The sequence below is a fragment of the Mytilus edulis genome, chromosome 8, assembly GCF_963676685.1.
Source record: "Mytilus edulis chromosome 8, xbMytEdul2.2, whole genome shotgun sequence".
Lineage (NCBI taxonomy): Eukaryota > Metazoa > Mollusca > Bivalvia > Mytilida > Mytilidae > Mytilus > Mytilus edulis.
Window position 1 is genome coordinate 83,898,554 of NC_092351.1, and position 72,089 is coordinate 83,970,642.

A 72,089-nucleotide genomic window follows, 5' to 3' on the forward strand; every position below is an offset into this window, starting at 1 on the left:
GACGAAGTTGGTTTATATTCTGTGGTGCCGGAAAGTCAACAATAGCCTTCACTCGATCTTTTGGGGGTCTTATCCCATGTTTAGAAATCTCGTGTCCAAGAAAAATACACGTCTCACTTGCAAAATGGCATTTTTTCTGTCCAAGTTTTAGTCCTGCATCTCGAAATCGTTTAAAGATTTCTTTTATATCGTCTAAATGCTTTTCAAAGGTTTCAGAGCAGATCAATACGTCATCTAAATAGCACAAACAAGTTCTGAATTTTAGACCACGCAGTACCTTGTCCATTAGAAGCTGAAATGTGTTAGGTGCCGTCTTTAACCCCATTGGCAGCCTTAAAAACTTGTACGTTCCAAAACATGTGTTGAAAGCGGTATATCTTGAAGATTCGGCGGATATGCCCATCTGAAAAAATCCGGAAGATAAATCTATCGAAGTTATATAATTTGGTACTATTTCAGCAAAGGATTCCGTCAGTTCCTGTAAGTTTGGTATAACATATTTAAAATCTTCTGTTTGCGCGTTTAAATGTCTAAAATCACAAACAAACCTATAACTTTGAGTTGAAGTCTTACTATTCGACGCTTCATTTCGCTTTGTGACTAATACTATCGGACTTGTAATGGGTAGCTCCTCTTGTTCACTAACTGGCACAACTATTCCTTGTTCAAGCAAGTTATCCAGTTGCTCACGCAAAACCTCACGTTTGTAAGGGGGTAACCTGTACGGCTTATGATGTTTACCAACAGCATTCGGCTTCAGATGTATTTTATGCTCCACTAAATGAGTATATCCAAGGTTTGGATTTTCTTTCGTCACAAATAAATCAAGATTATCCAACAAACATTCAGCTAATTCTGATTTTTGATCGTGTGTTAAATGATCGGATAAATCAAAATCTGTCTTAATCTTGGTCAAAATTTCTTGCCTGTCGAGACTGTCTGTAATGTCACATTGCTGTTCGGAATTATCGGTCCGCAGTCCATTTTCATTAGCAACCAACTGAATATTCTGCACTTCGGGTATCTCGGGTTTTTCAGACATTGCAACATAGGTGTACTCATTCGATAATGTTGAAAATTCAGCAATATTTTTGCCTTTTGGAATCGTTATTTTCACATTACTAGCATTCAATAATTTAATCGGAACTTTGCGATTGACAGGAACGACAACTAAAGATTTGGCAACTAAAAACTTGTGGTTAACTGAAAATTTGCTGTTTACGCATATCCCTTGCAATCCGACTGTAACGTAATTTGGTAACTTCCCAAAAGTCAAGTATTCTGTATTCGGTTCAAGTTCTATCCTCTTAACTGTTTTAACTGGCACAGTCTTCTGATTACAACTAAAATCACTAAAATCTAAAACAATTTTATTTTCTCGTAAATATTCAGTACCGAGAATCAAAGGATGAGATGTTTTGGGAATGATATATGTTTCAATAATTTCATTTTTCTGATGAATTGTGGCTTGAAGTTTGGATATTCCGTTAATTCTGATTTTATCGTTGTTGGCTAATCGAATTTCCGATTCACTTAGTTGTTCAAAATAAAGTTTATGACGATCGGATATCGAATCATACAAAGATTTAGAAATGACATTGATAGAGCTCCCTGTATCAACTAATGCAGCTATTCTTAGATCACCAAATAAAACAGTTATGTACAAAAATTTATCTTTAGTTGAATTTTTATCAAAATCGGCACCAATAGACGAAGTTAACCCGGACGATTGTGCCCCACACCCGGGTTGGTTCTGTTTCCCTGTGCATAAAACTCCAGTTTGGTACAAGATTGAGCAATGTGGCCATTCTGATTACACAGTTGGCATTGATCAGACGGTTGAAATTGACCATACCCGTTCCAGTTACAAACTCTTTGAAAATGACCGAGACCTTTGCATCTCCTACATTCAGCTGAGTCAAAACGAGACGTATTTGCATTATTCGTGCTTGTATTTTCAGGTCTTTGTGGTTCTTTGTGGGGTACTTCCCTGACTGCCATACTAGTTATCAGACCGCTTAACTGTCCGATTTGATCCCTAATGTCATGAACATCAGAACGTGATGGTTCACTCTGAACATGCTCCTTGCGTTTACCCTGAACTAAGTCGGTAAGAATAGCAACCTGATTTTGTAAATCACGGATAACCTCGCTCTGGTTGGAATCAGTACTGTTTGATTTTCCTGGCAACTGCCGAGGTGCATGTTTATTTTCATGTTTAAGAGCATTTATAGAGTCTCCGTGTTGTCTATACCCACAGGCTTCCGCCATTTTTGCAGAAGTTAAGGCATGGTGTGCATCGACTGGTTGACCAGCACGTACAAAAAACGACATTTTTTCGGGCAACCCACTTATAAATTTTGCCACTAACTCGTGGTCATGCTTTCTTAATATTTGAGCTTTTTCCGACAGCTGACTGAAATAATCTTCTAACGACTGACCCGGAGATAATACCATGTTTTGGAAAATTTCACTATACATTATAACTGTTGCGCTTTGCCAACTAAAATTTATATATTTTTCCTTGAACAAAACACAAATTGTTATCCACGAACTTTTAGACTCGTCACTCAAAGAATTGTACCAAGTTAACGCAGGCCCCTTTAGATGTAAATGAAATGCTGCAATGCGTCTTTTGTCTGTTTCTGGCAATTCATGGAGAAGTGCGTAAGATTCAAATTCACTGAAAAATCCTTTCGCATTATCTTGGGGGTATCCTGAAAATTCACGACACCTGACTAATTTGCTCATTATTGAAGTAGTCTGAATCTTAATAGGTAGATCAACCGATTCTGTGGGGATTTCTGTTACATTTAACGGTTGTGGGGTAGATGTAATTGGACTTGCCTCGGCTAATAACACATTTATTTCTGGTTCAAAATTTGCAGTGTTGTCTGGAGAATTAACATCACCTACATTTTGTAAATCAAACTCTGTTAGTCCTACAATTTCGTTATCCTCAAGGAATCCGTCACTTAATAATGATCCAGAAGATAAACTTTGTATGTTACTGTCCGTTTCTGAATCGCTTTGATATTCGTTGTGTTCTATAGAAGGCTCGGAATTTTCATCTGACATAATCACCATTTACCGGTACAAAACTTTGTGTTCATGTTAATAGAATGGATACAATAGGCACTACTTGAAACTCATTGGCGATACAAATATCACCAAACAAGTATTAATAATGGAACATCGAAAATATTATATGTCTACACACGTATTCAAAACTGTTTACTGCACATTTATTTAATTTGGAATGCAATATTATAATACTGGCGATACTATTATCACCCTGTCTATGCATGCATCATTTTTCCTTCCTAAATAAACGAAAACGGATAATATCGGATTGCTGAGTTGTTGAGACATGCACTGGCGATACTTTATCACCAAATAATTATGAGATACTAATCAAAATATTTAGCTGACTTGTCGCTGACAAAATTGTCCACTTCCACGTGTTCGCAAAAATAATGTTCACCAAAAATTATATCACAAATAAAAGCAATATTTACGCTAATAAGAGCCTTTTGAGTCCTCCACCATGTCGTGGGCCTCAATCCTTTTTGTTGTCTGGGGGGACTATGGGATTGAAGTCACGCTTTTGAATATCGATATCTAAATTTTATTCCACAGCCATTTTATCAAACACATGGGTGACAGACGACACTAACTGTTCGCCGCCGACAAGCATAAAAAAGGTATACAGTCCCGTAAAATACAATAAACAGGCTAAATTATGTCCTACATTTCCGGTAACCAGAAATACCAAATAGAGGTATATAACACATGGTTACTATAGTAACTGTCAGTCCATTGCGATATTTCATAGCTTTTTTTAAAATTCTGAAAAAAAAAGAAAAAATAATGTTCCCATGGGAAGAATTTTAGTTCCGATGGGAAGAATAAATGTTCCCAAGGGAAAAAGGTGTTCCCATGGGAAGAAAAATTCCCTTGGGAAATTTAAAATTTCCCATGGGAAGAAACTATCTACTAATGTTCCCATGGGAAATTGAAGTTCCGATGGGAACTTTAAAATTCCCATGGGAAAAGTACTTTTTCCGATGGGAACTTTAACTTTTCCCATGGGAACTTTGAATATTCCTATGGGAATTTTTAAATTTCCCATGGGAAATGTACTTTTAATTAGTTGTGGTGACAACAGTGACAACGGTGACATGTTGGGACATATGGGGAAATTTATTTTTTTTGATTATCTATCCCAAAAAAAAATTATTTTGGATATCTTGTAAACCGACAAAGTCAGATTTGCCAATTCTGGAATGGCAAATTTGTCCCGCACAGTGTTAACAGCTAACAGCAAATATATTTTCAAAATAACAGATAATAAAGAATTCAATTGCCCCATAACAGCATAACAGTTAAACCCCTTGCCCCGCTCATGAAAGGGTCATTTGGTTATTGTAATAACAAAGTATGGCAAAGAAATTGGAATCCCACTTACATGTTTCACCTTGCCACATTCTGTATGTGTGTGCATTTCCCAAGCCAGGAGCCTGTAATACAGTGGTTGTCATTTGTTGTTGTGTTACAAAAAAAAAAATATTTGTCACATTGATTTTTTTGTTCATTTGTGATTTCGGGGCCCTTTGTAGCTGACTACGCAGTATGGGCTTTGCTCATTGCTGAAGGCGGTACAGTGACATATAGCAGTATGGAACCTAAATCCCTGTTCTTTGTGCTTTTCTCCAGATACTTTGTGTGTACTGGAAACAACAGTGGTTTGTGTTGATAAATTATTATATGCTGCATTTCTAATTTTAGATTAACAAATTCAATGATTTTTTAATCATATATTACGTATACTTCTGTTTATCTGACTTATTCTTTATTTTAAGGTTGAAGAAAAAAACAACGACAGCAGTGGCAGATCCAGCCATTTTAAAAAAGGGGGGTTCCCAACCCAGAGTAAAAGCGGGAGGGGGTTCCAACTATATTCTCCCATTCAAATGCATTGATCGTCTTAAAAAAAAGGGGGATTCCAACCCCCGGAACCTCCCTCCTCCCCCTGGATCCGCCACTGAACAGTGTATCAACTATATTTTCTTTTAAAAATACAGGTTTATAATTAATCAAAACATCTATTGAAGGAATAGTGAATTTTAAAAGTGTGAATAGGAGGAAGACACTATTTAGACATGTGCCTGTTTTTCTTTGATATGCCGAAAAAAATCAATGAACCGATTGACACGTGCCAAATAACATAACAACAGTTTCTGATTGAACAATCATGATCTTTTTTATTTTAAGTAATTTTTTTTCAACTAGTTTGATATCTGTTTACACAGCCTTCATATGGTACTATGTGGTATGTGCTTTACTTACTGTTGAAGGTCGTAGGGTGACTTATGGTTATTTATTTCTGTTTCAATTCGTTTCTTGTGAAGATTTGTCTCGTCTCATATCATAAGTTTCACCCATGTCCGTCTGTACTTTAGTCGTCATGAAGTTGGTTTCCATTTTCTAATTTTAGTTTGCCTCAACCAAATGTTATGAAACAAAATATACACAATGCTTATTACTACGAAACAGAGATCAAGTTTAAATACATAGAGAATGGGGCGGGGTTAAATATGCTAGCAGAATCCCAACTATATATAAATTAATCCTCAAGAAAATCTTTATATTAATAAATTAGTAATGATTAAGAATTTGACATATTGTTTAGACTCCTGTAGCTATACTAGTAGTATTGTTGAAATCTTTATGTTGCCTGCTAAATGTCATTAGTTGTTTTTTTTCGTTTGATTGCTGTGTTATTGACGTATAACCTACATCTCCTACAGTTTTAGTTCTATTTTGGTGTACTTTCAAAAAGGTGTATGAAAAATCATAACTAAATATAGATGTATTGCTTTTCTTCCCCTAGGTAATATGCTTAGAGAAAGATGAAACAATGAGAAATGTACCTCAATTTAGAAAGTTAAATAAACAGAAAAATAAGTTTCAATTTCCAATCTTAAACTCTCCCCATTTTTTTCCATTTTTCGTTCAATAAATTGTTTATATTTATTGACGGGAGTTCACTTTTAATCTGTATACGTTTTAGGTAAAGTTAAATGTGATTTTATTCATAAAAAAAGGGGGAATTTTCCAGTTTTCAGAAAATGCTTTGAGCAGTTATGAAACTTTGGTGACGGGTTTATATCTATTAACATAACCTCCCTTTAGTTTTTCATGAATTTGTGATATGACATTGAGAAGTTATTAAACTTTTTTTTATTAATCTTTATAAAAGCTACGGGCGTAACATGCGCTCATGGCGCAGCTGTTTATTTTTATTTTATGGAATTACACCCCTTTCAAAGTCTAGGATCAGTTAAGAGTACATTTGAACTTTGCAGTATATCTGAGGTATTTAATGTACAACTTAGCTGTACATGATCCTGATCTATGAAAGATTTAAACAAAAACTACCCAGCCTCCACTCCTCCCCCAAAATGCAACAGTGTATATATTTAAATTTGTTGAGTCTTTTCAATGAGCAAAGACAGTCATGACAGTACTGAGAGTGAAACAAAGCAAAGCATGCAGTTATATTCCCATTAGAAAAATGAACATTATTAACAGAATTATATATAATTTTTTACATAAACTATATTATATATCATTTGACTGACTGTTATGGGTGATATTTGTTACCATGGCAACTGTTGTAATAAAACTTAACGATTGTAGTTTAGAGCTTAATATGCTTCAATGCATGTCTTTTCATAAAGGTTTGGAAACAATTGAAAACATAGAATTCCCTATACTGCAGAATTCAAAAAATAATAACTTTGTTTCCAAGGAGAAAATACGTTAACATGGTGATAAAATTCAAGAGAGCCCCACGCAATGTTTTGTTTATTTTGGTCAGGTAGTATTCAAACTTTGTTACAACAATGCTAGCTATGATTTACATATTTTCAGTTTTCGGAAAAACACACAAGAAAATTTGATAATTTCACAATACTTCAGGATTCTGAATAAAACTGAATGTTTTTTATATATTTTTTAACAAAAAATCTAAAAGTCGGGGTTGAACTGCAATACTAACTAAGCTCTGAAGCTAAAACCAAGTTATATCGATGTTATACATGTATATGAAATTTCTGAAAATAAAATTGATTCTATTCATAATGATTATTCTATTCATAATCAGGCTCTCTGACCTAACGTTATCTTTTCAAGAATCTACATGTATGATCTTTTTTTTAAATAAACCTACCCCCCCTTTTTTTCCTAACCTTTGGTTCTAACCCCAATGTTTCATTATATATTACATTTGTTGAACCTTCTGAAAAGAACAGACAAGACTGTGAGTGAAGCAAAGCATGCAGTCATATTCCAGTTTGAATATAAACACTGTATATATTATATATGTATTATTTTACATAAATTTCTATTGATACATTTTAAAATAGATGTTGCTATGGGTAATATGTATTTCCATGGTAACTACTGAAGTCAGCAACTATTAACGATGGTAATTTAGAGTAAGCTTATGCTTAAATTTAATTTTTTTTATCAGTTATGAAACAATTCAGTACATTTAAGCTCTAAAACTGCAATATTCTGCAAATAATAACTCCGTTTCCCGTGAAGGAAAAAAATCGGTTGCTATGGTTATAAAACTAAAAAAAGTCCCAAAGCTTTTTTCTATTTAATTTGGTAAAAGTAGTATCCAAACTAAAGTGCTAACTATGCTATACACAGTTGCTCTTTTCTGAAAAACACCATAGAAAATTTGATAATTTCGCAAAAATTCCAAATTCAGAAAAGTTGAAAATATGCCTTTTTTGGCAAAATTTTTCAGAAATTTACAAATTTCGTTTACATGCAATCTTAACTAAAATGATGCTAAAACCAAGTTGTATCAATGTTACATATGAAAATTAATGAAAAATGCTTGATTCTATTCCTAATCAGGCTCTGAATTGTAGTGATTTAGCTGATTTTTGAAAGATTTTACTATGCTTCACAACCAAAATATAGAGTGTCCGTTACCATGGCAACCACTCATATTTTCCCATTCATATTTATTTTTTGAGCAGTATGCAGTTACTGCTTCTTCTATGCCATTTATAGATAAAATCTGAAACCCTCATAAATCACATGTATATGGCACCCTGCCTGGTTCTTACAAAAAGCTGTACTTAAGACTCATCAGTGACGCTCGAATCCAAAAAAGTTGAAAAGGCCAAATAAATGACGAAGTTGAAGAGCATTGAGCACCAAAATTCCTAAAAGTTTTGCCAAATACAGCTAAGGTAATCTATTCCTGAGGTAGAAAAGCATTATTTTTTCAAACAGTTAATTTATAAATATGACCATATCAATGATAATTCATGTCAGCACAGAAGTGCTGACTATTTGGCTGCTGATACCCTCGGGGAATTAAAACTCCACCAGCAGTGGCATCGACCCAGTGGTTGTAAACAAACTCACCATAGATAGCTATGTCTTGAGTGCAGGTTATTAGAAATTTCATCATGTTGTTCACCTTGTGTCGTCCTTGATATAATTATGAAACTAATGCATGTCTTATTTCTTGGGAAACATGCCAACATCTATATCATTCAGCTACGCTACTTTTTGATAAGCTTATGAGACAGCGCCATTTGTTCATTTGGAAATATGTTTAATCTGAACATGCTAAGAAACTTGTCAAACGAATACAAGACGAAATTGCGTTATTGAATAAAAATTACCTGCCATTTTAGTTGAGAACTCTGGCTTTATTTACCTTGTTCGCCCTAGTTACGGGTATTCCCAATTTCTACTTTTGTTTCTATTTATAATTAGGTCTTTCCACCTTTCCGTGGAAAGACCTATTGGATTTCTTCTGATTATTATTATTATTTTTTTTTTTATTCTTCCGCCTAATTCTTTTCTTGCGTAGTATTGATGTTTCAAAAGATGTCGCTTAGATATTTGGAATATGATATCGTAAAGCGTATGCACTTTTAAAACTGACCACTGCGTAACCAAATACTTTACGTTGTAAGAGTTATCTCCCCAAACATTGTTTTTCTTGTGGCCACTACTCCTTCGCAACCATAAAAGATTACCACAAATTTATTTTACCAAATTGCTCGTTACATCCTCAGGATGTTCTGTTTTATTTTGACCGAAGCCGTATAGAGACTCCATATGAGAGTTAGTTCCCCTTTTGTATTTGAAATTTTAAAATGTATTTTAAACTGGAAAACCATAAGTGATAGAGACCTAGGGTCTTTTGTTTTGAGATCATTGGTCCAAAAAAATGAAAATTAGGTAAAGGTCAAAGGTCAAGGTCATATTCTAAATTTTGATTTTGGCCTATTTTCACTAATTTTCATTAACCTTATAAGATACCGACAAATTATTTTTACTAAATTGTTAGTTGCGACATGTCGTAACTTATATATTTTGGTAAAAAGGGTGTGTAGACATAAAATGGGAGTTTTTGCCCCTCCTATATTAAGAATTAAACGTAAAGTGATATAACTCATTAACTATACATATTACAGACCTAGGGTCTTTTTATTTGGGGTCCCTGGTTTATGACCTTGAAATATAGGTCAAGGTCATCAGTAAATTTGACGTTCTAGATTTTGACCTTTGCTCAAAATTCATATTTATACATCATTAAGCCATAGGAACTGACATTTTCAACTGAATTTTAATATTTTCATATCAAAATAGATCCTTATTGGTGGAAAGACCTTCAATTGTTCTCTGAACAATTGGTTTTTAATTAACATTGAATTGATATTTACATTTAAATTTACCTTGTTATGACTGTTTTGTTTTAATTGAGTGATATTATAAACATATGTTCTTTTTTTCTGTGTTGTCATATTTACAAACTTTTTTAATACGATTATACCATTAAATAATTGACTATTTCATAAAAAAGATATCTGTAAATTTGTAGTTTCGAGCAACGCTTACAATGTTGTTTTATTCCGAACAAACTTCGTAACCACACAAACACACATACGTACATAAGATACCCGCAAACACACACAAATAAAAACAATGGAACAAAATGTCGGTATAATTATTAGATAAAACAAAAATTGTCTTATACTCGATAAATGATAAAGGGCGAAATTAAAATGACATATATTTATCAAAAGAAAATAACACAATTCTTAACCTTAATTCTTTAATATCACCATTGCATATAAAGGACGTTTGTTTTTGTATTGATTGATTGGACATAATTCATAATTCATATGTCATATGTTTGTTATAATTTTTTCATGTAAACAAGAAGCTATTAAATTTGATTTCATATTCCATTTCTTTGTAAAACACTATGTTCAACGTATAGCATTGATTGTAGTTGTTCCAAAAAAAGAAGTTCTCAGGTAGAAGTTCAAAAAGGTAAAATGTTTACAGATGTAATACATTCGATATGAAATTTTTATATCATATGCCTCTGCAGAGGAGAAAAACAACAGAATAATATATTTTTATATTGACGATAAAAAAAATTCACAAAATATAATGAACACTATCTTGACTATTTGGAAGGTCACCATCCTGTAAAGTAAAAAGTAAAAACACAAAAATACTGAACTCCGAGGGAAATTCAAAAAGGAAAATCAAAAATCAAAAGGCAAAATCAAAAGTCCAAACACATCAAACGAATTAATGGATAACAACTGTCATATTCCTGACATGTAACTTTCTTCATTATGCTGGAAACTATGAAAGATGTATTGTATCATTAGTTTTTTTTCGCGTTTTACATAATACATTTTTTTTTCTGTTTCCTAATAATTGTTTTGAACCCTACTTTGTTTTTTAGCTCTTGGTCGGGTTGTTGTATCTTTGAAACATTCTCTATTTCCATTCTCTTTTTCATTTGTAACGTTTTTTCACTGTAAATGTACCTTTGAGGAGTGATCCGGAATTTACCGAGTTATACCGGAATGCCATGATATAACGATACGGAAAGGCATGTGATAATGGTATGTTATAATTTTTCATATCAGCCCGCTACATCATTTCGGAAAATATACGTAATAGGGATTGGTCTGAGTAAAAGACCGTAGTTGCAATTTTCTAAGAATCTGTATTTCTGCTTTTTTATCATCTCCTGATTTTTTTGCATTTGATCCACCTAGATATTTTGAGCTCACATAGGTCCAAATATATATTAGGTCTTGCATATGCTCATTTCTATAGATTTTGTTGGCGCGCCTACTCACACATTTAAAACCTAATATCTATACGATTCGCGATAAGCATACATTTTCATTTCTTATAGGCATATGGTCATTCAACTAAGTAAAATGTATGTAATGCTCATTTAAGTTGTGAACGTATATGAATTACATGTTTCTTATAATTGCATTGTATACATGAGTATATATTACTTTTGCTGACTAGTATAGAATTATTAATATGACTTTGAGCATTTGAACATAAAAGACCATAAAAGAATTTCACTGTTTTATCCATTACTGTTTCAGGCCCTTGCTCATCGGCCTTTGTCCTAGCTGTAGCTCTTAGGTCATTATGCTATTTTATGACTATTTGCGGACCATAGACCCGCAAATAGTCAAAAAATTACACAAGGACCTAAGAGCTACGGTTCCACAGTACCTCTGTCCATAATGAGTGCTTTTGGTTAAGTCTAAGCCTAGCGGTATAACTACAATCCGACAATTAAACCAAGAATCTCAATTCTGATACTTCCATGAATGTTTTTTTTTTTTTAAATGCAAAGGTTATATCCCATACTTGTAAATGAAATAAATGTAAAAAAAATCATTGCATTGACGTGTGTTTTACTGAAAGTGTTCATCTTTTTACTAAAATAAACATGGTTCTATATTGTGTCCTTTTATGTTGTATTGTTACACCGCTGCCTCAGGTTATTGTGAAGGTTGTCGCCAGATAAAATGTGCAAACATGCTGGCAAAGGTGAAGATACTAGGTACTGTCTGAATGCTTCACTATGGGTTTAATGAGTGTTTACATTGTGCACGGACAGATGTGACTGCATATTTCTGTGTACAAATTGTCAAATAGACACTCTCCCGTGAATAGGTCTCCCATGAGTCTTAAGAAGTATACACTCATTGATTTTTACTTAAATACAATATGCACTGTTGTCTTTCGTTCTAATACATATACCCCGTTTATACCTGTCTTATTTTTAACACTGTTTTGTATGGTAGTTTGATGTTATTAATATACAGCTAATTTTAAAGACAAAACCTTATACATCTTTTCTTAATCTTTCCTTTTATCCAATCACAAACCGGTTATAATGTGTTGGATTAACATTTGTTTTAGTGGTCTGACTGAATATTTTCAACGGAAGATGTAATTCACAGAACCTTATTTTGATTGCAAACATTTTGCATAATATTTGCATTATTTCGCATATCGTCATTTCGCGTTGTTATATCTAGTTTTCACCGCAAATTGTGTTCATAGGTGGTCGTGCATCATGTATAAGGGGGTTGAATTCTGCGTATTATTAAATAATTACTTGTCTTGATTCATTATTTTAATCGAAATTTAATAAAACGAGATTTTACTAAATTTAATGTTATGTATTATTACATAATAAAGCCATGATTCCGTGTTTATAATGCCATTATTGCCGTGTAAGACGTAACAACAATAACTAACCATCAAAAATATAAACGAAGAAAAAACAAAAACTACTGAATAGATTTCGAGGAAATTTGTGCAGGTGGGATACAATAGGATCATATTCATGATGTAAAACAGGTTCGATAAATAGCATGTCAGTTCGCAATCTAGTGGCCATTTTCGAAATTCCATAGATCTGTAAGATTTGAAAATTCGAGTTAACAAAAATGAAAGCAAGCACTTTGATATTACAATATTTTCACATAAATCATAGAAAAGGTTAGCCACCTCTACATGCAAATGTGATTTTATTGAATTTTACGAAAACATTTTTATTTCTGACACAGCTTGCCTTCTCTCATTTTATTTTTTTTTCAGTATTTTCCGTGTCTCCCTTAAACGTTACCATAGATCCATTGTTCAAGATTTTTCAGTACCATGATAATTAATTAAGGGTATTTTAATTTTGTGACAGACAAATGAACTATGAAAACAAATGTTACTACTGAAATGTGATTTCTTTAAAGATTTATTTAAAGCCTTCAATGTCAAGGAAACGTTTAATTTTTCATCTATTTCCATCAAGTTTTCCATGTCTCCCCAATGTTACCACGTCCAAATTGAACGTTTTTTGCACGGAACGTCAATGTAACGTAATTTATATATATTTTTTTATCTTTTGATAAATAATACGTTTCTATAATACAGAACCTTTCGACTTTGGAACCTAGTGACAAATATGTTTCTGCTAGTACGAACGAATGTTTGTTGTATACACTAACATTCATTTCCAGGCATCCAACTAACAGACGCATGTGAAAAATACTCATTCTATTTCAAGCACTGTAGATCACTTTTAAATTTTAAATAAAATGAGCAATTCCAAACTGCCGTTTTCTTTCCAAAGTTGAGGATGAAATTGAAATTATAGATCAAGCAAAAGGGGATATATAGTAGCTGTGGCTGCCATTGACCCGAACGAGGATTAATTTTCATTATAATCTTCTCGAAAGACACATATTTGGTACTTTGGTAGTACGGATAGAAAGACCCTAACATTATTCGCGAATTGTAGTTCGAAAACTACAATTGAAGGCGGGTTGATAACATTTATACTCTCAAATCACTAAACAGCTGTGGTACTGGCTTACCTTAGATACTTGTGATGACGGAATACTGAGCATCACCGATGATATGCATTTTGCAACAATTGACATGCTTGGGCAGTGACAAATATTTGAAATATAAACTTTCAATAAGTTAAGATTATGAGGAAATAAATAAAATTGAGAATGGAAAGTGTATTAGTCAAAAAAATATAATCAGTCATGTTAACAGTCTAATTTTTTAGATAAGTAGTAAAACATGAAAATGCTGCCAGCTGTATTAATAATAGTGCAAAGCTTTGACGTTTTGTACAGAACTCGGTTGAAACTACGTCGAGTAACGTTACCATTACTAATTCTAATGCAACAACGTTTGTAACGTTCATTTTGATTGGATAACGTCACTTTCTTACATGGCATCAATTGACAATTGATGCTATGGGACGTACGCGCAAGCGCAGACGGCATATGACAGATTTTAAATACATGTTTTAACGTTGTTTTCTGTCAGTTTCATTAGAATGGAGATAACAATATTGTATTTTAAGCTCCGACGGCATCAATTTGGGATTTGATGGTCGCAAATACCCGTTTACTGTCTCCGCTAACGCGTCGCCAGTAAACTTAATTTGCGACCATCAAATCCCCAATTGATGCCGTCGGAGCTTAAAATACGATACAGTTATCTCCTAAACCGAACACTACATGCGTAACGTCTTTCACATCGCAAAATGTTTGCAAATTAACGCAACTATTCAAAAAAAAAAGTGCATGTGGCGTTTTCAGGGGGGGGGGGGGTCCGACGTTAACCATGTAAAGCCCGCAATTTTGTATCAAAATGGCTTCAATGGCAACATGTTAGGTCAGATATGAATGATTTTAAATTTTTTTAAATATGATGTAGATTCTTTAAGTATTCAACTTCTAGTAGAATGTAATCACTTTTATAATATGATTCAGTAAGTGAAGCAAATAAATAGATAATTTGAATTTTCACATTCATTAAGACATTCTTTAAGTCTCAATTCAGTTTTCCATGTGCAATCGTGTACAGTTTATTTCTTCTTCTTTTTTTTTTGCGTTGTTACTAATTCTTATTGATAAAATTATTCATATTCACAAAAATGAAGAATTTCTTTTTAATAACTAGAATTAATTCCTACGGCTCGATCACACCTACAGCATAAAATATAGTTTACAGCAATTTAAAACTTAAAAAAAAAAATCAGTTTTTTTATTAAGGTAATGGACTTTGATGGAGAGTTGTCTTATTGGTACTCATACCACACGTTCCTATATCTAAATTTAAAGTTGAAATTATACCCGTATTCCAATTAATTCGCCATCGGCAATCCTCGGGTGAATTTGCTACTGTTCTTATATCCGTTAAATAAAGTTACGGAATCGGCCGAGTTGTGACGAATGTCAAAATCGAACCAAAATCAATTTATCCTATATGTAAGAGAGGGTGCGGATGCGGGCCGGGTTTATATAATAAAAAAATGGGCAAAAATATAAAGAATAGAGAAAAATGGACCAAAAAATTAAGAATGGAGAAAAATGCAACAAAAGAAATAAAGAATAGAGAATAATGAGGTGATAAAATATAAAGAATAGATAATAGTGGGTAAAAAGTATAAAGAGCAGAGAAAAAATTAAGAAAACAGACATGAAGGAACACCGACCTATACCCCCGTTAAAGCATGTATATATGTATAAAACACAGTATATATAGTATGTAGTTTCTCGTTAAGTTCGGTCAATTATTATTTGAAATAATCGTTCATTTGAAATTGGAATGTTAGGTGCTAGTAGTGTCCTCAAAATGCCTCACCAAAAGTCATTTCTGAATATCAATGTATGAGAACGTCGCCCCGAATTTGACAGATGACGTTACATTTTTCCGTCTTTATGACGTGTAACGTTACTTTTGACAACGTCTGAGATTTTCGGGACAATATTATAATTATATTGAGCGAAGACGTGATACACGAACTAGAAAATTTAAAGATGCGGTTTTCATTTATTTTTATGTGTTTTCTTCTGCAAGCGACAACTGTCCATAAAGACCCGTTGATGAGGTATGTAGACATATTTTCTTTTTATATTTTTATAGAAATTTTTGTGGATAAATTCTTTAGAAGGAAATGCATATTTTCGATACTACCTACGTACTACAATATTGCAGCGATTAATGTTGAAAATATAACAAAACAAACCAAAACAATCAAACTGGAGTTCTTGAAATTTTATTTCATGTATTTTGTAATTGTTAGTTTTATTTATGTAAAAGTACAACAAGTCAAAGAATAAAAATCTACGACCTCTCCCACTAAAGGTCAACACACTGCCACTGAACCGTGGAGCCAACTCGAAATCATTTGACTAAAACTTTCACAACTTGTTTGAATGAGTCGTTGGGTTTCAGTCTTAAAAGCATGTTTAATCCTGATTCGATTGAAAACAATTATTATTCCGTTTTCAATGTTTAGTGAAACCGAATGGTGTTCTTTCAGTGGTATTTTTCTACCGCTTGTTGTAAGATTAAGAAAATGTTCAGAACGTTTTTATTCCTGTTGCAGATTTTTGTTTTTAGGGACCCCTTCCCCTCCCCTGCAATTGAATGGTTGTTCTCTTATAAAAAAAAATAAAAAAGGGGGACGGTTTTATAATTATTGTTATTTTAATTTGGGTTTTTTTTTTCAGATCGAAATTCCTGGAAATCGATGGATTGCTAAGTACTGGTGATGATGTCATTAGAAATATTGAGGTAAATATGATTGATTGATTGCTTACTTCTTGCTTAACGTCTAGTGGAAATTACTAAGAAATGTTTTGACTTGTTTCTTGGTATGGATAGTAAATTAAAATTGGGTATTTTTTCTGAGTTGTTTCAATCACTCGAAACTAGGTAAGACATATACAGAAGTGATAGATATGTGTATTATATATATATATATATAGAAAATTGAATATTTTAATCAACAACACAACTATACGCAAAAGTGCACACATCATTTCAAGCGCGAAGGTTGCTTGAGACAGACATTTCTTAAACTTCTTTCAAATTCCTTTTTCAAAAACGTTCAAACAAGAGGCATGTATACTTTTTACTCAATACAACACATTTGAAAATGGAAATAGGGAATGTGTCAAAGAGACAGCCACCCGACCAAAGAGCAATACAAGCGTTTTTATCCTGTCGTGACTATGACAAAACAGAAAGAAAGTTTAATACGTTGAAAAAAAAACACACACACAAAGTATAGAAATAATTCAGAATGCAAAGGTATGCAAACCTCTTCTATTTACCTTCAGTGTTGTTTTAATCAATATGTTTAAGTTGCTTTTTTTTTACTTTTTAGTGTTATATTGATCCTGTAGATGTTGCTTTGATTTTTATATGCTCTATGGTATGTTATCTTGTCCGCAAACGACGTCAACTGAATAGAAGGCTATTGAAAGGTTAGTTATATTAACACTCGACATTTAAATCATATAAGAATTTATATATTTATAATATTTTAGTATACTTATTTGTGTATACATGTATACTCTGACTTAAACAAGTCAGATATGTTTTTCTTATTTCATTTGTTGTTGAAATATCTATGTATCTAGTGTAACGGGAAACATCGACCTTATTTAATAACCATTGGGTTGGCTTTTTAATAGTTATTAAGCAAAGCACCATCACAACTGTTTCAGGGTTTGGGAGGAAACGGTATTTGACGGAGTTTGGGATTAAACGATACTTGACGGAGTTTGGGATTAAACGATACTTGACGGATTTTTAGATTAACCGGTACTTGACGGAGTTTGTGATTAAACGGTACTTGACATGTTAAGGCTGTTTAAACACTAGAACAAGTGAATCATCGCTGCTCATCTTTGTCTCAAAGGCATTGTATAATTTTAAAATCAAACCACATCTCTTCATTATTTCTTTTTTTAAAAGCGCAAACAGCAAAACTGACAATAACTGTCCAGTTGTATTGTATTCGTCAATTATGAATGAGAGTGTATAGACTGTCTAGAGAAAAATGGGCAAATTATATGCAAAACAATGGTTCAAAATAATAAAACATAGAGAAAATTAGACCGAAATATGAAAAAATGGTCTATGAAATGTAAGAATAGAGAATTGAATGCCCTCTTCCAGACACTGGTGTATTTAACTTCACAAGGGGGGTTATGGTGTTTTGTCTGAGTCAGAAAGTATGGGGGTATTAATTTTTTTTTTGTCATCTGATTAGCCAGATTACTAGTATATTTTTCTTCAAATTGGGGATTTGAATATTTCTAATATGTAGAGGGAAAAAACAACAACCCTACCCCCTTTTTTTTTAAAGTTGGATGCTTGTTCCCTTAGAGAAATACAAGTTACATGTAAATGTACAGATCTAAAATGTTTAAAAGCCGTTGGTCTCTGAGAAACGTATTTTATGTGTTCATCTTATTTTTTTGTAGAACTGGCATTTATGAAAGTAACATGTGTACAGAATGAGAAAGTGATTTCTGGATTACAACCATATCTTGAAGGTAAGTCTACAATTAAACATAGTCTTTTCTTTTTAAAGATCGGTGCAGTAAGATTTTTTCTGTAAAAACCGATAAAATACACCAAACTTAAAAACACCGTTTAAAGTCCGTTACACAGCTACCTAATTTAAGATCAGGTTATTTTTTGGCTTGTCGTCTTGATCTCTGAAAGAAACATCTGATACTAATATTCGGTTAATTGATTGATAGGTGATAGTTATACAGCTTAATACATTATAATTATTGTTATTATAATATTGATATTTTAGGCGGCAACTTTCCTGATATGGAACTTGCGCACTCAGCTTAGTACATCTGTAATTCCTCTATTTTATACCAGAATATAGTTGTAAAACGTTTTCATAATCATAGAAGGATTGCATGATTGATGGATGATGAGACATCTGTCGATACTTTATGTGTTTTATACCAGACCGAGAAAATAGGTGTAAGGTGTAGAGCGTACAAACACATAATTCGTTATTTGAAAACACTTCCAATGGTATTTTAAGACACAGAGTAAACATGGTCAATAAAAACGAACAACTGACGACATGTTTTTGAATTAATAGATTCTGGAAGATTTTTTGTTTATTGAGATGCCACCATTAAAGGCTTGCCAGATCTGGTGGAAAATCTCCGTAATCTTAAAACACTTTCAAAAGTATTTTATAAATACAGAGTAAATACAAACGAACAACTGGCATGTTTTTAAAGTAATATTTATATATTTATATATCTAGATGCTAGAAGTAAAAACTCAACCCTTGAGATGCCGTTACGGAAGCTAGCAAGATCCTGCGGCAAACTTGATCAAGACGTCGATCAAAAGATGGCCGAAATTGAGGGGCTGTCTGTCCAATTTTCCCGTTTTAAGAAAAATTGGAATGATCAGGCAGCCCCTTATTATGAGACTCCACTGATCACAATGCTTGCTCATGTCGAAGAGGCAAAAGTTCACGCTGAACTAAACAGACTTAAAAAATTTATTGGTAAGAATTTATAATTTTGAATAAAACAATGATTGAGTATTATTTAATTGATTTAAAGATTGACACTCTGAATGTGATTTTAAAATAGTTGAAGAAACAAACCATGAATTGATTGATTGATTGATTGATTGATGAATGGATTGATTGCTTGATTGCTTGATTGATTGATTGATTGGTCTATTGGTTACCATTAAAGTTTGGTTCATCCTGAAATCTTCTGTAAACAGCTTTTTTCGTATTAAACGTGTTATGATGTGCAATACCGTCCCAGACATGGAACAGTCTGTTTGATACCTTCAAAACATATTGAACCCTGCTATATGATGTATTTTGATAATGCGTATTCTTGTTCATTCTCTACCTTATTTGTTTTTGTTGTGTACATTATATATAAATCATGCAATTTTTTGGGGGATCTTTTTCGTTTAATCATTTTATCCTTTTGAGACGACTATTCATTATCTGATTTGTTCCTTGTTGAAGGCCGTGTAAAGCAACTTGTACTTGCTAACATCCACTTTATTTTGTCTATAGTAGATAGTTGTCTCATTTGCAATCATTTCATGCATCCTTATTTCATTTACAGCTATACAATGCTAGTTTTTTTTTTTATATGTTATGAAATTTTCATAAATTTTCATACAAATAAAATGAGTATAATTTTCAAAACTTGTCAAATTTTATTTAACAGAAAGTGAGCTAAAATCAGTCAAGTCTGTGGTGGAGTATAATAGCTACTTGTTAGATCAAGCTGAAGATGATGTAGACAGATTGCTCATTGCTGAAGGTAATATTCGAAGCTCAGTAAAAGTCTTAATATTGTTGAGATTCTTGCTATAAGACCCAAGGTCTGATCCAGGATGTACGAAAGGGCGTTTTTCAATAAATGGGAATATGTTTGAACAAGTTCATATTCGAAATGATATATTTTCCAATTAAAAGGGAACCTGCGTACACCTTCCCATCTCTTAATTCAGTGTGTTTGTATTGCTGCACATTGGTGTATCCAGGGAGCTCCGAGGGTAGCGTCCAACTTTCTTTTTCTATTTCAATATAAAACCAGATGCTCCACAGGGTGCAGCTTTATACCACCGCAGATGTTGAACCCTGAACGGTTGGGGCTAGTATGGACACAACATTCAAACTGAAAAAGGTCTGAATTTGGATTGTGATAAAATAGTTGACACAGCATAGGTTTCTGACACAGAATGAATGTGGTCTGGTTTCCATCACAGAATGAATGTGGTCTTATGAACTTAAAATGTTTTTTTTTGCTTTGAGCAATTCACTATGCTGTTGAATATTAATCCTTTGACATTTGAAGAAATTTGCATTTTCATTTCTGAAATCTGAAATAAGAAAAATTGAACCCCACCAACTTTTTTCACCTCCTCCTTTCCTTACCGGTATTCCAAAAATGATCTCAATTCAAATTTCTAATGGAGTTTTCAACAATAACTACTCATTTAAATACATCATAAAATATAAAATGTCATACAGTCATGGTTTAAGTTGATTTAACTACTATTCTGGACAAAGAAGGATAACTCCAATGCAATTCCTTAACTGTTGGGACCAAAGCACCCAAAATCAATTCCAACCTTATTTTTATGGTCATAAACCTTGTTTTTAAATTTCATAGATTTCTATTTACTTTTACTAAAGTTAGAGTGCAAAACCAAATGTCTTCGGACGACAAAGACGACGGACGACGACGCCAACGTGACACCAATATACGACCAAAAATTTTCCATTTGTGCGGTTGTATAAAAATAATAACAATTATGTAAACATTGCATGGTGGTCCAGCAGTTGGAACCTCTCCCCTTTTTCAAAATGCCAGTTTCATTATTGGTAAAAACAAATTTCAAATTTAAATTCTTTATTAACTAGAAACTATGGCTCATCAAATACAATATATACATATAGCATATAGTTTACAATATATAAAACAACTACATATACAAATAACAATAGGTGACATCAGAAGTTATAATATAATTACAAACATCTTAATTTTACAAAAATATGTCTTTATTTACAAGAGAAATACATATTATTATTTGTATGTTTTAATGCAAATCCTTCTAATTTCAGGTCTGTAACAAGAAGGCACAGGTTGTTGTATGGAGAGAGAAAATGACAATGACATAATTCATTTCCACATTTTTTTTATCACTTTTTTTGTGTTTTGAGAAATTTTTGTTTAATTTTGTTAATTATTTTGTTTAATGTTTTTTTTTTTTTTTTGTTTAATTTTGTTTAATTAAATATGATTTTTGTTATCACATGTTTTTTTTTAATATTTTGCCAATATGGGGACCAGATAAATGAATGAACTGTAGTTAAAGTAAAATTGAGAATGGAAATGGGGAATGTGTCAAATAGACAACAACCCGACCATACAAGAAACAACAGCAGAAGGTCACCAACAGGTCTTCAATGTATAAGAAATTCCCACACCCGGAGACGTCCTTCAGCTGGCCAATTTAGTCTAGCCAATGGATTTTTAAAATCAGTTAGAGTATGATCTTTTTCAGCCAAGTTTTGTTAAAATTTTCTAAGAGGTTTCCATAATCAAGATTTTGGCATCAAATGAAGAGTTGACATGGTTAAGTTTTATGCAGTTACTTTCTGTAGTCCTTTGTATATCTGTCTTGTATAGTGGCAGCTAGCCATCTTGATTTTCAGACTGATATAAAAACCACAAAAACATAATTTTCATCATGTGATCTTTCATACACTATAAATAGCATGAATCAATATAATTTGATTTATGGAAGTTTTTCCCAGGCATGTCTCTTTGTTGAAATCTTTAAATTTAATAAATCTAATGTAAGTTAGAATAACCATGCTTGTTGGTTGATTGGATGGTTTGGGAACAATGTTGCCCCTTTTGAAGTAAATCTCTTTGGATAGTCATAGATTGATCATTGTTAAATATCATTTTCATTTTCTGCTATTTCCTGGTGGAAGTTTTAATTGGTAGAGGAAGCCAGAGTGCCTGAATAGAACCATCAACCTTCAATAGGAAAACTGACAATTCTAGTCAATTAAGATTGTAGTCCAGTGCACCCTTAATAAAAATTGTTCAATCTTCTTAGAACAGTTGACCCCTTTTGGTTGGTCTTAGAAAAGTTTTTCCAATCTGAATCATAGGTTTTAGAGAAGACGTTTTTAATGATTCCTTTTGGACAACAAATATTAGAAAACAGATGGTGAAAGAAGCTCCAATGGTCTTAGGTATGTGTTTGCAGTTGAGAGGTATATTAGGAGTCAATCTAACTTAAGTATAGAACTCTCATTTTGTTTTGCCATGTTGACTTACTTTAAGATCTTATTTTGCTTTTTCAATTTTCTCTCTTATCTACTTAAGCATGTTAAGTTGTTAACCAAAATTTCAATTGACAAGTGATGGCGAAATATCACATTGCCCTCTGGTCAAGATATTGGCTTTTTTTCTGACCACCTAACCTTAAAAATAAATGGGGAATGTGTCCATGGGACACAGATGATTCCCCCACTTGCACATCATATAAAGTTATAAAGGGACAAAACTGAAGAACATCAAAGTCCTTGTAAGCACCAAAGAATTAAGATTGTTTAATTGTTTCCAGTGAACATTGTATAAAGCATTGGTTGTAGTTAATTCAACTACAATAAGGGACAAAGGAATATAACTCCAATTTAAAAAAATACTTTTAACAAATACATCATTGATATTTTTAGAACAGATATAAGATTCCTATTTTCCATTTGTAAAGGAGCATAATTCTAAAACGGTTGAAGTGAAACCACCAAAATTCAAACTTGATCTGTATTTTGTGGTAATAAGCATTGTGTATAAGTTTAATAACATTTGGTTAAGCAAACTTAAGTAAGAGAATGGACACAAAAAATTCAGCAGTTTTTTTAATTTGTGAAGGGCATAACTCTAGAACAGTTAAAGTGACACCACCTAAATTCAAACTTGATCTGTGTTTTGTGGTAATAAGCATTTTGTATAAGTTTCATGACATTTGGTTGAAGCAAACTAAAGTTAAACAAGAGGCTGTCACAACGACAGCAAACCTGATTTATTAACATTTATTTGTGTCCTGGCAATATCACAAGAACCATTACTCCTGAACGGTAAAAGTCAAAATCGTCATTATAAAAATTTCAAAAGCTTTGGCTGAATGGTTCATGAGAAAATGCACGGACACGACTGGAAACACCATTTTTTAATCTTTCAAGAACCATAACTCCTAAGCGGTAAAAGTCAAAATCGTCATTATTGAACTTGACCTCTATTTTGTCATCAGTAACAACATATTAAAATTTGGGAAGCTTTGGTAGAACAGTTCATGCGTAAATGCACGGACACGACTGGAAACTCCATTTTTCAATCTTTCAAGAACCATAACTCCTGAACGGTAAAAGTTAAAATCGCCATTATTGAACTTGACCTTCATTTAGTTGTCAGTAACAACATATTAAAATTTTAAAAGCTTTGGTTGAACGGTTCATGAGTTAATGCACGGACAACATTTGATTGCCGCCTGCCCGACCGACCGACCGACCGCCATACATCCCAAAATCAATAACCAACATTTTTGTCACAAAAATCCGGTTAAAAATGGAAACCTACTTTGAGACGTAAGTATAGACGTACGTACAGACAGACAAGGGTTAAACTTAAAGCTCCCTTCGCTACAGCATGTGCATAAAAACTAATTGACCTGAAGCTCTGAGGAAACAATTTAACCAATGATAAGTTCTAGTAAAAGTAATTTCTGTCAGCTCAAAGTGACAAACAGCTGATATGGGAGAACTCTGAAAGGGGATACTACCACAGCGGATGTGTCAATAATCAAAGGAACAAACACATTTATCAATTTTATATCCTTTTATTGCCTCCTTTGAAGGATAAGATTGTAAAAAATATATCAACATTCAGACATACAAACTTTTCATTCACAGCATATATATTCAATCTTCCATTCAACACAACAATAAAATAACTGACACTTTCGAACTCATCATTTAAAACAACAATTTACCTTTAATACCTTGTTTTTATCTTTTAACTGATGAAAACTTACGTTTTATCTTTATAATGAATAAATCTTAAAATCCAAAAAGAAATTATCCACAAAAATTTTCATGTCATAAAAAAAGTTTTTTTTATAGATTATTTTAATCAATCATAATTTAAGTGTTGAACATGTTGAATCTAGTCAATTATCTACTATTTGTTTAAATTCATTTTTCCAGTGAAAAAGCGTTAAAAAATAGCACCAGAAAATAAATAGAACTCAAAACCAGATTTTTACTGGTTCGTAAATATAAATATAAATTTCCTCTGTCAATAAATAGGAGATTTTTCAAACAAATATCTTTGTCAATTTTTCAACCATCCAAATACAATTGCCAATTTTAAGAATTCAGTTTAAAGCAAAAACAATAAGTATCTAAAAATAATTCACATTCATCCTACATTCGTACAATGGAAAAAAATACATGAAAAAATAAACTCTGAATTTGTGAAAAATAATGAACTATTGTGACAATTGCTAATGTCTGATTAAAATGAGTTTTCAACTGCAAATACATGTATAAAAATAAAGTAAAAAATCAACTCATCAAATAACTACGCTCATACTTACATTATTGCACTTAGTTATAATAAACACATTTAAATGTAAGTCTACTAAATCACACAAAACAATGCTAATTCTGCCTCAATGCAAATTTTATTTTTTATAATCAAATATTATTTTATAACAAACTATTAACAATAGCATTTTTTCCCTCTTTGTTAGAAATGCTTTGTTAACTTTACGTTTTGTTAAATTTATCAATTTATGAATAATATACTAGGAATTTCTTCCCAAATACCCTTTATAAATAATGCATTCTGCAATTCAAATTTTTCTCAAATGAATGATTTTATTATGAACTCAATTTATAAGGAATGATGTCATATTGAACTTGAAAAATGAAGAATTTTTTCTATAAATGAAAGTTTTAAAATTTTCAACTGTTTACGAATAAACTAAATATAACATGCATAACAACTTATAGCAAAACCGTTTTCAACAAAATAGCCTTATCACAAGAATTTAACCATACCAAGATTTATTGACATGTACTGTAAGTGTTGCAACAATGCATAATGTCCAAAAATAACCCAACATAGTTAAGTATCAGGTAAGAATGCCCCATTCATACAGTATATTTCTTTCATAAATAGAAGCAATATAAATTCTTTATCTGGAAACAACAATTCAAAATCAAGACAAATACTTTGTACATTTTTGGGTGAATTTTTCCTCGAAGTAAATTTTCTCCAGGAATATTTCAGAAATATTATCTGCTTGAACAATAATAATTTACAAATCAAAACTTTATACAAATAAATTAATTCATAGCACTTTATTTTCGGAATGATAATGAGAAAATGATAATGAGAAATGAATGTAATTGTGTATATCCTTTTTTCCTGTGTTCCTTACACCATTTTTTAAATCGCTTTTCTCAATTCTTGTGACCCTTGCCATTATGTGCAACTTCATATGCCATTTTTATGCATTTACTTTTCATTATAAAGGACAATTTTATCACATATCAGGAAAACAACTTCAAAAACACAAAATATACTGGATTTTAACATGTATAGAAAATGATCATGCAAATGGTGCAATGAAAAGTATGTATTTGAATTGACAAAAAAATCAAACAGCCAATATCATCCCACCTTCATAATATATCTTTCTTTCATATTTTTACAATTTTTTTTTTCAGTAACTATAAACCTCTCAAATAACCATTTACATGAATAACCAGTAATTTTGTACATTTGTAACAAGTTTGTGACACAAATTTAACAAATAATTATTGTTTACAAAATCAACAGAAACTGATCTCAAAAAGAAATGTGTTAACAGTCGATGCTTTCAAAACAAAAATTTGCAATTAACAAAATGAAAAATATCATGTACTATAATACAATATTTTGAGCTGAGACAGTAAAACATCATACTATGACTATTACACAGAAAATGGACCAATATCAAGGCCAGCTGTCATCACTTGAATAGTTTATACTGAAAGGTATGGCTCAGACCACTATACACATTCAATTCTTTGCTCTAGAGCTAAACGGAACCAGTTTAAAACTGTATCCCTGGTGTCCAAACTGTCTTCCACAGATAACAACCTGATCCATTCAAAGAACCAGCTAAAAAGTCATGTGATCTTCCATGACCTTTAATTGCATTGTAGTTCCTGTTTCCAAGGTCACTAACAAATTTTACTTCCTGCACCATTCATAGAATGCACTAAGAAATCATATAAATTGCCTAGCAATGAAATTTCATCAATCAAATCTTTGAAAGCATTTCAAATCATTCTCTCTCCAGCATCTCTTTTTCAACATTTTCACAATATCTATAAAAGAGTACACACAGAATCACAGATAAGGAATGACTAGTTTTGTTTTTAGAACTCGGGTCATGACGGAGCCGTCTCCTCTTTGGTGGTAGTGTCACCTTCCGGTTCAGGTGGTGTATCAGGATTAATATCTTTGGGCGTATGGTCGTGTTGTGAGACCGAGATCACGTTAGCTGCGGGGAATGAGACAACAGTGTCGGCAGGAATCATTCCAAGTTCCTTCTGTATTTGTAACATCATGGGATTGGCGCCAGGATCTTCTTTTGGAGTAGAATTCTGAAAAAAGTGATAATTGTTTAATTTCTATCATATACATCTTCTTTCAAATTTTACACGTCTATCTAATTAACAATTTATCTATGGACAATATAATCTTTATGGAAAGGGCATAATGCTTTCAATATCATTTTAGAAAGTTAAAAACATTATCATGTAAAACATTTTTTTTTTCATTAACTTTTGAAAATCTCTTTTAAATGTAGAGATAATGTAGATATATACATCTGGTGCCATATGTGGAGCCGTATCTGCTAACCATTCTAGACCACACGAGATCATCATTGGTTTTGGTGTGATTAGTGTTGCTCAGTCTTACATTTTCTTGATCTTTTTGTCGTTTATATTATTTGACATGGCATTGTCAATTCGTTGTAGACTTATAAATTTGAATATCTTTTTAATGTCTCCTTTTGTAATTATCTATACCCAGGAATTTATCGACTGTTTATAATTGTTTTTCACTATACGTACTACATGTACCGGCATTGTGGTTTTTAAACTGTATCAGCTAGTAGTCAAAAATAGAAAAATTAAACTGCCTGGTTGATATTATTATTTCACCTACATAAAATAAATTTAAGTATTTCTATCATATTACTTACTTCTTGAGCATCCTCATAACACACTGGGTGGTAAGTCTGAAAAATAAAATGTATAAAATTATTTTTGAAAAATGTGCAAATATTAAGATAGTATGATAGTGCTGTTCCCTGCCTAACATATATTTTATATTTTTGGAAAACACCCTTAAGTCAAGACATTTTTGGCAGACCCATGTTCAAGTCTAGTATATTTTCCTGCCAAATCTAAAATATTTCAAAATAAACGGAGAATGTGTACCCATGGACACAGATGTTGCCCTGCTTGCCCAAATTTGTACTTGATCTGAGTTTTTGGTAATAAGTATTGTGTGTAGTTTTCAAGTTTAATTAAGGAAAACTTGAGTTGAAGAATGGAAACTAAAAAAAAATTGCATTTTTTTTTCATTTATAAAGGGGGCATAACTTGATAATGGTTAAAGTGACGCCAACAAAATTCAACTTGATATGTGTTTTGTGTTGATGAGCATTGTGTATAAGTTTCATAACATTTGGTTGAGGCAAACCTAGAGAACGGAAAACAAATTTTTTTTGAAATTTTTCCATTTATAAAGGCTAGGGAATTCAAACGGTTAAAGTGACACCACCAAAATTGAAACTTGATCTGTGTTTTGTGATAATAAGCATTGTCTTTAAGTTTCATAACATTTGGTTGAGACAAACTCAATAGAACAGAAAACAATTTTGGGACATACGTACATACATACAGATAAGGGTAAAACTTATTGTCCCTTCCGCTATAGCGGAGGCATTCAAAAAAAGAATTATTAAACAGATTGATGAGCCACGAAACAAATCAAAATATATTTGCCGGTCTACCAACTTATGTTTTCCCCTAAATAATTCTCTCATTTCCAATATCCTTACAATTATTTCTATGAATATATCTTAGTTTCTTTTAACTATTCTATTTGAATTACCTTGCCAGCAGACCGTAATGCATTCTTTAAATGCCATTCTTCAGATTCCTCATCAAAGAACTGTTCAAAAACATCCCCACACACAACACACACCTAAAATATAAAATATGTTTTAATAAAAAATAAATTAAAGAGAAATGAACTTTAATTTATTAATCCAATCAATACACTTCAAGAAATAATACTGATATAGGTTTTCATTTTTGGAGCTTATAGACAACATAAAAACTTTAATTTTGGTAATACAATTTACCCCTTGTAAAAGATGATCCTTCATTTTTATAAAGAAAAAAAGAATTCACTGTAAGAATAATATACCATTACTCAAAACTCATACCAGTTCAAAATTAGGGTTGACTTATTTGTTACATTTTCTTACTTGTGCTTTTTTTTTACCATAATATGAGGTCCATGTATTCATATTTTTTTTTAAACTAAAAATGAAAATCTCAAATGCTTCAGCTTATTTTTATAGCTGGCTTAAAAATCTGTACTTCCACGAAGAACAAATGGTAAAACAGTCAGCTCTAAACTAAACCAGAGAAAGACAGCTTTTGACATGCATCCCTAAATGGGAAAAAGAGACAAGTTAACATGGGTGCAGGCAAAACCTGCATGTTGAAAAAGAAAACTAAATGCTAAAAAGAGGACACAAATTACATGAAAGATTGAGCAAAAAGAACCTAATTGAAAACCAGATGTGAACTCAGATGATTAGCAAAAGTGATTGACTTACATCAGCAGAATCTTCCCCTGTAGCTGCAGGACAATGTAGAATGTCTTCTCCCTGAGGTAGTGCAGACTCTTTGTCTGGTGTCTCTTGAGCCTGTGCTGCCAGTTGTTCAAACAAACTTGAATGTGCTGAAAAATAAAACAAATCACATATGTCAAATTGAGAATTCTAAGATTTGACATTTTTTATTAAAATGTTTTTTTTTTATCGTAATTATTTTTTTTATTCATAAATTTGGCTTTATGATATTTATCGTTTTTTATGTCAATTTTTTTTATTACAAACATTATAATAAATCTATTTTGTTGCTAAATGATGAATCACATACAACTTTGTCCAATCCATACTTTTACTTCCTCTTGCCATTTACCAAATAAAACCAGGTGCTGTGAAGAGCCTGCTTCATTCATATGGATTTGTGCCCATTTAAGTAAGGCCACTCTTTGTTTATGACTGTAGCTATCAGATTAAAACTATTTTAACACAAAAGTAACTGTAAGTTAATGTAAGAATGCTTGTATTTAACATAATTTTCTGTTGATACTATAAAGTACATGTTAATGCTCAGTAACTGGACCTAAATTTGTTTTTTTAAAGTATTTGTAGTATAGGTATAGAATAACCTACCTCTCTCTTCTGAATCACCAACATCTTCATACTCTAACCAATCCTGTAAAACAAGTAAACAATCAGGAATAAAATTATATGAGACAGAAATTCAAAAACCAGTCTAATTTATTAAAAAAAATGATCTTAGATTGAAAGAAAACCAACAAAAAAGAATAGTTAAGAAAAAAAGACTAATCAAACACATAGCTTATGAAAATATTTAATCCCGCTGCAGATGTTTGCACCTGTCCTAAGTCAGGAATCTGATGTACAGTAGTTGTCGTTTGTTTATGTAATTTATACATGTTTCTCGTTTCTCCTTTTATATATAGATTAGACCTTTGGTTTTCCTGTTTGAATGGTTTTACACTAGTAATTTTGAAGTGCTTTATAGCTTGTTGTTCGGTGTGAGCCAAGGCTCCGTGTTGAAGGCCGTACATTGACCTATAATGGTTTACTTTTATAAATTGTTATTTGGATGGAGAGTTGTCTCATCAGCACTCACACCACATCTTCCTATATCTATTAACTTCTTTTTTTCTTGAATCTAATTTTGTATCATCTTGTAACAATTAGAACTTTATAAAATATGGGTTATTTCATGAATTAAACTTGGTGGTTAAATATTTGTTTTGTTGGTGCATTAAGCAGCATTTTGTAATGAGGTCAAATACTTATTTGGAAGTTTTTTCCATGTACTTATTAACTAAGTAAAAATTAAAATAACATACATCTAATTCATAGAACCAGGATCTGTATCTTGAAATCTTAGCTCCCTTTTTTTCCCTCTGATTCTGTCTGAAGTGCCAGTCTAAATGTTCCCTGTATAGTGTTGTCTGCGATGCCATGAACCTGGTACCACATGACGTACACTGGATACCAGAGTACATCCTTTGTATAACACCTATATATTGCCTGAAAAGTAAAAAAAAAACATAATTAATGAATCATTGTATTGCATTTTAAAACTGCCGGTAGCAGATGCATTTTTTTTATTATACTGTTGCAATGAAAATAAGTATTGTGTGTCTGAAGCACTTTTCTGGGTAAAACTTCATCAGGATGACTGAAACCTAAACATATGAAAGCCACTAATATATATATATACTTAAAAATTTTAGGAGCCATTCAACCAATGGGACCTGAAAAGCTAAGCTCAATTCACTAAGGTTAGCTTTACTAGACAGAGTTGGAATCTGTTTCTTCATAATACCCTAATTTATCAACAGGGAAGTTCTATAGAAAATTGCTTTTAAATTACGTTTGTTGCAAATCACGCTTTCTGGCAACACATAACCATAGCAGGGAAATGAATTGTTGAGATTGTAAATTCTGTTGCAGGCGAGTATCATAATCTATTTCAAGTAAAGAACTGAATATATATTATGATTATGTAGCACATATTCAGTTCTTTACTTGAAACTACAGAAAGGTTTAAAGATTAAACAAAAAACAGTACATGGATACCCCACTCACACTATCATTTTCTATGTTCAATGGACCGTGTTATTGGGGTAAAAACTCTAATTTGGCAGTAAAATTAGAAACATGATATCGAAGGGATCATGTTTACTAAGTTTCAAGTTGATTGGACTTCAACTTCATAAAAACTACCTTGACCTTAACTTTAACCTGAAGCGGGACAGAATAACGAATGGATGGACGAGTGAACGAACAGACCCACAGACCAGAAAACATAATGCCCCTCTACTATTGTAGGTGGGGCATAAAAAATTAATAAGAATCACATGATTAAAGTACTTGACAGTTTAAGACTAAATAGTAATACTGATGTTATACTTACTTTTTTAGGATATTGATTTTCATTTCTGTTAAATCAGGAATCTTCTGAGGTTTTGAAAGCTTTAGTCTCTGAGAACAGAAAATAGTCATAGTTTACAAAGTCAATACATAAATAAACACTCTGTAATCAAATCTATAGAGCAAATGTTTAGTTATAAGGTTAATTATTTAGAACTTCATAAAAAATGTCCACGCCTGGTATTTCTTACTATTTATAGGTTATAAACTGAACCCTATTTATTCTCATTTGAATTATTTAAAATTGTGCTTTCGTAGCTATTAATATCTTTCTATGTGGTATAGGTTTTGCTCAGTGTTGAAAACCATACATTGATCTATAGTTGTTAAATCCAACATAATTTGATATGTGGCAAAGAGTTGTCTCATTGGCAATAAAACTACATCTTCTTTTTTTATATATATATATAAAAAAAAAGAAGATGTAGTTTTATACTGTGCCTACTTATTATTATTTTCTTATTTTTATTTATACCACATCTTCTTATTTTTACATATAATACAACATCTTTTAAATTTTAAATTCACTAACCACTGGCTTCTTTTTCTCTTTCCCATCTGAAGACTCTTCTTCTTTCTTTTGTGGCGATTCACTCTCTGACTTCTTTTCCTCCTTTTCCTTTTCTTTGTCTTGTTCCTCCTTTTCTTTTTCTTGTTCCTCCTTTGCCTTTTCTCCAGATTGTGCAATCAGGCCAACTTTGATAAGTCTTTGCAATAAAGACTCAACGTTCAATGGCTCAGGTTGCAATGCTAAAATGTAAACAAACATATGTAGGGATAGTTTAGTTATCTGTGTCATATTTTATGGACATTTATTTTTCCCGTTCATGATGCGTTTTCTTTTAAGAAAATGGTTAGGCCATACTTAAAAATATTTTGGTTTGCCCAAACCCTACCCAAAAGTTGAGACAGTGAATAGGTAGGTAGGCATATTCTTTCTCTTTTTGACAAAGAGAAATTGAAGTGTCAGATGTTTTTTGTCATGCCGATCTGATTAAAAAAAAAAATCAAATCAAGGCAATAAAAGTTTTTGAGTAGGCAGCTATTTTCTTGGTAGGTAGGGTTTATAGGGTAAACATACATATTCTTTTTTATTGCCTTACTAGTAAATAAACTTGCTTAATTAATAATAAGACATCACACCAATTAAACTGTTTTCATCCTGTACACTTTTTGGTTGAACTTTTGCAGCCACAGGCCAGGCACTATTTTTTTTTAGTGGATTCTTTATTTTTGTAGGTGACATTTTTTGTGGATTGAGGTAACTTGCATATTTGTAGATATTTAATTTCGTGGTTTGGCAAAGTTTTCATACATTCCTTTAGAAAATTTGCAATTCCTTGAATATTTAAATTTGTGGTTCCCTTGTATCACCGAAATCCATGAAAATTGGTATGCAACGTATATTAATGTATCTACAGTATTCTATGAGGGTTTGGATGGGGTTAAACGATTAAAGAATAATGCCCTTAAAAAATGAAGATTAGAGAAAAAAGGGGTGAAAATTTTAAAAATGTTTACAGAATAACAGACCCCTCCCCCCCGATTTTTAAAAATGCCGATACAAAATTAATTAATAAAAAAATTGAATTTAAAATGTAAAACTTACTTGGTGGCTGTTGGGATGGCATTAAATTTGGAGGTCCTCCTAGTGGCTGACTCATTATACCTAAAACATATAAATTTTTATAATATGCCAGAAATAATTAACAAAACATGAAATAAACAAACACAAATTATGACTTACACCCCCATTTGACTACGAATGGGGCATGTTTAATGCATTATCAGAAGCACTTTATAAATTATGCTCTTTTTCAATAAGTAAAATTACATAAATTACTTGTATACCTAAATTATGAAAAATGAAAGATATATGACTTTTGTCCAAGTGTTATTTTCAAAATGTAAGAATTTCTGTCAAGAGAAGATTTTTCATATGATATCAAATAGTAAAAATAAAGTTTTCAAAAACTGACATGACTGCAAGTTCTATAAATTGACCTCTACACTGATAGAACTTGCAGTAAAATGTCAGTTTTTGAAAACTTTATATGGTTTGAGCAGTTTTTTTTTCTTGTAAGATAATTATCTTTTTTAAAGATTTTGTTACACTATGGATGTAGGAGGGAATGAAATAGCACTAATGTTCACTATCCCTGTTTCCTCCTGTGTCAATATTTTTTTGCGTTGCTTCCTTATTACATTTATTTTTAGGATAAATACTGTAAATTCAGAAAAATGGGATTGGGTTTTAATCGCAATAATTTAAACTCTCATTTTGAAATATTTTTTATGAATTAAAAAGGATTTATCTCAATATCGCAAAAATTAATATGGCAATTGCAATAATAAATGCACACAATGATTTCTGAATTTCTTAGACTAACCTGGATTAATTGGCTGATTCATGACACTGATTGGAACAGATCCTGGTGGCATCATTGGTTGACCTGGCAACAGCTGACCTGCAACAGACACCGGTGGACCTTGAATAGGCATTGGCTGACCTGGCATAGGCATAGACTGACTCATATTGGGTGGCATACCAGGCATAGACTGTAATGGCTGGCCTTGAGGACCTTGTTGAAACATTGGATGTGGACCCTGAGAACCCTCATCTTGCATCATAGGTCTTGGGCCCATTTGGAAAGGTGGCATAGCTCCTGGACCTGGCATTTGCTGATTTTGTCCTGGTGGAAATATCTGGTTTGGTCCAGATGGAAATGGCTGATTTGGACCAGGCAAAAATGGTGGTTGATTAGGACCTAGTGGAAATCTTTGATTTGGTCCTGATGAAAATGGAGGCTGATTTGGACCTGGAAATTGCTGATTTGGTGGGAATGGTTGATTGGGTCCATGCTGGAATGGCTGATTTGGTCCTCCTTGATTAAATGGTTGACCTGGTATAAAAGGTGGTCTAGGCTGAGGTGGACCAGTTTGATTCATGGAGGGTCCATTAAACTGATCATTAATTTGTGGAGAGCCTCCTCTTCTGTCTGGACTATGTCTCCTATGAGGTGATCGTCTTCTTCTATCTTTATGACTATCTGGACTTCTGGACCTTTCATCATACAGAGGTGATCCCTTTAATCTATCCTTATTATTAAGTCCTGGAGGTTTTGCAATATCCAAGTCTAATATGGATACAGGCTTCTTTTGTCCAAATGAAGGCGAGTTCCTGTCATCTGATCCATGTCTCTTGTCACGTTTACCTCCACTCTTCTCAACATCAGGTTCTTTGAGGCTCTGATTCTCAATTGGGTCCAAGATTTTCACATCAGGTGGTGGACATGGAAGCCCAACCAGGAGCCGTTGATTTCCTACAGTTATTTCTCTTGGGGGTCCATTAAACTGCAACTCGTACCAATTTCCATCAATAATAATTTCATGAGAGGGACCTCCAAATGCTACCATATGAAATATTCCATCAATGCAGACCTCAACTGCCCTGTCTGTAGGAATTAAAAACTTCTGCCCGTTTATTATTACATCTCTAGGAGGTCCATCAAATCGTATACCCCGTGCTACACCATCCATTACAATAAAAGGAATTTTTCTATCAAGTCTTATCTGACATTGCAACCCATCAATAACTATATTTTTAGGCGGAGGAGTAAATCTCATTTCTACCCTTTCGTCATCCAAACGAACAAATCTTGGCTTCCCGCCATATGTTCCATATTCTTTTTTGTCTATTAATAGCATTCCATCTCGCCCATCTATCAAAACTGTATGTTCCTTATCACGAAATCGAATTATTTTAGGTGGTGCATCTATGCGCAAATTGTACAAAAATCCATCAATCCACATATTCCTGGGATTTCCATGATAAAATACTTGAGCTCTTTGATTAGGACCTGGGCCCCAGAAAACTTCCTTCACAGGGTCAGCAACTTTGTACACAGCAGTACCATTTATAAGAAGCGTTCTTCTTGTTTGTTCAATGAAAGCCTCCAACTGATCCCCTTTGAAAGGAATTATACGTTTTGGTCCTCCCATTCTGTAATGATGTGGCTGACCATTTACAACAATTTCTTCTGTGCCATCAGGGAATATATTCAGTACTCCATCTTTTATTCTTACCCCTCCTGGCATCATCCACCTGTCATCTCTGTCAGGGTCATAAATAGGTTTAGGAACTAAACGTGGTACTCTTTCATCTCTAGGAGGTTCTCTACGATTTTCATCTCTGGGAGTATCTTTACGATTTTCGTCTCTTGAAACATCTTTACGATTTTCATCTCTTGCAGCATCCCTATCTCTACGTCTATCATCTCTGGGTCTGTCTCTACGCCTTTCATCTCGATGACTTTCATTTCTGCCATGCTCTCTATGGGATTTTGATCTTCTTTCTTCCTTCTGAGATCCCCTATGAGTTTTTTGTTCACGGTTTTCTTTTGCAGGAGCCTTGAGAGCATCGGGAACTACAGGCTTGGGCATAGGCGCATCTTGTGAATTATCTGGAGAATTTTCCGATCTCAACATTTCCAACATTGCTCCTACAGCCAGTCCAGCACCTTCTTTTTTCTTCTCTTTAGGTTTAAAAACTTTTTCTTTTTTCTCTACATCGCGTTTGACAGGATCCAGTTTAGGTACAATGGGTGGTTCTTTCTCTTTTAAAATAACAGGTCCAGGGCCTAGGAGACTTGGTTTTACCTCTTTGGGTCTATCTACTGGTGATCGTCCTACCTCAACATCAGGTCTCCTATCTATAAGTGGGCCTCTATCCATTTGAGTAGGCTTACGGAGGTCGACATCAAAATTCATAGCAGGGTCAGGACCAGGGATAGGTCTGTCTCTATCAGATCCAGTAACATCCGGCTCTTTATTCAATCTAGGACCAGGTCCAGGTCCAAGTAAGCTTGGTCTTACTGGTTCTTCTCTTGGACCCCTGTCATCTTTTGGTCTATCAGGTCCCCTGAACTGGTCCCTTCTTATATCTGCATCATGCTGGTGACTTCTATCTTTTCGAGGAGAACTGTACTCCATCAACGGTTCATTTTGTCGAGGAATAGGCGCTTTTCCTGGTGAGTTATAATCCATTAAAGGCTCGTTTAGTCTAGGTGGCAGTACTCTTTCATCTCGTCTATGAACTTCAGGTTCTAGAAGAGGCGGTTCATGTCCTGGATGGTGATGTCGTTTTTGTTCTTGCAGAGAATCAAATTCAGATAAACTTCTTAAAACTGTTTGAAGTTCCTGATGACTTAGTTCTCCAGACTTTCTTCTCATTTCCATTTTTCTTAATATTTGTTCTCGATTCTCAATTCTCAATTCTTGTGGTACATCCTCTTCAGAAGGAGGCTGTCCAATCCTTTGCACTGGTTCATTATAACCAGGACTTCGACCTGGAGGTCTACTGAAGGGTGGTGTTCTGAAATCAGTATCCCTTGGAACCTTGGGTGCTTGGTGTCTCTGATCGAGTGAATCTTGTCTCTGATCTATGTCTTCTATACTTGATCTACGACTGTCGAAGTCCTGTGGATGATCAGCCTTGTATCTTGCCCATCCTAACTGCCCACCTCCTCTGGGGGAAATTGTATCAGCGTGTCTGTAATCCTGGTCTTCATTTCCAAATAAGGCACTGAAAAAATTTTAACAAATTAAGGAATTGTAAAAATTTAACAATGAATCTTTGCTTATGTTTTGAAGGTGATAATTGCTTTCATCCACTTCAATAGAACTCTGATTGATAGCTGTCTCATTGGCATTCATACCACATCTTATTTTCTGTACTGGTGCAGATGCAGTTCTGCTGTGGGACAGTCAGTGATTCAAAACAAGAATGTTTATTATGAAATATTTCACATCTTTAAAATTGCACTTAATTTTTTTTAATCAATTTGTATTTACTGAAAGCTCTCTTTGAAAGATAGTCATACTTATCGTGCTCATTTCTTTCTTTGCATTTTTTTTAATGTTCTATTTGATTTGTCTCCACACAAAAAAACAAATCTCTAGAGTTTACTTATCTTAAAATTTACCTGATTTTATTTATTGTGTTGTTACAAGCCAATCTGCTATTTATAATCGGTGCTGATTTTTTTAATGTTGCTTTAATCTTTGAAATTGGTGATGTAATATTCCATTTCAAGTTACTCGTCTGAGAATGGTTTTTAATATCATAACACATAGAGTCAAGTAGAGTGAGAACACTATGACGTCATAAACTAACGCTGTCTAGGAATAAACACAGTATCTACAGGCTTTTATCTCATGGCTGAGAAACTTTTCCTTTTTTTGAACCATATATAATTTATGAGGGTCTGTTTGGGGTTTACAGAATGGATAATAATTTACAAAGAAAATTTAAACAAAAACAAATAAGTAGAGAGTATAAATGTGCTAAAGTATAAATTATAATTGTGGAATACAACAGAAAGAAGGTATAAATATAATACTAATTACAGAAATAATGAATGTATAGCATAAGATATCACCCAATTACAGAAATACCAAATAACTGTAATGTTTTTATGAGCATTGTACAGGTTATGTTAAATATTTAAAAAAAAAAAAATAAAGATACCATAAAACAATGTAGAAATTTGAAGAATATTGAAATTAAGAACCCCCATCAAAGCCCTCATCTATAATGTCCCAATAAAATGTTCTGCTCACCTTAAATCTTCATTTAGCTTGGTATGAATGTGAACTGGTTCCATGGTAGGAAGGCCTCTTTCCTGACTGATTCTAGCTTTTTTACTGTTTCGGCCAGAGTCACGATCTCTATAATCCTGTCGTTCATCCAGATCCCTTTTATTAGAACCAGAAAGTCGACGATCATCTTGATCTTTATCCTTTCTTCTTTCATCAACATCTGTACCGGTACGCTTAGGTATCCTTGGTAAACTAGATATGGGTTTTCTATGTTCAATCTTATGTGTGTCTTCCATGGGTTCTTCATTCTGAGTTTTGGTGTCCTGTTTTAAATCAGTCTTACTTCTACTTTTACTACTACGTGTCTGAACTTTAGACCCTTTTCCGGTCTCTTTGACAGGAGACCTTGACCTTTCTCTGCTCTTTCTTGGCGACTTACTCCTTCTACTTCGAGTCTCTTTCCAACTATTTTCTCGTTCTCTGCTTTCACTTTTTCCATTTCTTTCTTCACTTGTTTTCTGATTGTCACGTTCTGAGTCTCCCCTAGTCCGTTTATTTTTGATATGTTGAGTTTCACTAGGGCTTAATTTACTTTTAACTTTTTCCTCGTCATTTGGTGATTTCCCTTTATCATGAGTATCTTTGTTTCTTGATCTGCCCTTGTCATGATTTTCTTGGCGTGGTTTAGTGTCATTATTTGTGCTTCTAACTTTTTCCTGACTATGACTACTCGTTGCTTTTAAATTCTTGACCTCTTGCTCCTTGGATTCTTTGACTCTTGTTTCACTGGCAGCCTTTCTGGGATCTAATTTCTTTTTTCTAGGTGATGCAACTACACTTTTTTCAATTTTCACTTTCACTGGACTTTCTAATTCCTTTGGGCTAGAATGCACTTTGTCTGGACTTATTTTTTCTTTTTTTACTTCGACATCTGGCTTTTGTTTATATTGTTTTTTCGGACTGAATGTATTTTGTTCCATAGGTTCATGTTTCAAACTTGGTATTGCTTGGTTATTTTGATTACCAAATTCCGACAAAAACGGTGATGCAGTCTGCATTGGGCGTGGCAATAACGCGCTAGGCATTGGAAATGGCAACATCCCTGGACCAGACGTCATGACAGGTGGCTGATGTATACTTTGAGGTGGCATAATGGATTCACTTGACAATGTCGGAGGCTCTGTTTCTCGTCCACCAAACTGATTCAATGGAACATTAGTGCTGGGACCAAAAAAGGTCAACTGAGGTTGTTCCTCACTACTTGGAAGAAGTTCAGGCTGTGCTGGCTTCAACCTCATTCTTGGATCCCTGCATACTCTTGGATCTCTTAGACGAGGGTCTTTTTGTATTCGAGGGTCTTTTTGTATCCGAGGATCTCTTGATATCGAAGTTGTTGCCTCAGCTGGTGCTTCCACACCAACAAATAAGTCAGTTGAATCTGATGAGTCAGGCTAAAACAGAACAACAGAATATTATGAATAAAAGGAGACATTGATAAATGGTTGTTGTTGGGCTATGTGTCATATTACTTTTTTTTACTGCTTTGACCAGGTTCACTGTTTTACAAAAGGATTTTCTCAAAATACATTTTGTTGTCCTGAATTAACAGTAATAAAACAGGCTTTGTTTTTTATTTTAATTGCTTCACACTTTTATGTCAGGTTTTTTTTTAATCCCACTATAGAGTATGGGTTTGTCTCACTGTTGAAGGGTGTACAGTAGATAATTGTTTATATATCTTCAACTCTTGTTGATAGATGTTTCCTGCTCAGTCATCACACCTTATTTTCTATGATATCAATGTTAATGAGACAGCAACTCACCAATATAAACAAAACATCAGATGAAGAAAAGCAATAAAAACGCTGTTCCTTTGCTTTTGGTGTTTTTGTTGTTGTTGCTATGCATGTATTGATTTTGTGTTTTTGATGGATATCCCATATCCTTTGTTCTTTTGTAATATGAGTGTGTTTGTGTTTTAGAAATGTTTTTTTAAAGTCCTTCTCTAAGAAAGAAACAAATTGCTGCAATTTCATCATAATTAACAAATTGCAGATGTTTTGTTAATGGATGCATTCAGTTTTGAATACGTACCATTTTTACCTGAGATTTGAGACGTGCTTCAGTTTCTTTCAGTTCTAATTCTAGTCTTTTCTGTTGTAATTTCAATATTTCTGCTTGCTTGGCAATCAGTTGTCTCCTCATTTCAGCTTCATCATCATCATCTGGCTCCTCAGGAAGTGGTAAACCTTGCTCTTCCTTTTGCTAAAAACATAATCAATGATTAAATGATAGAACAGTGCTGGGACCTTGTCTTTTTTTTCGCTGGCCTCGTCAGATTTAAATAATGATTGTACTGAGAGGCTAAAGATCACATTTTATTTCCTTATCCAACAGCACTTGGTTTTTCACAAGAAATTAGAATGGTTGACCCATCAAAAACATTTTAATCCTGCTGCTTTCTTTTGTTCCTGTTTAAAGCATGCAATTTATTTGTATTCAACGATTGCTATCTGCCAGAATTATTTCCCTTTTAATAGCTTGCAATATTGAATGATTTTTGCTCATTGTTGAAGGCTTTATCATGACCCTTAGTTTATTACATCCTGGTCTTTTGAGCTTTATTGGCATTCATACCATATCTATCTTTAATTTTCTTAGTACCTGTAGAAAGACATAAGCCATGTATCAAATTGTATACATCAGACAGATTTTTTCCCCAGAAAAACTAAAAATATATATAAATTTTCCATGACAATTTACGAAGGGCAAAAATAAGCTAAGACCCAATTAAGCAATGGAAACCATCCAACATCTATTTTGCCTTAAGAAGGGATTTGCAACCCTATATCATGAAATATAGCTAAATTTAAAGAGCAGGCCACATTTTTTTTCAACTATTTCAACAGTTTTTAGGTTTTGACACGGCTAGTTCTACTAAAAATGTATCAAACTGCTTATAAAACCTGTCAATGCCAAGGGGCAGATCAAGATATTTTTAAAGGGGAATTCTGACTGTCCCCATTCAAATGCAGATTGTCAAAATAAATTGGGTGGGGGTCTAACCCCGGAAACTCCTTCTGAATCCACAACTGGGCGTTAATAAGTCACCCTTCTGGCATTATTTTGCTTTTAAATTTTTGTGCATGGAAAATGTTGTAGAAAATGCTACATGGACCTAAAAAAATAAGAGAAAGGATTGGATTACCCAGTTATTGTTGAAAATAATTTTCAATGTTTCAATGAACTAATCAAGGTGACAAACCTAATTTACCAAAGAATTAATTCTGCAAAATACTCGAAATTAAATGGTGTAGAAACGAAGGTAGTAATGCCCTTTACCATTAGGAGTCAGTCAGTCAGTTTGGCTACTGTTTGCGTCAAATTGGTTAAAATTTTACCGTGATTCGTTATAATATACTTATCATGATTTGTCAGAGGTCTCAAGTAACTATCATTATATATCATTTATGAAAAAAATCAACGTTATTCATCAAATCAGTCGAATTTTCAACGTCTAAAAGAAAGTGTACACATTATCTTCATGCACCAAAAATTACAGTTAACGTCATTTGGCAAGAAATTTTACCGTTATTCATCATGAGGGTACCCCCATTACTACCCTCAGGAACCAATTACACTCGAGTCAACAATTGCTTTTATACACCAATTAGTCTTATGCATTAAATTGTTAATCTAGATCATTAATGACTTACTCCCCTATTTATTAATACTAATTTTCCACAAGTGTGATCTTTTTCATAATAAAGCAGATCTATTCAAATTGTAGCCTTTTCTTCCATAAGTGTATCATAACGCAAGAGGGGGTCCTGAACCTGAAATCCTGAGGTTCGAATTTAAAAAAAAAATTTAATTCCAGACATTCCGAAAGGATCAATACCAAAATCCAGAGCTTAAAAACACCAGGTCCTGACAGATGTCCTGCCCCCCTCTGGTAATGATCTAAATTAAATTTAATTTAGATTAGATTAAAATGAGAGAAATGAAAAAGCACATAAAATGAGAAATGAGTTGACAGCATTTGCGACAGAATCCTACCTGTGCAAGAAACCTTGGATTGACATGGATACTACTGGACATACTAGGTGGCGGTGCAGTCAGTGGCCATGCATGGTCAATGTTGTTCACCCTCACATCCAAGGCATACATCCTTCTACTGGAAAAATGTTGATTCCAGGTCTGTCGTACTTTAAACATACACTGTCGAGTCTTTTCATCTACCTATTTTTTTTGGATCAAATTATATGGAGAATTAACGGCAATGTTACCTGCAGGTGAACCTGTTCCCACAATAAACTGGTGAACACAAAGACAATTTTATATACAGCAGTGTATGAAAGTAATATTTCTCAAAGTTAATGCTCACATACAAGCGCTCTTTCCCATGTTATTTCCAAATTAAGAAATTTAAGCCTAATTTTCTTTCAACCAACATCATGAACATATTAAAGATTTAAAATACTGAAAAATCAACACCATATCCATTCAATAATAAACGAATGCCAACATGCAACCTTAGAAAAAACACCTTCATAAATATCCTTCAAATATTCAAAATAGACCAAAACTCTTCCAACATGATAATGGTCAATAAACCCAAAATAGCAGTGCAATACAAGTGAATGAGAACAATTCTTTGAACTCTTAGTAAAATAAGTTGTGTTTTTTTTTAGATTAACCAAGCTTCACGTTGTGGGATAATATAAGTGTGGAAGGCATCTTGGCTTTCAAAGGAGAATTTGTGGAAATATGGATGAAAAATCTTGTAATCCTCTTTCGAATTCTTTGCTACAAAATCATTTTTTGTATCAGATTATTAAATTTTCTTTCTTGGTCTTAATTGTTCACAAATATGTATGATTGGAATCCACTTACAATACTATTGGCCAAGTTGTGTCAGACATTTTGTTGGTGGAGGACCTAGAAAACCCTAAGAGAGCTATTTGACTTTAGTACAACTGGAAATCTTTATATGATTTTGGAGTCAAACACACTGATGGCATGCTAATGATACAGTAAATCACCTACTAAAACTTACCAGGAGCCCCCCTCCCCACATGATGGAACTATTCTGCCACATAAAGCAAAAACTGTTCTCGGGTGGATTTCAGTGCCCCTTACAAGGCAATGTCCCATTCTCAGTGTTGCCTAGTTTGGCAGACCTCTGGCACCCCTTATTTGAAATCATGGATCCGCATCAGGTTTTTTTTATTTTCAATGATCGAGTCTAAGACGTTATATCACTGTGATGAAATTGGATGAAAAATTAACTTAAGTTACACACCAGTCATTTGTAGGTATAGACAAGATAATAAAAAGGTGCTAATCATCTAAACTGAAAATAACACATCTTCAATGCAATCAACCAACCCAATTAACAAGAAGTCCTGCCCCATTAAGGCTTTTCCCAGTAGAGCTTAATTTATTGCAAATGCCAGAATTTTGCTACTCCCATGCCAACTTTTGACTTGTCTAGGGTCTCATTAAACACCACACACTTTTCAAAATCCTTGATCCACATTTTATAAAAGCCAAAGTAATATACTGGTTAACCAATTGTAAACTGATAAATAGATTGAGACATCAAGTCCTCTCCATTCAAAATTACTATTAAAAATTTTGGATCCACTGCATCAAGTCCTCTTTATTCACACTTACAATAAAAACTTGATAGGACGTTATAAAGCAGGACTTTATCCTGGTCATGAAAGCATCAAAAGCACTCATTTAAAGCATGGTAAGTTAACAGATGACGACAGATGCCAAAAGCTCACATTGGCCATTTGAACATCAATTTATCTTACATTTTGCAAATGCTGCTGGTACTAGTGTTATTAAACCAACAATTGCTAAGAAAGACAATCAAGATCAGAAGGGGCCAAGTTGTTGCTCTGCTAGCTATTATCACTAATTGCAACGACAAAATTGAACAAACTGACAATGGCCTCCTTGTAATGCAAAAAGTGACTTTTGTGTCATTAAATGCTCTTCTTTTGAACTCTGAATTGTATAAATATATTAGTGCAAAATTTGTCTCCTTTCATTTAAAACTAGCATATTTGTCTTGACTGCAGAATCCTATCCAAACTAAAAGCTTAACAAGCCCGTAGCCAGGAATTTTCAAGGGGGGTGACTCATGAACTCGACTTTAACAGTCACAATTTGAACAAAACGTTGACTTTAACAGTGCTTATTTGATTTCAAGGGGGGTTCGTCCGAACCTCCCCTGGCTACGGGTATGCTTAATTCAAAGTTATCATCCAGATCTAGCAGCTTTAAAGCTTCAGGAATAGTTCTTGCATAAAATTAAGTCATAAATGTAACCAACACTAGATAGATTAATCCAACAACAAACTTTACCTAATTTAAACCATCACAGAGAATTTAAGAATGTCTGAAATTAATTTGCCATTTGTTTTTTTAATCTGTTTTAATGAGCTATTGGCAAGAAAAAGATTGGTCACGGTCTCAATGGTATTATAACATTACCAAAATGAATATTCAAATACTATATATAAAATAGAAAAACAGCTTTGACCATTACCACATATTAACCAAGAAGACAAAATGGTGTCAAGTGAAGCTTTGCTAAATAATGGAAGCACATGATAAGAAATTACAGAAAAACACACACAATTCTTTTCAAATTCGATCTTTATTTCCTAAAATATTTTTGTGGTTCTGCCAGGTTGTCTTCACAGAAGTTTTTGCACTTGAACTATTTTTAGTGTTGTATTTCCCCAATCAACTGCAGTGGCAATTAACCAAAAGTTTGAAGATACCAAAATAAACTAACTTGAACCTGTTTTTTTAAATACACATTTTAATCTAAAATGTCAGTACAATTGTTTTTCTTTGACGGGATTTTTTTTGCCGGATCTTTTTTCCTGTTCTCATAAATTATTTTCCTTAATACCACAATCTGACAATTTTGGCAATCTGTCTAAAATGAAAAACATTCTATAGCCTTTAACATGTTTAGCAAATGTCAAGAGCAATTTTTGTTCTGGTACATTGTATCATTTGCAATTTGGACAGTTGTTGGCAAGACAGATAATCTATCATTCATCATTTAAAAGTAATAAACACAACCTTAACCATTGTTGAGGCCTTATGTGCTGACAGGCACGAAGAGGATGAGTGAGTGAGTGAGTAACCATTGTGAACAGTTAATTTGGCTGAATATTACCATGATAACCAAATTGAACTTCCTTGAACTTTGAGATGAACATGAAAACTTGAGAGATGCAAACTGATGGAAACTGAACCTTTTTCTTTACACTACTACTGATGTTGTCATCTGAGGAAAATGAAAACAATAAAATTCTACTAAATAGCTAACGATGGATGCAAGTGACGCCATGACAACAGATGCAAGTGACGCCATGACAACGGATGCAAGTGATGCCATGACAACAGATGCAAGTGAAGCTGCATTAAATTTACAATCATACAATGGATAACATAATGATGCTTGTCAATAGAATATGCAGTCAGCATGGTCAGTCTGAACTTGTCAGAAATATCCATTAGTTTTCAGCATTTCTCCTTCAGTTTTTTGTTTGTTCATGATAGATTGTTTTTACCCTGTTCTTGACCAGTTGTATCTTCCTAGTGCTGCAAAGGTTTTTTTGTGCTAAATTAGTGTTTGACATGTGTTGACTTGTTCGGTAGATTTATTTTTACACCAGATTCAATTGTTACACTTTAGATATACTGTGTACGATTTTCCATATAGTTGTTGTAAAGCTCACTATCAAAATATTTCTGCCAGATGGACTTATATTTCTATTACGGTAAATAGTCCATTTTGTAATGTAATAAGATTGATATCTGATTCAAGCAAATAACAACTTTATCTGTTTTAATTTTCTTGAATGCATGTAACAAGATCTTACTTGATAACTGTAAAATTGTGGTATATATTCAAAGTAAAATGACCAAAACCAAATGTTTTTCCCAGTTCCAAAAGTATTTCAGTCCTTGCTATAATTAATCCAGATTTTTTTGTGTACATTTTTTTCACAATGCTTTAAATGTAACAGTACAAGAGGCAACACACTTAAATTGTAATGTTTAGGGACAACATTTGCATGTAGTGTACCAGTTATCATTGAATCTGGTGCAAAAAAGGGAGACTTGTATGGTTTGTTTTAGTTTGTGACAATTCCTAGTTGAACAATTTTTCATACAGAAGGTTCTACAGGTAAAAGCTGACAAACATTTGTTTTTTTCAAAAGAAATAGAATATTTAAAAATACAAATTGCAACAATATCATCTGATTACAAACTACATTAGGCTTTTTGTAAAGTTGAAAAATAAATAAAATTGTGTCTTCGCCAAGTTCAACTGCAGCCTTTTTCCAACAGATTCACTTTTTTAAAAGATCTGAATCAGATGCAGTAAACATGTATATACATGAATTAAAAAACCGTTAAACTTTTGGAAAATCTTGCATATTCAGAAATTATTGTACAAAAATTGACATCAAAAAATTATTCAGGCAAAGGCTTAAAACTTAAAAACAATATGTAAGTAAAACAAAGGTAAAGCCATTCATGTATATCTGTAATTAAATAATAAAATTTCAATAGTATTTTTAAAGAATGTGTTTGAAATGAATCTTGCATTATATGTATTCAAGATACTGCTGATTCTGTTGAACAGCAGGTACAACTGTTTGAAAGGTGTTCAAAATTTCTATCTCGTAGACATTTTTTTTGGTATTGTGTGACAAGTATCACTGGCTTTATTTATGATGTTTCAGAAAAAAACCAGTCTAGACTACTGTAAATTCAGAAATCATTGCATTTGCTTTTTAGTACTTTTCAGGGACCCCATAAAATACCTTCTACTTGTCATCTTGTGTAATCTGCAGCGAGCACAAATTTATTATAAGTTGTATATTAAAGATGTTTCTTTTTTTCTTTGCAAACATCTTGATCTCATTGCATATTTTTGTAATAGAATAGAAGTGAATGAACATTTCTCCAACATATGCACATGTCATGAGGATCTAGAAAGGACTTGAAGATTAAACATTTCATACCACATTTGGGGATCTTGAAACTGGTAAGACAGTTGTCCCGTGTTATTCATTGAGTAATTAAACTGATAACAGATTTCATGTAGCCTGTGTAGTGCAAGGGAAATAAATGAATCACAAACTGACAAGGGGCAAATGAAAGCAAGAATGTAAGGTTCAACTATTGTGGTTATCAGTAGTTGAGTATTGAAAAAAAGCAATAATTTCTGAATTTACAGTATATATTTTACGAATAACAATGTACATGTAGTACCAAATTTATGCAAATGCATCATTGTCATGTTAACATAGCAATTTTTTTTTAATTTGTTACATTTGATAGAGGTGTCACCAAAAAAAAATGTTTTGGCACACATCAACAGACAATTCGGAGTAGATATTGTTTTTTTTTTGTGTGTATTTTGTGTAGTGTATCTAAATATAATTGTTCACGCTTTCAAATTAAATATACTTTGTTTCACTATTGTTACAAGATATATATCAACCAAAAGTACACATAAACTTGTAGCCATCTTCTCAGCAGACATTTTTTTTTATTTCACTGACAAGGCTTTCAACATCATGAAATAAATTCATTTTATTTTCCTTCCTTAGAATTTGTGCACTAGCGTCACACTTCCAACTGATAACAATTGAATAATTTGCACATAGAACATGTAGAAATGATGTGCGATTACGATTTTCTGGTCACTGGTTTAAATGCATTTGGCACTGATCATTTGTTCTTGCCGTTTCAAGCATAAAAGCACAAGTGTAGTCCTCTTCTTTTAATATCAGCTTCTCAGAGATGTTCAATATTTGCACTTTAAGCCACTTCTTATCTTGTATTTCCATCCATTTGCTAACATAGCTATGTATAGTTCTAGTTTCCATATTTCGAAATCTAAAATTAACTTTCAAGTAATGTGTTTGGTCCTTGTTTTAAATTCATGAAGATCTCTCACGATTGATTTTATCTGTTAAACACTGATTGCAAGTGTTGTGCAGCCTCCATGAATATATTTGGTTTGCAGTTTAAGACTTCTGTTTTTTCACAACTCCAGAATTAATAAATTAATCGATAAATCCTTTGTCTTTATCTTGAATTTGACTGACGTTTCAATGTATTGATAATATCACCATTTATGAATTTGTGAAGATGATTAATGAATTAGGCGAACAGCTTCAATATTCTGAAGGCATCATTCAAAATTTTCACTGATGAAAATCACTTTTAATTTCGCACATTTGCATCAGATAAATGAAACTCCTCAAGGATTAATTTTTCTAAAATTTTCCACGTGCACAATATTTCATCCGAATTCCTGCTACACACACATATAAGCTTGTAACAATAGTGAAATAAAGTTACCAACAAAATAAAAATCATTTAACGTGTTTAACAATGCTGAAAATGAATGCCAAGTGAAGTCATTCACACGCCCATTGTTTGTTACTCGAACTGTAAAAACTTTGTATCATATGTCTTCTGTGTAACACTTACATATGTTTTACCTTAATTGTAGGCACATCTGAATTTTAAGTATGAATGTTTATGAGATGTGAACAACTGAATTGGAAATTAAAAACAATTCAGACTTAATAGTTATGTTATTTATTAATTTCTTTTAATGAATTCTTTTTCCCCAAATGAAACAAAATCAACATGTGTAGAGACTATATTTTGTCAAAAATACAAAAAATTCAAATAAAAAATATTAAATTTTACAAAAAAATTCTCCAAAAAATAAAAATAAAAATTCAAATATAATAAAAGTTCTACAAAAAAATTCAAAGATTAAGTTCAGAGCTAAATAAGTCATTTCATATCTCACATACATGCAAACTTAAAACTCCACTTTAAAATTCAGACATATAAAATATGACCATCACCATTATACAACAACATAATAATTATCCAGTGTAAATGTAAATGGATTTCAAATATACACACACCCTTTCATAAAAAATTAACAAATCGTCACAATAAAATATAAATTTAAATAATAAGTAATCCTGCTTGAAACTTTATTGGTTATCAAACGGATTGTTTTTCCATAAATATTTTTTTTACTCTTCACCATAAAATTTTTATCGATTAAAACCTGATGCTAACCTGTTCAAACATATTACAAAATATGTTGACTATATTGTGCGAGAAGAAACTGGGATAAGTAGATTTTGGGAGGTTCTTTATAATGGAGTCGATCAAGTATAATGTTGGCAACTTCTTGGTCGCGTCAACCTGTAGCGAGAAAATGAAATATGATTCTCTGTCGAAAGTTGTAAGTGATCTGAAAATAGAAAGCAGAAGAGCAGGCTGTTCCAAATAAAATGTGTGAATATTAGTTTTAATGCAACATTGCTGAAGTCAGAATTAAAGTGCATAATGTTGCACTTAATTTCTTATTTTTTTTTACTCGGAGAACAAAATTTTAAAAAACCCAGATCTTAAATACTCTAATTTAATTTTCTGACCATTTTGTTGCATTAAAACATACAGATGCAAAATAATTGTACAATTGCTAGTGTCAATGGAACTTGAATACACAAAAAATATTTCAATACAATTTGTGAATATCAAATCATAGATTGACACAGCAAATATTTAATTACATTGCTACACTTCTCAAATTGAAATCTTACAGCACATTTTATGGATCAGCCCATATTGAGTTTCATGTCTTAATGAAAACATACATGACATATATATTATTGAAATAATATCAAATGCACAAATCAATAAATGCGTGAATAAAAAGTAAAGTGCAAAACACATCCTGAAATTAAAATGTAAATTTAAAGCAATTCAAATCAAATCAAATATGTAAACGAAAATTAACAACAAAGCGTATTAGGTGTGTTTTTCATACATACGCGTCTAAATAAGTTGTTGATTTTATGAATTTAATTTTCTTGAGAATTGAATGCATAGATGTTTCAGGTTGACGTACTATCATACTTTTTTGCGAACATATCATTGGCTACACGTCCAGTAACGAAGTGTGTAAATTATTTTGATGCTCTGTAAAATTCTAATTCATTCATTTTTTCCTGATGTACATATAATCATGTCACACGGTTAGCAGGCTCAACATTTGTTTTTCTTACAAATTATGACTTGGATCGATGGAGAGTTGTCTCATTGGCACTCAAACCTTATCTTCTTTTATCTATATGATGATATTATCGCACGAGATGATTTTATCATGTCAAGAACTGTATGTGTAATTTGTATCCAATGTACAAATGGCAAAGAGTTTTCAAAAAGATATTGTTAACATACTAGTATAATATATAATATTTAAATATTCTTTATGAACAATATATGAATATATGAATTTTCTTTAGCATAATCCAGTTTAACTAAGTTGTGAAGTCTTCTACACAAATACTTGTTGATAACAGATCAAGACCCACTGACCATTGAATATATAAGATCAATTCATTATGATTTAAGACTTGCCAAAAAAATAAGCTTCAAAATGAAACAAAAAGTATGCCAAATAATGCCTTGCTCCAAATAAGGAACTAGAAATGTACAGAGCTAAGCCACTAAAATATGAAACACATCAACATGTGCCAATGTGGGAGACATAACAAACATTCTTTACTGACAACAATCAACAACACAAATGGTCAAATGTGATCTCCATTATCTGCAGGCTTAAAGTCGATTTTGATACTACTGATATTAAAATAATCATATCTATGATGTATTATATATAATTACGTGCTTGGCAATGAGCTACAACAAACAAAACGGATATGCATATGTACGAACAACATACATTCAAATTGGACAGTAAGGCCCTGACTTCTTTTAATTTTAAATCCTGTTGAAAATGTCATGGTCATCGCGTATTTTGTAATCCAAGAAAGTTGCTGGACAAAGCTGGAATCTGCAGGAATACATGACGACCTAACTTGACATATTATTCATCCACTCTTAAATGCAGAGTTATTGGCAGACAAGAAAAACATTTCAATCTTAGGTTTGACCAAAATTGGCCATTGAAACAAACCGTCCAATAGTGAAGACCAGGAAATAAAAAAATCACATAATTTTCTCATTGATTCAACAGCAAATTTGTGACACAAGATTGATTTCACAACCTGTAGGTGTTTTTAAAACAATTTCAACACTCTTCCCAATTTCATGGCTACTAGTAAATTATTAGTGGAGAGAGAGCTTGAGTTATTGTTAAAAAAAACATTTAGGTCCGTGTGTGAAAAGCAGTTGATGATTACTTGATCCGACACTTTAAAATATATATATGCATCCACCGCATGAATGAAAAATATCAAAAACAACATCTCTTCTGAGCAAGAGTCTGCATCCAAAGGTTATCTTTCATCTCTTTCAAAATTTGATCGCTGATGAATTTTTCTTATCCTTAAATGCGTCTGTTCAAAGCCAGAACAAGCTCAGGAGTCTTTCTGTCTTTTATTTTCCCCATTGCTGTTATATTTTTTCTTACAGTTGGTTTTTGGTAGTGAAGCAATCTGCCATGTTTTCTTGAAACCCCTTCCCATTTTTGTAAAAAAAAAAATGGCAGTGTCTTTTTTCCTTTGTATTTTATAACCTGCTGCAGTCCAGTGTATCCCTTTGCCCTAACAAGATCGAAAGTCTTGAAACCAGTATAAATCTTCCAAGAACAAAGCAGTACAATGGTTTCTTGAAGTCTTTCGGTTTCCATACATAAAAGTCGTTTAGAAGTATTGTTGAACAGAAACAATTTATAGAACAGTGTCGTTATTTATTGTTTATGTATATCCCAATGGCGCCTGCAGTTTACATGGTTTCGTGAATATACATGTAGCATGACAGCATATATAGATACTTTAATCTTAATATTTGTTTGTTTTTGATGTTGTTATGTTGCTCAGACTTATCCATTTACATGTGCTGTCTTCTCAATGATTATAATGATCATACAGTTTGTAATCTTTACACATTTCACCATTTAAGGTTACAAATATACCCATGTATGGTGTAGTACTGTTATGTTATTGTCCATGATAATAATGATGTACTTAGGTGAGGTTAGGAAAAAATTAAGAAATTAAGAAATTAAAATTGATACTATAAGCTGGTAGATCATCAATTAAGGATAAACATTAAAATTATATTTGCAGGTATTATTTGGTCTCAAAACAAAAGAAAGAAAATCAAGAATCTTCTAACATTTTGGTAAATGACCTTTCATGAGCTATTAAGTGTTATAAATATGAAAATATAAATGGGTGTTATGGGCCAAAATATTTTACATTGTATTGTATGGAAAAACACCAAGGAGTCCAAACATTTCATGATTTGACACAAATTCCAAAACCTCACCGAAGTACGTCCATAAATAATAATTGCTTTGTTGTTTACTTTGTTATCCTCTGGTCTCTAGTGTCTCATTGGCAATCATACTATATATTATGAGAATTTGTTTTAGCACAATTCATATGTTAATTTTTCCATGTTTATTGGTATTCTCAACAAATAAGTTGAAGTGTTACAGCAATTTCATGAAATGCATCCAATATTGCCTTAAAGCTTACTGATAGTGAAAAAAATCAAGAAATTTCAAAACCGTAAAGCTCAATGTGTAGTGCTCAAATCCTATTTCGCAGCGTTTTCGAACTTCAAAGAAATGTCTATCAAGATATGAATCATGGCTTCCAAAACAGTCATATTCCAGACATTTATAAATGTATTACAAATGTTTACAAGTGCATGTATATTCTTTATAACGAGATGAATGATCACCAATCAATACGCGTTTATTTTTGGTTTAATGACATGTTAAAGCTGACTATAGCGGTTATAATAAATATCAGACTCCAAGTCATCACAAATTTATTATGGTTGCCTTTTCTTTATTCACTGCTTCAACATTTACGAATTAAGAAACGCATATAGAATCAACCGCATATATTTTACATGAGTATAGCTTATATACAGTTGGCCTATTGCTTAGCCTAGTGGTTTCTTTATGACTGACTGAACAGGAAAATAAACCAATGAACTTAAATTTAAGGTCGTCAGATGAATTTTGCCAGACAGACATTGCACCTTACAATCATTTCATGCACCAAATATAGTTAACCTTTTACTAATACTATAGTACAAAAATGTACTACAGATACAAATATGTCTTCCAAAAGAACCAAACTAAGGATACAAAACGAGTACAGGTACACTAAACAATTATTCTGTACACCAAATATAGTTTATTTGTGTTTTCCCGAGGCTACTGGTATTCAGTGCTTTCATACTTCAGCGTTGTGCTATTAGGCAGACAGACAGCAGGGCTATTGCAAACTTCACCAATTACATATTGCATTTGAAAGATTCAAAAGGTCTCTCACAATTCAAGCCAATTAGAGTACCCCAAATGTATATGGAACCATTCACAAGGTTGCCTGACACTGGGCAAAGGTCAGTATAAATGTCCTGTTAGTTAGATTCTGGTCCAGTTAAGAGCGGTTAACTGTACCAAATCCAGTTGAATTTTCAAAGCCTTTGGAACTACATGTAGTGCTGCGAGACTTTTACTAACATTGAACCCATAAACAATATAACAACTCAATAACTAAATAGTCAGGTGATACAGTCAAGACAGTTTAATACACAAACAAACATTTATGGAAACAAAAACAATATGACACATGTGCAAATTGCAATGAGTAATTCAAAGTGCTTTATACCAGGACTTGTCAAAAGAATTTTTGAACCTAAGCAATGTTTTTTCTATCACCTTATTTACCGGTAGTTATCAACTTTTCATTTCATATTCTAAATTTAAATATGACTAAATAAGAAGTGGTATGGTTGCCAATGTGAATGTGACAACTGTCTACCAGAGACCTAAGGATGAGGACATAAACAACTATATGGGTTAAACCTGTTGCTCATTGTTGAAGGTCATAAAGACCTCAAGGCGAAGTTGGTTACATTCACATCATTTGGACTCTGGTTAGTAGTTGTCTCACTGGCAATCATACATGAACATATATGAAATATTTGGTCATGTGACAGTCGTTTACGTATGCCAGGGAAACTTAGTTACTGAAGTGTAAATGTAGCAAGAGCTTACATGAAAGATGGTAAACTATGCCAGAGTAGGACGATGTCAGAGGAAATCTGTTGGAGGTACGTAGCGATTCCGATGTGCAAATCTTTCGGTGTAGTCACAGTCAATGTTTTCAGAACGTCTTATTTGAAACAAACACAACCACAATTTCTGTGTAAATGATGTGTATAATATTTATCTTCAAAAAAGGAAATCTTTGAGAACCAAAGTAAAAAAAAAGGCTGTATCAGGATTTTTATCTTCATCGATTGATTGCATCATGAAGTATTCTGAACTGTGCTTTTGTATAATATTATGTTCATGGTTGCATTTCATCAATAAAATAAAAGATTGATCACAATGTAACAGGAAGACCATCGCTATTTGTTTATCGTGGATGGAGATGATTTTGAAAATGGTAAAACATAGGTTTTTCTAGATCATATTAGACATAGCATTTCAAAGACTTGCTTGAAAAAGGTATAGTACCAACTATTTCTATCTTATTTTGGTGGGAAAGTATAGAACTGTCATTACTGTTGGGTAACTGAAAATATACATGTACATGTACATATTTTTTTTACGTCTAACAATAGACATCATTTTTTAAGAATAATCTTCGTCAGTATTATGGAATGTTTCATTAGCACTCATACCACATCTTCTTACACAAATATTATATGCTGAGTATAGTTTTAATGTGATTGTTTCCATGGTGCTTTTATCTCATTTCAAGCCAACTAGACTTTGCTTTGACTCATTAACCCTTGGAATTGTTTTAGTTCATACATGTAAAAATAGCATTTTATGTCAAAATAAACAGCTGCCCCATGAACGCATAATACGCCCATCACATTTTGAAAGCATAAAATTCAATAACTTCTCATTGTCATATCAGAAATTAATGGGAAAAAGGTATACCAACCCCCAGTAAACTGGGACTCATCGCCAGCTGTCTGACGCTTGAATCCTGGTAAAAAGGGATTTTTCTTGAAAGTTGTTAGTGGAGAAGCAGCAAATACCAATTATAAAGATGTGGTTTGACCTAACCCTGGTTCTAATCAATGACCAAGCAGTAAAGGCTAACAGTCTATCTGTCTATTGACATAAGGTCAAAAAAAATATATATATGTGGTTCCAGTTACACAGTCAGGGGTGGTACTTAAACAAGTGATTTCAAAATCACTTCTTTGAGTGATTTTGGCTGTGAAATATTTAAAATTTTCGCACAGACTTTTCAAAATCACTGAAACAAGTAATTTAAGAAGTTAAAATTTAATCACTTCAATAAGTGTTTATATCATTTTTTGGATATTTTTCCACAAGCTTGATTTTTTCTTGGTAAAAAGACCAGAATTCCATTGAAAAAACAACTATGTACATACAGAAATTGTCATTTGCTTGATAAGCCTGCCAGTTTTTACAGTTTATTTGATTATGCAAAAACTGGAATAATTTGTTGATCAGGACATAACCAATAAATCATTCTAATTCTAAAGAAAACCAATCAGGTCACCTTATATTGTTGACCTTTGTCTGGTAGTAGGAGTAGTTAATGAATATTTGATTACAGAAAAATTCCCAAGGGTACTTTTAAAAGCTTTAGCGCACTAACTTACTGCCCAAGCGCACTGGTGAAATTGATATACAAAGATAAAGGGATAATTGATTTATGTAGGAAAATTATAGAAAAGTTTGTGAAAATATGGAAAATCAATGAAATTAGCATTTGAAGATCAAAGAAAACACCAAAATCACTTAAATAGGTGATAACTGAATATAAAAAAATCACTGAAATAGGTGATAATGAAATCACTTGTTTAAGTAGCAGCCCTGACTGGTTACATCCTTATCAAAATAGGATCGAGAGCTAGGTCGACAATTTTTTTTTTCTAAATTTTTAATTTGGGTTGTCAAAATCAGGGAATAAAATCTGACTGAAATTGATTCCAGCAATACTGTTTTATACACGCCCCTACTGGAAGTTCAACGTTTTACAGGAGTTGAGTTGTAAAATAAACATTCATGATAAGTTTTTAGTTACTTTCATTGCATTCTGTTATGAATTGTTGCATTTTAGCCATAACAGATACTTCTGATGGCCAATCAAATTCAGATGACAGAAATCTACATATCTAATTATTGAAATACACATGTACAATCCTCAAAATTTGAGAGAAATGAAAACAAATTGTTCTTGTAGAGTCAGGGTTTAAACTAAGGTGGGTCGGGTAACTGGAACCAAACATATATAATTTTCTTTTGCCGTATTTATGGTATAAATATTCTTTTTTTGACAAAATGTCTTAAAAATATGTTCAACAGACTTTTTCCCTCAGAATCTATGTTGCAGAAAGTATTGTTGAACCATACAAAACTTTTCATATGGACTTCAATTATCTGCATAGAGCATTTAAGGTTGTTCAGAATTTAAATGGTATATATTTGTGTGAGGGCACTAATAAAAAAAACAAAATTAAAAGTCAACAAACATTTAATGTACACATATGCTATAAAGTATCTTCCAATCCTGAAATACAAACTTCAATTTTAAATTTTATTACATTTCAATGGCTATGAAGAACTGAATCCACTTAAAAACACCTTTGGCCAAGAAAAAAAGTTTGTGTGTTTACTCTACCCCTACCTACCCTAATTTTTATCCCCTACCCTATTTTTTTTTGCCAATTTTGATTAAGCACTGTTAAAGTTATAATGTTGCTTCAAAGACCAACAGACTCAATGTAAAAAAAATCCTGCCTTACCCTTTTTTTCTGCATGTGACAGTAAACACACATACATACTTTTTTGTTTGGCCGTATGTTAAGTTTCAAAATAAACTAAAATGGGGTAAAGATTTTTTTTTTTAATTTATAGAATATTTCTTTGAAGCAATGAAATTTGCTTTAGGCTTGGCAAAATTTAGAAATAAATTTATTAGTACTTTTGATGAACGGGAGCATGACACTACATTGAAACTTCCAAAATGATCAGATCATATCAAAATTAGCTCAGGCATGGCACTGTATACAACATAACCTCACTTATAACGACATGGGATTTTGGATACATCACTTTTGTGTTAAAATAAATATGGTTTTATTTGTAATGCTGTCAGTGTTGTGCATATGCCATAGTTTAATAATTTTCTGCAAGTGTAGTCTTTGTTTATGATAAAAATACATTCTGGGTAATCAATTGAGTAGATTGGTGTTATATGGACGAGTTAAATGATGTAAAGGACATTGGATCAGGGATGGGGTCGATTACTTTAAAATGTAATCGATTAAATTACAATTACTTTGCTAATAAAGTGTAATCGATTACATTACAATTACACCCTATTTTATATGTAATCAATTACATTAGATTACTTTTCTTCAAAGTAATCATGATTACTTTAGATTACTTCTGATTACATTGTATATTGCAATATCAAAGGTTTTTTTATAACTTTTTATCCTCACAAAAAGCTAATTTTGGTGATTTTTTTAAAAGCCTTAATTTATTCATCTTATTCAAAAGAATTTATATACAACATGTGTAATTTGATAAAATAGCTATAGACAAGTGTCCTTTCTCTATGTAAAAGATATAACTTTATTTTTTTCTACCAAATTTTAACTAACTGCCTAATTACCAAAAAACCTGAACAAATAAGGAAAAATTAATTAAGTATAGTTTTATTGTCTGTTGGGACATAATTGACACATCCATTAATGTTTTTACAGGTGTTAATCACTACTTCCATTTTTTTAAGCAAACAATAGGAGAGCTTGGGTATTAAAATTTTATTGTCTTAATAACAATATATCAATAAAGTTAAAAGTGGTTGATTGTCATTATTTGTTTGAAAATTTGTAATACTTGATCTAATTAATAATTAATAGATTTATTGCCAGGTGAAAACACAAAACAACTTTGTAACTTAGGAAAGTATATACATTTCTCTTTAAATTAAGAAACAGTTTATAATGTAATAAAAGATATTTTGTATTGATAAAAATTCTGACATCACCTATTGTTTACTATGCACATTGTTTGTAATATTATGTGATATGTATACACTGTACTGTACTTGTTTATACTGATGAGTCTTAAGGCTCAAAGTTAATAAAGAATAAAAATTAGAGAGCACATATTATATACGAATTTATGGAATTTTTTTTTTATTAAATTTGTCAATAAATGAAATCTGGTTTTAACTTCCATTTTGAATTAAGTGGGCTCATATATTTATGTCGACCATCAATCTCAAATTAGAACTAAATGTTTTCTGCATTTGAATTTTTAAGTAGTTATGTAAAAATATTGGGTAAACTTATATGAAATTGGAGTTAATCAGAAGTTTTCAATCAAGGGGGAAAAATGCAATCAAGGCATATTCTTGTATCATAAGAGCTCAATCTCTCAACAAAATATTGGAGAGGCAATTTTCTTCAGTAAACTGTAAACAAAATAAAACACTTGGTTATACAAATTTGTTATATAGATGATACAATTTATCACATTAAACAAGGTCCAATCATTGTGAATACTAGTTTCATGATTTTCATTCAAGCTTTACATTTTCTTATTTTCATCTTGTCTATCAATAACTATTTTCATATATATACAAGATTTGTAATCAGCAAGTAATCATATGAATGTAATCATAAAGTAATCTAAAAGTAATCATGATTACACCTGTTTTTTGCAATGTAATCGATTACATTACGATTACTTGTAATCAGAAATGGCATGATTACTGATTACATAGGATTACACTGCAAAATGTAATCGATTACAGCTGATTACGATTACTGATTACGATTACCCCATGCCTGCATTGGATACAATGTATATCTGTTTGGGTATGTGTATAACTTTGAAACTTCATAAAGGACAAGCTATAAGGTTACAAGAGCGCAATTATTTGTTTACATTTTGCCGGCAAGTTTTTAACCCCAACATGGTACTCAAAATAGAATCCTACGGCTTCTGATTGGTTGATACAGGATTGGAATTACATTTAATCAAAAGCTTATCAAATTAGGTTTAAAAATTGCCGAAAATCATATTCACATTTTACAAAGTATAGAAAATATCTTCAATTTCTGCATGTCGGAGCCATTAAAAATATGCCTTTTTAATTAAGCGAAAAAAATAGACGATCTTTTTCAACTGCATTTTAAGTCAATTTGAGCCGCATGACCCTATATATTTTTGTGGTTGTAAAATTAATGCAACACTGGCATTTCTAGAAACAGGAACTGCTACCCGTTTTTACCTAGTTTGTGTAGCCTTCGAGAAAAAAAATACAGAATACTAGTGGTACCCTATGGAAAATGCAGTTCAAATAAATCCGCTCTTGTAACCATAAAGCCCATATCCTGAAACTTTCTCTGGGCAGGTCAAGGTCATAGAGACCATATGGGCAATGATCTCATTTCACATATAACAATGCAGTTATTTTGTTATAATTTATGATAAAATGAATTGTAAACAAAAAATAATGAAATGAAAAAACTTAAACCTCTTGTAAATGAGTCTCTATAACTTGAACTATCTTGGCAGCGTGTATTTCGTTGTCTTCCGCCAACATGGTCAACATATTTATCAACGGTTTACTATTTTGCGTGAGATCCGCAAGGGAATTTCTGTATTCTTCGGTAACGTCCTCCATTGTGTTCTCTGGAAATGTACAAATAAATGTCTGTCACAATAAATGTTCTAACATATTCTTCATTTTAACTTCTTCATGTTCGTGTATGTGTCTGTTTTACAAATGGCGATGATCAGGTGACTACAACGTAATCGATTTGTTAAACTGATTTTCATTGGATAAAAGGAGGAAGTTCTAAAAGCTAATTGAGTCACGTGTTACATTTATTTACGCTACAATTTTTCAATAAATATTTTTTTAGTAAAAAGGAAATTTATACGGAAATTTCTACTAATAGATTCATTTTATAATTTGTGTTTCAAGTAGATTCAGTTTTTTATGTCTCTATAACATTAAATGACCAAATACCACAATAACATTATAAAATTATTAAACTACAACGGCTGATTCAAGTTATCATGAACATATTTTTTTTGTAAAACAATTATAAGATCACGAATGTCACTTCAGAGATCATAGCCACAGTACTTAGTTTTTACCAAGCTGTCTTTTAAATCAAGAATATGCATAAAATATTTTCCTGCTTTCTCTGACTAACCATTGCTAAGGACAAATCTTCAGGTACCGTGACAAGAATTAACTAAGGCGAAATGGGAGCTTCTGTGTTCTCATTTCGCCTTAGCTGTGAATTCCAGGTAAAAAAAGGTAGAAAATATACTAAGGCCAGATGGGAATTGAACTAAGGCAAAATGAGAATTTAAATAAACAAATTAAACCTCTGTGCTTTTATAGCAATTTTAACAACATTTAATAAGGCAATGTTTCTCTTGAATTATTATTTTTAATAAAAGTGACATTTTTTATGATTTTAAAAGAAAAAAATCCACAATAAAACATGATTCATTAGGAAAGTTGCTTCGTTTATGCTTAATTTAATATAAGTTTCAATTGTATAAATTTTATTTAATTAGAAGTTCTTAATAATCAGTCATTTATCCTTTACATTGTGCAACACAAAGAGTTAAAAAAGAAAAAAAAATGGATTCCCTCAAACTTGTTTACATACATGTATATATTACAAAAACTTTAATAAAATAAATAAAATAACATAATTTTTTTTAAATCGTGTTATAATTATATATAATAAAGATAATACATGTAAAATACAAAAAAAAAAGAAGATGTGGTATAATTGCCAATGAGACAACTCTCCACAAGAGACCAAAATGACACAGATATCAACAACTATAGGTCAACATACAGCCTTCAACAATGAGCAATGCCCATACTGCATGGTTAGCTATAAGAGGCCCCGAAATGACAATGTAAAACAATTCAAACGAGAAAACTAACGGCCTTATTTATGTACAAATAATGAACGAAAAAGAAATATGAAACACATAAACAAACGACAACCACTGAATTACATGGTATGCTATTATTTATAACATGTACATTTTCTTTATTAGTATGCAAATTTAAAATTGGGTTTTGAATTCAGTGCTGATTCAGAGATGAAATATTTGTTATGATAGTATGATATTTGTCTTTTATTTATTCATTGATCAAAATATGAAATATCCATATACAATTTGTCATATCTAATAAGACTTTATTTACAAAATATAACACATGAGTAAAAAAAAATCAGAAAAAGAACAGCAGCTATAAAAAAAAATATTTGAAAAGTGGGACACCAAAGATAAATAAATATTTCATGGTAGAATTTGACATCAAAATAACAAATAATAGCTAATTGCAATACTAATAAAACATAACTTAATTACAATGTTTACAGAAGCTCCCATTTCGCCTTAGTTAATTCTTGTGTACCTGAAAATCTGTATACTAAGGCAAACTGGGATTAATTTAATATAATTATTTTGACAGTTAAGGCAAAATGAGAATAAGCGACTGCTAACTGGCCTACGTGACATTTCCTGCTTTGTTCAGTAACGGGCTTTGTTAATTTCTGTTTCTCTTATTCTATAATTCTACAGTTGAGAGTTTTTTTTATCTAACCTGTAAAACATTGCATATTAAAGATTTACTAGTCTAACAAATATTTAAAAAAGGCAATAGTTGTCACCATGGTCAACTTTTGAACTGAACTTAATAAAAAAGGGAAGGGTATTGCTTATCATTAATTTTATCTCTTTTACTAAGTCCACTCCTGTTTTTTTTTATGTTAAAATATACTGTTTGGTTAGCAATAACATTCGTTTCATCATGAATGTAAACTATAGATTTTTAATTGGTATTATTTTTGTAATTTTTGTAATAAGGCTGAGTGGCCGTGATGTCGAAACCAACCGTTGGAGTTCACGGTCTCTTATTGCAATGAAGTATCTTTACCGCGGCAGGTTCACGGTCTCTTATTGCAGTGAAATATCTTTACCGCGGCAGGTTCACGGTCTCTTATTGCAGTGAAGTATCTTTACCGCGGCAGGTTCACGGTCTTTTATTGCAGTGAAGTATCTTTATGCAGGGACAGTCGACACTAAGTAAACAAAAACTGTCCCTGTTTAACGTCAAAAAGATGTGAAAAGTAATTACTATTACTTGATCTTTCAGTAGATTGTTCAAAAATGAATCCTACAGTATACCCTATTCAAATGAAGAATAAGATCAGTAGACCGATCAGTTGATGGTAGAATCTATTAAAAGTCTTGTGGTAATACTAAATTACAGTAACTTCAATCACCTGTGGTCATCCCTAGTTTTTGGTGGGGTTCGTGTTGTTTATCTTTAGTTTTTATGTTGTGGCATGTGTACTATTGTTAATCTGTTAATCTGTTTGTCTTTTTCATTTTTAGTCATAGCGTTGTCAGGTTATTTCCGAATTATGAGTTTGACTGTCCCTCTCTTCAAGTCTGACTGAAAATTAGCAGGTTTATGTCGACTCGACTATATTTTTTTTAAAAGGAAAAAAATATAGACACAATGACAATGGAACATATATCAGCATATACCAAATAAATACATCAAGGAGGCCGCCCACCCATGATATTTACAAAAATCAAGACAACACATATTAACACTTCAAAATAGAACTAGATAAAAACAGTAAACTGAAACTTTTTATAGATGTTTTTTTTTTAACTTGACAGATCATGATCATACACAGACATAATATTTTGTGAACGATAAACTACTGCTGTCTCTAATTTTTAGAAAAAAAACGTTCGTAATAGAAAATTCTAGGCCCGGCCCTGAAACTAAAAGACCGACATGCTGTAAAACTTAGTTGCGGAAAGCAAATTGAAAAAAGCTCGATAGTACAATCAAAGCTGGCAAAGAGTTACGATCCAGCCCCTTCCTCTTGGGAACTGGTTTTGAATAACATTTCGATCGCTAACAATTATTGAAAGTAACACAAATAAGATACAAAAATTTACATTTTCAACTACAAATATCATTCTCTGCATATAATTATTGAAATATAACACAGAGCAAATGATACTTCCACGGTATAACCCCAGGTACTTGTCTCAGAAAAAAATATTCCTGTAGGTATTATATATAGGGATTGATTTTAGGAGACAAGTGCAAATCTCTTGATGTGTAACTAGTAAAACAAGAAAATGTGCATTTACATGCGAATTTAAAATTAATTTCAAGTTATTAAAAATAAGATTAATATTGTGTTTTCGAAATATTATACTAAGTTTTAATTCTTACTTTATTATCTCTATCCACCAATGTTGTTTAGGCTTTGAACTTTGATTGTTTAGTTTTGTACAAGTATTTTTTTCTTCATTCAGACGTTTCGCCATATGGCCACACTGCCGTATCCGCTTCGGACGTTTTGCCATATGGCTACACTGCCGTATCCGCTTCGGACGTTTCGACCACACTACAGTATCTGTTGCAGACGTTTTGGCCCGCTCTATGCGGTAATCTGCGTTTTGGCCATACTGCCGTATCTGCTGCAGACGTTTCGGCCAAACTGCCTATCTACTACAGACGTTTCGGACACAAGACCGAATCTGCAAAAGCCGTTTCGGACACAAGACCGAATCTGCAAAAGCCGTTTCGGAAACAAGTCCGAATCTGCTAAAGCCGTTTCGGACGCACGACCGAATTTGCCACAGCCGCCTTCGACCACATTGTCGAATCGGTTAGTGCCGTTTCGACCACAGGCGTTCCAGCCATGCTGCCTGTCTGGCCATACACTATCTGTAAAGTCGTTTCGGTCATGTGGTTTTTTTTTCTTGTTGTAAAGGGACGAAAATATAGTTGTTTTTAGAAGAAGAAATAATACAAAAATTAATTTTAATAATCATGATCTAAATCAAGTCATATGTAATTGCATAGATAAAAATAAAAATATGTTTTAAATTAAAGAATGTTATAAACATATGATTGATGTTGATGTCAAGCAGAGACATAGCATATTGAATTATCTGTCTCCGTTTCAACAGGAACCTTCTATACTAAGTATCACTATAGGATACTGCGGTTTCAAGTCAATGAAATAATCTTTTTGTATAACAATCTGTACAGTATAAAATGTATCATTAACAAAACACGGCCCAAGCATACTAGGATCAATTTGAAAGGCCAATATGACCGAATCGACTGTGGTCGAAAAGTATGTGGTCGAACTGTTAGCGTGGCCGAAACGTCTCGATTTTTTTGTATAATAAATACAAAAACAATATTTCCATATTGATCCCTGATTAGGTGTCACATCTTCGATCATTAAGTTTTTCAAAACAAACTACTTTTTGGACATATTGTTTAGATCTTTGCAACATTAACACTTGTAACTTTGGTTTTATGTAGAGTCGTGTAGATTTTTATTTTGTTCATTTTGACATTGGTTTTCACTTTAACTTTTGACTCATGGTTGTCCTTTTGGGGGTAATTGTTGCATCTCACTTTTTAAAATTATAATTAGGTTATTGGGTAAATCACTGTTATTGGTGAAGAGTGATGTCCCCTTGATGATTAAAAACCAACATAATGACGGGGAAGATATACAATCAAAATTTTAAATGTGTCTTTTAATGAGTCATTTCTAAATTAATATAGGATGATCAGCCCATAAATAGAGCATTTAAAACCCAACAATTTAGTTCTATAATATATGGTTCGATCAATATAATCTATACAAAACGTTATAAGGTGAGCATAAATTATTTCACGTCTGACACTTGAAAAATATGAAATTACAGAATAATCATTTATTATTTTATAATCAAAAGGTATTACATTTGACCAACTGTGTTATGTGACTTCATGTACAAGGCACAGAACTTTAGAATCTTGATTAGTCGGGGGACCAAAAAGCCTCAACTTCCTCAAGACTAGTCCAAATAATTATGACGTCTTGAAAGGCTATTATAATTTTTTTCTTTGACGCCTTACTTCGACAAGTAAGGCGTCAAAGAAAAAAAATATAATAGCCTTTCAAGACGTCATAATTATTTGGACTACCTCAAGACATGCAAGGACAAGCGTCTTGTTTAGTCTGTCAGATAGGGTTTTATTGTCCATTGTAGTCGCTATTTTATATAGGATAGTTATCATCAATGACAGTTAAATCTTGCCCTTTTATGTCTGAATTGATTATCTGGGCCCTCTCAATATTGAAGAATTTAAAAGAAATGTAAATTAAAGAAACCACAATGTAATGTACAACATTTTTTTTTTATTCCATGTGGACTTTGTGTTAGTCTTGTAATATGAGGCAGGCATTACCTGTAAATGGAAACAAAGTCTATGAATTATTTTTTTGTAACTTAATATTTTAAAAAAAAAAAGAAACGGAAATACCATAACGTTTCTGATTTTGGTTCTGTTGTTAAGAATTTTAGTTGTGAAGTTATTTAAGTTATGACGTCATATGCAATGTAAACAAAGAAACGCTATCATCAGGTAACGTTTTTTCATATCAAGGAATTATCAAAAGTGAAATTGATATTGCGTTCCTTCCTATTTTATTCTAGACTGAAATATATATTTTACTCAAAGTTTCATACAAACGAGACCGGACAAAGGAAGTACATTGTAGATTTCTGTGCAGATGTGGGAATTCAAAACATGACATCCAAAAAATTGAACGATTTTGAGTTCATTAGTACAATGAAAATTTCGGGAAAATATATTATTAAGAACATTTAATGCTCAAAAACACACCATTATTGCATTTAACATGATTAATAATAAACATTTCCATGAATTTCAAGATTTTATATACCATGTATACATGTACCATATAAATATCTGATTAAGTTGATTAAACTTTAATACCATAATACGAATATTTTTGAATAAAAGTAGGGAGAAGAAAACTCGGGCGAACACTCACTCACTGCAGACCCTATATGGGTGAACGGACTGAGGAAGAATGAACCCAGGGCGAACAGACCCGATACCAGACCCCTCTATAGTAGAGCTCTCGGGAACTGAAGCTCATAGTTCCTTGATGTTATTTTTTACTATTTGCAGACGATCTATGGTCCGCAAATAGTACATTAGGACCTATAGCTACAATTCTGCAGCTACATGTACTTCTATCTATAGCACATTAATTGTTGTTCATAAAAGTTGAAAATTAAAATTATAAATGAAATTCAGAATAATAAATCTGGTTATAATTCATGTAATTAGTTGATGGTTGGTTAGTTGTAGTAAATCTGTGATGATGCCCACATCTCTTTTCCAGATGTTCTTGTACCCCCTGGGTGACACTGTATTTTATTTTGTGTCAAAATGATTTAGGGAGCTACCATTTGATTTTTATGGGGGGGGGGGGGGGGGGATAGGATGAAATTTATTAAAAAAAGGCAGGACAGGATTTTGAGTTAAAAAAAAAGGCAGGATGAGTAACTTGGCAAAAAAAAAAGGCAGGATGACAATTGTAAAAAAGTCAGGATAAGCTAAGAAAAAAAAAGGCAGGACAGAATAGACTGAAAAATAAAAAGGCAGGACAGAGATTACAAATAAAAAAAAAGGCAGGACACAATTTTTCATCCTAGCCCCCCCCCCCCCCCCCCCCCCCCCCCTAAAAATCAAATAGTAGCTCCCTTATTATTTATATAATTGATATTTTAGAAAGCAGCTTTCCTGGTATGGAACTTGCACCAATGTTTTTTGTATGATACAAGTTTGATTTTTATCTACATGATCTATTTCATATCTATTTTAGCATGGAAGATTACAAGTATTTGTTTAAAGTGGTATTGATTGGTGAAGCAGGTGTTGGGAAGACATGTCTTGTTAGAAGATTTACACAGGTATATTTACATTAGAATATTGTGTGAGACTCTATTTACCTTGGTCATTATTCATTAGATAGTTAGCCTTTGTGTAAACATGATACATGTAAATAGATGGAATATTAAACAAAGTTGAGAATGGAAATGGGGAATGCATGAAATATGTCAAAGAGACAACAACAATCATGACAATGACTTAAGTTTTATGAGGTGATAGAAAACCATTTGTTTTTTCATAAAAAGATTACCTTACCCATGTTAAAAACTATTGAATATATTTACATAAATAATTGCTGATGTCAAAAGTATTTTGCTAAACAACAAATTTATGTTATCGAAAGATTTGAAAAAATTAAAGGTTACTCACATGACGTACAGGTAAATTTTCTCTTATTCTTCTAGCTCTCTATTGTAAATAAACATTGATGTCCCTCATAAGCGAGACAACTAAAAAAGGGATCTCTAATTACAGGGTCAATTACGGGAATTGACAAAAAGACTATTGTCATAGGCATATATGCCTAGTGAACTTTTGGTTTCCTTTATACAAGTATCCCTATCCATGGAATGGTCTTTAATAGATTCTTTATTATAAATGACTGATTTTATGATTATTTGTTTATTTCAGGGACTATTCCCTCCAGGACAGGGGGCTACAATTGGAGTAGATTTCATGATCAAAACTGTTGAAATAGATGGAGAGAAAGTGAAAGTAAGTAGTTGATTATACCTCCTGCTTTTTGTGCTAACTTATAGGTCATGGGAAAGGGTTTGAGCATTGGTTATGCTGAGACCAACATGGATGCTTGAATAATCAAATGTTGGTATGAATTATAGTGATTGGACTTAGCTATAGACATGTTAGAGAAAGCATGTAATTTTCCATGCTATTTTGATGCTAAAAAAATTTATCTCCCCACCCTTAAAAAAATTATTTTACTAGAGGCAGGAAACAATACATATATTTCTTTTGCCTAAAGCAAAGTTATCAAGTATTAGATATAATATTACAAATTAGAGGTAACAAAGAAATATGTCATATAGTTTTTCTGCAGAGTGGTCAGCTGAAGGTTGGAGGCAAAAGTAAAAATAAAGTTATTGATTCTAACATAAATATTTTAGAATAAATAAAAAAAGACAGGAAATATGTTGGTGAATCAACAATTTCAAATCTAAATGAAATTTAAAGTGGCCATGAACTCACTTATCATGCACAAGTTAATCTATTCATAAAACATTTTGATCATCTAAAAAGTGTCTGTAACCATGGTAACACATGTTAAATAATGTTCTGTTTTTATATAGCTTTGCTAGGGGCAAAGTCGTACAAATACTGTAAAATCATTTAAGGTGAACTCTTCCTGTTTTATTGTTTACACTTACTTTCTATTTTTAGCTACAGATTTGGGACACAGCTGGTCAAGAGAGGTTCCGCTCCATTACACAAAGTTACTATAGATCTGCAAACTCTCTTATTCTAGTTTATGACGTCTGCTGCCAAGCATCTTTTGATTCATTACCCACATGGATTCAGGAAATAGAAACTTATGCCAGTACAAAGTTCTGTGGTTACTTAGTTGGTATGTTATAAATTACACAATGTTTAAAAATACCATTGTTAATCAATATCTCATAAGAGATGCACTTTTTTTTTACTTTGTTTATTGTTGAAGGCAGTTTATTGACCTATGACTGCTGAATATCACATCATTTGGACTAGGATGAATGATTGTTTCATTAGAATCATACCACATCTTATATACATTTTACCTATATTATGTTGAATTTGAATTGTATTACAAACAACAATAGAAAATCTGTTTATCAATCCTGATTCACTTTATACAAATATACAAAAAATAACAAGGTAACTACCGGTAACAGACTGATCCATGAACAACACAATAAACGAAAAACATATACAAATTTATGATATGCCTACTTACTTACATTTTCTGATTTATATTGAAACCAAGCTTTTTTCAATGTTGAGGTTACTGTTATAAATACTTTTATCCTCTTGAATAACTTGCTGTTAATTTTCACTCTTTTTTGGGAATCACAACGATGTCTGTGTATAGCTCCAGATGTATTATAAATGTTTATTTATTTTCAGGAAACAAAACAGATAAAATTAATGACAAAGAAATACCAACACACATTGGACAACAATTTGCCGACAGATACGAAATGGACTTTATTGAAACATCGGCAAAAGAAGCTGATAATGTTGATAAACTTTTCTATACTATCGCCAAAAAATTGTCAAAGGAAGCCAAACAAGGGGAGTTAATTTCTGATGACACTACAAAGTTCAACACAGACAATACAACCAGTATTTCAAACTGTAGTGGGTGTTTGAAATTTTAAAGTATTCCAGTGAAATTGTGAAATGGAATGTTCCTGTGAAGATGTGAAAAGAAATGTTATACATTGTGATTGAATATGTGAAAAATGAATATTTTATTTTGAATGATAAGAATGATAAATTTTGTACATGTTGTAAGGCAATTGAAATATTATTTCGTTTGCCTGAAATTTTTTAATGTCAGATTAGCATGATAAGAAAGGATAGATATTTTTGATAGTTTTGAAGACGAAAAAAAATAAATACAAATTGACTTATGTCCATAGCTACCAGTTCCAAACCAAATACTTTATAAACAAATTTCAATTTAAGTTTTTATGCCCCACCTACGATAGTAGAGGGGCATTATGTTTTCTGGTCTGTGCATCTGTTCGTCCGTCCGTTCGTTCGTCCGTTCGTCCGTTCGTCCGTCTGTCCCGCTTCAGGTTAAAGTTTTTGGTCGAGGTAGTTTTTGATGAAGTTGAAGTCCAATCGACTTCGACTTCAAACTTGGTACACATGTTCCCTATGATATGATCTTTCTAATTTTAATGCCAAATTAGAGATTTTACCCCAATTTCACGGTCCACTGAACATAGAAAATGATAGTGCGAGTGGGGCATTAGTGTACCAGAATATTGAATAATTTGTTATGTTTTATTTGTAAAACAAAATCTTTTAAAAATAAAAATGCCTTCAAAAATATATAATCAAAAGACTATTTTTGACAGATGTAAATTGAATCAGAGAAACAGAGCATTTATTTCAACCACTTTATTATCATAATTAGGTTATTCAAGAAATAATTTGATTGTTTTGAAAGTTCTTCAATCCAGATTTTTCTTTCAAGAGTTCTGTTTGAAAGTCAAAAAGTTTTGTTTGAAAGTCAAACATGTGAACATGTAAAGTTTGTGTAAATTGTTGATGTTTTTTAAGTTAAATTTAAATTAAATAAAACAATATCATGAATATGTCAATCTATGTGTACTACATCACACTTTTTTTGCTGGCTAGTAACCATAATAACTAAAATATATGTGAACTTCACTTAAGACTGATGTTCTAAGTGATTCCTTTGTTAATTTTCACGTTCAGCTTTTCCAAACTGTCATGACTGTGTAAATACAGTCTTTCAGATATTTTATGATGTTTAAAATGTTTACCTGACATTAGGTCTGGATGAAACCAAATTTTATTGGACTTTTTACATTGTGTGATGTACATTGGGAATGCTTAGGTTGAAAACAGTTTTTGCTATTTTTAATATCTATTTAGCTATTTTTAAGTGACATAGTCAGTCACTTAAAGTAGAAAAGACTTATATAAATTCATTTTTGTTGAATGTGTGTAGTAGACTTACAACTGTGTTGGAGTACTTATTTGTACTTTGTGCAATTTATTACTGGATAGTCTGTGAAAATAAATATTTACATTGTAAAAAGAATTACTTCATGAATGTCTTTCATTGAGTTATATGATCTGATTGGTCAATATGTTGTCACATGATTCCATATCTCCATCCAATACCAAACCACACAAGATGAATTTTGAACCACATGAATTACATATGATTATTTTGAAAATGAATTATTTTCAAAAATTTATCCATTTTCAGAAAAAAAATGTTATTTAATTGAATGAATTTATTGATCAGATTTGTTGCATTTCAATGTACATAGAACGAAATATTTGAAGTTTGAGGCAGAAGACTTACATAAATGGTAAATGTTCAGGCTGTTCCATAAACAAAAGTTGAGCCAAAAGGCACTTTATATTTCACGTCTCTACGCAGCTAGATTATTTCGTATAATTGCTATTTTTTCCTATAATTGCAATATTTTGTACATCTAAAATAACCTCTTCCAATGAAATTTTGAAATACAATCATTTCTGGAACAGCCCTCAGTTAGACACACAAAAATCAAAAATTGAGTTAATTTCTTTAAAAAATGTTTAAACTTTTGCTCATGAAAAGTTTATTTTTAAATTAAAGATGAAACGGTTTACAACACTAAAATGAGATTGTTTACTGAAATTAAAAACGAAAAATGAATATAAATTTTAAAAATGTTGATTGTATTTTAATTACATCTGGGTTGGATGTAGTGTACATAGGATGGTAATTCTTTCAGCTTTTAATGGGTATTGAAAAATGTTACTCAGCTCTGGTATTTTTCAAGCAACATAAGTGAACTTTTTTATTTTTAGAACAAACTCACAAGGCCACACAAACACTCTGAAAGCATATTTGTTTTTGAATGTGAAGATAGATCTATGTGCAATATTTCAAAAGTTCATAACTGACATCTGTATATTTTTTCCATTGTTATCTAATAAATTGGGTATTTATTGTGCCAAGTAGTTTTATTCATTTCATTGTAATAAGCTTATAACATACTTCATTTGTTGTACAAATTTCTTGCTCAGCTTAGCTTAGACTTAGTATATGGATGCTAAGATCATAAAAACTTGTGTGTTTTCTGTTGACCTACTTGCCTATAATTTTACAGCTGAACATATATGTATATTGTGCATACTCCATCCCTGGCATAT

At 32.3% G+C, this 72,089-nt stretch overlaps 3 protein-coding genes across 6 annotated transcripts in view; 2 read left to right on the forward strand and 1 right to left on the reverse strand.

Annotated features, from left to right (window-relative positions):
• Positions 1-15,656: 15,656 nt before the first annotated feature.
• Positions 15,657-21,534, forward strand: LOC139486428 (uncharacterized). Its single transcript, XM_071271301.1, has 7 exons — positions 15,657-15,796; positions 16,422-16,485; positions 17,081-17,180; positions 18,186-18,257; positions 19,001-19,249; positions 19,941-20,036; positions 21,347-21,534. The coding sequence occupies exons 1-7, from the start codon at positions 15,726-15,728 to the stop codon at positions 21,352-21,354; spliced, it is 660 nt and encodes a 219-aa protein (XP_071127402.1). The 5' UTR covers positions 15,657-15,725; the 3' UTR covers positions 21,355-21,534.
• Positions 21,535-24,118: 2,584 nt separating this feature from the next.
• On the reverse strand, positions 24,119-60,159 carry LOC139486464 (uncharacterized). 2 transcript variants are annotated; one of them, XM_071271349.1, is made up of 15 exons: positions 59,874-60,159; positions 49,408-49,536; positions 42,304-42,486; positions 40,348-40,509; positions 38,266-39,695; positions 34,035-37,228; positions 33,254-33,313; positions 32,177-32,394; positions 31,628-31,695; positions 30,555-30,738; positions 29,842-29,884; positions 29,218-29,342; positions 28,482-28,574; positions 27,565-27,600; positions 24,119-26,959 (listed from the first exon to the last, which is right to left on the reverse strand). In XM_071271349.1, the coding sequence occupies exons 1-15, from the start codon at positions 60,021-60,023 to the stop codon at positions 26,744-26,746; spliced, it is 6,291 nt and encodes a 2,096-aa protein (XP_071127450.1). In that variant the 5' UTR covers positions 60,024-60,159; the 3' UTR covers positions 24,119-26,743. The 2 variants fall into 2 exon arrangements, with proteins under 2 accessions (XP_071127450.1, XP_071127449.1); XM_071271348.1 differs by having other exon boundaries at positions 40,339-40,509.
• Positions 60,160-64,860: 4,701 nt separating this feature from the next.
• The window catches only part of LOC139486429 (ras-related protein Rab-30-like), a 10,221-nt gene continuing 2,992 nt past the window's right edge, over positions 64,861-72,089 (forward strand). Inside the window, exons 1-6 of one of the 3 annotated variants that reach the window (XM_071271305.1) lie at positions 64,861-65,093; positions 67,120-67,207; positions 67,818-67,901; positions 68,586-68,769; positions 69,306-69,918; positions 70,163-72,089. The exon at positions 70,163-72,089 is cut by the window's right edge and continues 1,951 nt beyond it. In XM_071271305.1, the coding sequence (XP_071127406.1) occupies positions 67,121-67,207; positions 67,818-67,901; positions 68,586-68,769; positions 69,306-69,559 (609 nt within the window). In that variant the 5' untranslated portion in view covers positions 64,861-65,093; position 67,120 and the 3' untranslated portion in view covers positions 69,560-69,918; positions 70,163-72,089. The remainder of the gene's footprint in view (positions 65,094-67,119; positions 67,208-67,817; positions 67,902-68,585; positions 68,770-69,305; positions 69,919-70,162) is intronic. The other 2 variants (XM_071271303.1, XM_071271302.1) reach the window with 2 other exon arrangements.

What these genes read in the sequence shown, in the direction of transcription:
- LOC139486428 (XM_071271301.1), top strand. Translation starts at nt 15,726, where the DNA reads ATGCGGTTTTCATTTATTTTTATGTGTTTTCTTCTGCAAGCGACAACT. An exon ending in ATGTCATTAGAAATATTGAG is followed by an intron (nt 16,486 to 17,080) that starts GTAAATATGATT and finishes TTTACTTTTTAG; the next exon opens with TGTTATATTGATCCTGTAGA. An exon ending in CAGACTTAAAAAATTTATTG is followed by an intron (nt 19,250 to 19,940) that starts GTAAGAATTTAT and finishes TTTATTTAACAG; the next exon opens with AAAGTGAGCTAAAATCAGTC.
- LOC139486464 (XM_071271348.1), bottom strand. Translation starts at nt 60,023, where the DNA reads ATGGAGGACGTTACCGAAGAATACAGAAATTCCCTTGCGGATCTCACG. An exon ending in ATCCAAGGTTTCTTGCACAG is followed by an intron (nt 40,510 to 42,303) that starts GTAGGATTCTGT and finishes TTATGTTTTTAG; the next exon opens with CAAAAGGAAGAGCAAGGTTT. An exon ending in CATTACGGTCTGCTGGCAAG is followed by an intron (nt 27,601 to 28,481) that starts GTAATTCAAATA and finishes TTTATTTTTCAG; the next exon opens with ACTTACCACCCAGTGTGTTA.